Source organism: Malaclemys terrapin, chromosome 4 (assembly GCF_027887155.1).
Source record: "Malaclemys terrapin pileata isolate rMalTer1 chromosome 4, rMalTer1.hap1, whole genome shotgun sequence".
Lineage (NCBI taxonomy): Eukaryota > Metazoa > Chordata > Testudines > Emydidae > Malaclemys > Malaclemys terrapin.
Window position 1 is genome coordinate 38,617,129 of NC_071508.1, and position 72,089 is coordinate 38,689,217.

General features: G+C 46.0%; 1 protein-coding gene across 2 annotated transcripts; it reads right to left on the minus strand.

The window, feature by feature from the left end:
- Positions 1 to 16,973: 16,973 nt before the first annotated feature.
- On the minus strand, positions 16,974 to 40,797 carry LOC128835737 (glutamine amidotransferase-like class 1 domain-containing protein 1). 2 transcript variants are annotated; one of them, XM_054025352.1, is made up of 8 exons: positions 40,644 to 40,797; positions 38,131 to 38,207; positions 34,620 to 34,725; positions 29,996 to 30,103; positions 29,013 to 29,107; positions 26,283 to 26,376; positions 24,378 to 24,489; positions 16,974 to 22,106 (listed from the first exon to the last, which is right to left on the minus strand). In XM_054025352.1, exons 1-8 carry the CDS (start codon positions 40,738 to 40,740, stop codon positions 22,100 to 22,102), a joined length of 696 nt encoding a protein of 231 aa, XP_053881327.1. In that variant the 5' UTR covers positions 40,741 to 40,797; the 3' UTR covers positions 16,974 to 22,099. The 2 variants fall into 2 exon arrangements, with proteins under 2 accessions (XP_053881327.1, XP_053881326.1); XM_054025351.1 differs by having other exon boundaries at positions 16,974 to 22,109.
- Positions 40,798 to 72,089: the final 31,292 nt, after the last annotated feature.

Sequence of the window (72,089 nt, forward strand, 5' to 3'; positions counted from 1 at the left end):
TGTGTGTGTGTGTGTGTGTGTGTGTATTATATAATCAATGTTTATATGTGAATTTGAGGAGTACCCTACAGAATCCTTTCGTTAATCCTCCCAAGATTGCAGGGGCCAGTCTGTAAGTGATGGTGTGATCACAGTATATAGGCCTTCCCAACACAGATCCCAGCAACTACTAGATGTATTTCCCTTCTAAGAGCATGGTGCAGCCACAGTCCTCTTGCTACCCTGCTCTTTCCGTATGGTGGTGGAATCCATAGAGCAGTTCACTGTGGTAGATTTTCCCTCCCACTCCCATGAGCTGAATAGACTGCAGCATATAAAATGCAGCCCAGTCCCATTAAGGAGGGTAAAACATTCAAAGATTGTGAAACTGTGAATTCCATTCTGTCAGTTTTGCTGCTGGGTAAATATAGGAAAGAGAGAAGAAGGGGGCATAAATTCATCAAGTGACACTAGAAAGATCCCTGTACCTGGGATGTGTCTATCTTGTAGACTACTCTGCCCTCCCCCACTGCTCAGGATTGCTCATAGTAGGATAACTGGAACAGTGTGTGGGGAGAGATTGAGATATGCAGCCTTTTACCTCCAGCTCAGTGGTCTGTGTACAGCCAAAGTATATAAGGACCATGGCTGTTTCCTCCAGCCACCTGCTCTGTTTGCTTAAACTGGTGTCCATGTCATATAAGCTATCCCTGGTACTAATTGTGACACCCTTGTTGGCATCTTTAGTAGAGCCTAAGCTGGACTTGTGCCTTGTTTCTAGAGCTGGTCCTTCGAGGTCCGGTTCTGAGTGGGATGAAGGAAGCATTTGCAGCTGCTTCTGCCTGTAGTTCCTCTAGTGAGGATAAAGGGCTTGTCTATGTGCAGGGTGATACTGGCTTAACTGACAGCAATTTCAAACAGTGCAGACGCTGTGTGAAGTCTCTTATGTTGGTTTGAACCAGGCTTATTTTGGTTTAGCTATTTAGGGTTAAGCTAACCCGAAATAAGCCACTCTTTAACTTAAGAGGATCCACACAGGGGTTTGCACTGAACTGTTGCAAATTTGTGTATAGACCACTCCAAAAACGGTGTAGGGATATTAAAGAAGGTACGAATAGCGATTCCCCCAAGTAACAGTGACCCCCGCATAATTTGTCCCTCACACTTTAAAATCCAACAGTTTCACCAAGTACAAAAATCTCTTGGGTCTTCTGTTAAAACGTGTAAGCTACTGTCTGTAGAAACCATTGATTATATCTATCCTGTGAAAGATACTTTGTTACTATGTAAAACTTACAAACAAGTTAATTGACTTTGTTCTTGAAGTAATTGATACAATGTAAACAAACACTATAAGCCATTAAGTGACTTTCACTTCATTCAACGGCTCCTAGGACAGATTTGCTTTACCATTATATTTACAATAAATGTGGCATCTTTGCCTTACCCCTCTTAATAAGATCCTGCTGGTTTTTATTCTATTGGTATAACAACGGGCCTAATTTTCTATTGCCTTCCTATTTGTGCGTTCGCTGACCCTGGTGGGAGGCATAGCTCAGTGGTTTGAGCATTAGCCTCCTAAACCCAAGGTTGTGAGTTCAATCCTTGAGGGGGCCATGTAGGGATCTGGGGCAAAAAATCTGTCTGGGGATTGGTCCTGCTATGAGCAGGGGGATTGGACTAGATGACTTCCTGAGGTCCCTTCCAACCCTGATATTCTATAGCAGAAAGGGAATGTGAAACACCAATAAATCAGAAGGTAGCAGTCTACAGGCACTTTGTGCTGCTGTACATGGCTGTGTAAGGCGCAAAGCGGTAGTGAATTAGACCCAAATAGTTTAATTTCCAGGTTTACCCGTTTGCATCTATAATGAGAATTAAATTCACTTTAGAAATGGGGGGAGGGAAGGATTGTGGAAGACAAAGGGACGGGTAAGAATTGATAATACACACCCAATCTTTAAACTAGTTTGGCTAGCCCATGTACGCTGATACAATTTACAGACTATGCAGGGATTGGAGAACTTTTTTCTTTGCTACAAAGAATCTATAGCTGGATGAAAAGTATCTAGATGTCAACAAGGATTCATAGGTAGGGCCCTACCAAATTCACAGCCATGAAAAATGCATCACAGACCATGAAATCTGGTCTTTTGTGTGCTTTTATCCTATACTATACAAATTTCATTGGGGAGACTAGCGTTTATCAAATTGGGGGTCCTGAGCCAAAAGGGAGTCGCAGGGGGGTTTGTGGTATTGCCACTCTTAACTTCTGCGCTGTCTTCAGAGCTGGCGGCCGGAGAGCAGTGGCTGTTGGTCGGGCTCCCAGCTTTGAAGGCAGCACCCTGGCATCAGCCACGCAGAAGTAAGGGTGGCAATACCATACCATGCCATCCTTACTTCTGTGCTGCTGCTGGCGGCAGCTCTGCCTTCAGAGTTGGGCTCCCAGCCAACTGCTGCCCAGCTCTGAAGGCAGTCCCACCAGCAGCACAGAAGTAAGGGTAGCAGTACCGAAACCCCCTCTACAATAACCTTGTGACCTCCCCACAACTTCTTTTTGGGTCAGGACCCCTACAATTACACCATGACATTTCAGACTTAAATAGCTGAAACCATGAAATTAACGATTATTAAAAAATCCTATGACCATGAAATTGATCAAAATAGACCGTGAATTTGGTAGGGCCCTAGTTATGTGGTAGCTATCACATAAGATTTTTCCCTCTGCTGAGATTTCTGTTGAGAAAAACAGATTTGCTTCTTCTGATTTCCACATCGCTCACGCTCAGTAGCTGGAAGCCAGCAGCTTTTACTTGCTGCTGTTAGGAATGTGATTTCCAAGGTTTGAAAGTTTGGGGAGGGGATCTTTTGGTTTGTTCCTATATTTATGGCAAAAGAGACTATTAATATTTCCTCAAACTGCAAAGGTTTGAATCTTTTTGCCTTACCTCAAGTGACCTCCCTCGCATGCTAGGGAATGGCTGATTGATAGATGTGTGTAGTGCTAAAATACCTAAGGGACAGAATTGTGGCCATTGAAGTTTTATTTGCTCCAAAGTAATACTTGGCTAACCATACCCCTTCTGGCTGAAAGCATTCTTGTAGAAATGACTACTAGCTGTCTTAGTGAGTAGCTGTTTGGGCACAAGTTGTTGCTATGTATGTGTACGCTGTTTGTATTTCCACTGGAGACTTGTTGACTATAGCTTATGGTGCCGCCGTCTCTTGACAAGCAAGAAGCACCTGTACTACGGTGTGCCTTGTTTTGTGGGACCTGCAGAGAAGCCAAAACTTGAACTAAAGTGGCATCTTTCCTACACCCTCTGCCATACCAGCTTGTGCATGCTAAGTTTATGCTGGTGCCACTGGGCTGCCATGCCCTGAGTGGCAATAGTTAACATTGTGTTAAAGTTGAAACATACAGTGTGAAAAGCCCCACATTAGGTCTTCCATTTCCACATGATGACAGCACATTTGCAAATTCACTAGCACCTTTCAGTCACGATTAGGCTGGGGAAGGCAACAGTGCAGCTTGAATGCACATTTTCATTCCTTGGAGGTATTCGTGTTGACACATTTATCTTCAAATCCCAGCTTTATGCAGTTAGCCTTTGGCAGTTCATTTTTCTTTATACTAAACTGGATTGGTGCAAATATTCCAACACAAGCCATGTTTTCATAAATGAAATGGCTGCCTGGTGACTCTTACCTGGGAAAATCGAGCAGCACTTTCTACCACATATACTTCCAGAACAGGGAGCCAAGCAAAGCAGAGGGATGATTTGATTTTTTTTTTACTTGTTTTATTGAAAGCAGAAGTTTGACACGCACAGGGTCTTTTACAAAACACACATGTGTGCCTCTGCATTAGCCAGGGTAACTAATACACTAACCCATGCCGCTAAAGATGCCATATTCTCCATAGAATCTAAGTTAACTTTCGCCATTCTCCCTCCTCCGTTGCCGCCAGCTGCGGATGAAGCAACCCTCCAGTTGGGAATTTGGGAGTGGGAGGAGCTAGATATTGATCCTTGTTAGTGTTTCCTGACTCTGGGAGATTGTTTGTAACATTGCCATCAATATAGGCTGAATATATGGATTGCTCTGAATATCTGGTGCACCACTGGGTTATTCATTACATATGAATTCCAATGGCCATTGGTTCAGAACCTACTTTCTTGCCTTCATCTGCCTATTGAAGCACTTTCCCCTGGGCGAACAGGTGAATTGTTCCTATCTATGGTACTTGTACGGCCCCCATCACTGTAGCATCTGGTGCCTCACAACCTCTTAGTATATTTCAGCTCCATGAAGTGGGGAAGTAACCTTGTTATTGTGCAAATGGGGAACTGAAACACAGGGGTTAAATGACTTGCCCAAGGTCCTGCAGGAAGTCTGGAGTGGAGCAGGGAATTGAACCCTGGCCTCCAAGTTTGAGGCTAGCACCCTAACCACTCGATCCAACATCTTCTGACTTCTCAGTGTAAAGAGGGAAAGATCAGTCGACCGATGTGTTTTAAAACCCAGCACCAGAAATCGCAGGAGCTCTGTCATGTCTTCGGAATTGAGCCATATGTTTGAAAACCAGAAATTAATTCAAAGTATACCTGTTATATGGGGAAAGGCTTTCAGTGCCACCTCCTGCTGTCTGGAAGAATTGTTCATGCAAAGAATTCCCTTCCAGTGACCAAAAGATTTTTGGCTACAGAGGGCTCTGTACAGCACAGCTGGGTTCTGCTTGATGTAATGTGCCATTGTCAGCAACACAGGGTTCCGAAATACCCTATGCTCATGAGTTTCTTCCTTGTTCAGGCAAATTCCGGTATAATCAGAGTGTCTCAGCAGAGCTTGCCAACTCCTTGGAGTTTCATGGGAGCCTCCTGATGCTGCTTTTTATTCTGCTTATGGTATTTAGAGACTTGTTTATTTTCTTTAGCGGTTCACAAGTGAGAGAGAAGGACTCTTGCAATGGGAAGTATATGGCGCTTGAGGAAGGCTTGACTGAAGCAGCTGGAACTTCTGGCTTTGAATAGAATCATAGACTTTAAGGTCAGAAGGGACCAGAAGCAAAGCCCACAGGTAAGTGGGGAACATGGAGACCGGGGTGATGGGTCGGAAACGAGAGGGAGTGTGGGCTATATTGGCAGAGAGAAAGGAGGGTCAGGACAAAACTGGGAGGAGAGATCAAACCAGTATCTTCGATGCCTATATACAAATGCGAGAAGTATGGGGAATAAGCAGAAAGAACTGGAAGTGCTAATAAACAAATACAACTATGACATTGTTGGCATCGCTGAAACTTGGTGGGATAATACACATGATTGGAATGTTGGTGTGGATGGGTACAGCTTGCTCAGGAAGGATAGACAGGGGAAAAAGGGAGAAGGTGTTGCCTTATATATTAAAAATGTGCACACTTGGACTGAGGTAGAGATGGACATAGGAGATGGAAGTGTTGAGAGTCTCTGGGTTAGGCTAAAAGGGGTAAAAAACAAGGGAGATGTCATGCTAGGAGTCTACTACAAGCCACCTAACCAGGTGGAAGAGGTGGATGAGGCTTTTTTTTAAGCAACTAACAAAATCATCCAAAGCCCAATATTTGGTGGTGATGGGGGACTTCAACTATCCGGATATATGTTGGCAAAATAACACAGCGGGGTACAGACTATCCAACAAATTCTTGGACTGCATTGCAGACAACTTTTTATTTCAGAAGGTTGAAAAAGTTGCTAGGGGGGAAGCTGTTCTAGACTTGATTTTAACAAATAGGGAGGAACTCGTTGAGAATTTGAAAGTAGAAGGCAGCTTGGTGAAAGTGATCATGAAATCATGGAGTTTGCAATTCTAAGGAAGGGTGGAAGGGAGAACAGCAAAATAGAGACAATGGATTTCAGGAAGGCAGATTTTGGTAAACTCAGAGAGCTGATAGGTAAGGTCCCATGGGAATCAAGACTGAGGGGAAAAACAACTGAGGAGAGTTGGCAGTTTTTCAAAGGGACACTATTAAGGGCCCAAAAGCAAGCTATTCCGCTTGTTAGGAAAGATAGAAAATGTGGCAAAAGACCACCTTGGCTTAACCACGAGATCTTGCATGATCTAAAAAATAAAAAGGAGTCATATAAAAAATGGAAACTAGGACAGATTACAACGGATGAATATAGGCAAACAACACAGGAATGCAGGGGCAAGATTAGAAAGGCAAAGGCACAAAATGAGCTCAAACTAGCTACAGGAATAAAGGGAAACAAGAAGACTTTTTATCAATACATTAGAAGCAAAAGGAAGACCAAAGACAGGGTAGGCCCACTGCTTAGTGAAGAGGGAGAAACAGTAACAGGAAACTTGGAAATGGCAGAGATGCTTAATGACTTCTTTGTTTCGGTCTTCACCGAGAAGTCTGAAGAAATGCCTAACATAGTGAATGCTAATGGGAAGGGGGTAGGTTTAGCAGATAAAATAAAAAAAGAACAAGTTAAAAATCACTTAGAAAAGTTAGATGCCTGCAAGTCACCAGGGCCTAATGAAATGCATCCTAGAATACTCAAGGAGCTAATAGAGGAGGTATCTGAGCCTCTAGCTATTATCTTTGGAAAATCATGGGAGACGGGAGAGATTCCAGAAGACTTATTTATATTTATTTATATTTTATAAATAACAGTTTATAACAAAAATTCGTACTAATCCCTAAATGCATGACCTTGCACTTTTCACTATTCAATTTCATCCTACTATAACTCCTCACTTAAAGTCGGCCCGGTTAACGTTTTTTCGTTGTTACGTTGCTGATCAATTAGGGAACATGCTTGTTTAAAGTTGTGCAATGCTCCCTTCTAACGTCGTTTGACAGCTGCCTGCTTTGTCCACTGCTTGCAGGAAGAGCGGCCCATTGCAGCTAGCTGGTGGGGGCTTGGAACCAGGGTGGACCGTCAGCCTCCCTATCAGCTCCCCACTCCCCTAAGTTCCCTGTGCAGCAGCTGCCCAGCAGGCTAGCAATTGCAGCTGTCCCTCCCACCTCACTGCCATGTGCTGCTCCTGCCCTCTGCCTTGGAGCTGCTCCCCGAGACTCCTGCTTACTGTGGGGGGGGGAGGGGAGAAAGAGGGGGGCTAATGTCAGGGGGGATACATAACAGGGCTCAAGACAGGGAGCTTGCTGGCAGCAGCAGCTGCGGTCTCAGCAAGCTGATCTAATTAACAAGGCAGTGTACTTAAAGGGGAAATGCGCATTTCTGTCACACACACAGTGTGTGTGTCTCTGTCTGCGATGCTTTCTCCCCACCCTCCATTCCTGCTGCCTTGTAGACTGACAGTTAACCCTTGAGGGCTCAGCCAATTGCTAGTTCATCATTTAGCAGTAAGGCATTCACTGGAAAATATCCCACCCTCTGACTCCTCCACCTCATCCAAGTTTCACAATCATCATCACTGTGTACCAGTATTAAATTGTTTGTTTAAAACTTATAGTGTGTGTGTGTGTGTGTGTGTGTGTCTTTGCCTCAGTGTCTAATGAGGAGCTTGGTAGGATGATATGGAGGTAGATATTACCACATCCGAGGTCTTGTATAGTCTTTTGTCTGGTGGGGGAAAAAAATTCCCTGAAACCTACCCCTTTCATTTACATTAATTCTTATGGGGAAATTGGATTCACTTAACATTGTTTCGCTTAAAGTCGCATTTTTCAGGAACATAACTACGATGTTAAGTGAGGAGTTACTGTATTACTATTACTCCAGTTTACAAGGTCATCCAGATCTTCCTCTATGATATCCCGGTCCTTCTCTGTATTGGCAATACCTCCCAGCTTTGTGTCATCCACAAACTTTATTAGCACATTCCCACTTTTTTGTGCCAAGGTCAGTAATAAACAGATTAAATTAGATTTGGTCCCAAACCGATCCTTGAGGAACTACACTAGTAACCTCCCTCCAGCCTGGCCAGGGCTGGCTCCAGGCACCAGGCAACCAAACAGGTGCATGGGGCGGCACCTGGTAAGGGGCGGCCAATCTTGGGGTGGCGGGGGGCAGCGCGGCGCGGTGCTCCGCGGGGGGGTGTTCGGCGGCGCGGTGCTCCGCGGGGGGTGTTCAGCGGTGCGGCACTCAGTGGGGGGTGTTTGGCGATGCTCCGCGCGGGGGGTAGGGGGCTTCAGCCGCGCTCGGCGGGGGGCAGGGGCTGTTCGGCGGCGCGCCACTCGGCGGGGGTGTTCGGCGGCACTCCGTGCGGGGGGGTTCAGCAGCACGGCGGGGGTGGGGGGTGTTCGGCAGCGTGGTGGGGGGCAGGGGTTGTTCGGCGGTGCGGCGCTTGGCGGGGGGGGTTCAGAGGCATGGCACTCGGTGGGCGGGGGGTTACGGTGGGGCGTCGCTTTTTTTTGCTGCTTGGGATGGCAAAAAAGTTAGAGCCGGCCCTGCATCTCAGTGTGGCAGCTCATTTGGCAAGTCTAGGAGACAGCCCTGTACACATCTGGAGAGCAGAAATATGTCCCAGAGATCTCCATGCCAATTCTGGCAAAGTGTGGCGAAAGTGTAAAGTTGGAACCGGGGAAGATTTTCTTGGTATCTTCGTTCAAGTGACAAGTACCAATGCAGAAGCAGGGTGGCTGTGTCTTCCTACGTCCAACACGTGCAGTACCTACTACAACAAGGCCCTGACCTTGACTGGGGCCTTTGACTGTTATTGCAGTACAAAATTAAAAAAAAAAAAACAGTAATAATCTGATAACCTAATATTTTAGTTTTTTATCTAGATGCACATTTTAAAATGCTATTTTAATTGCAGTTCTCAGGCAGTTAAATATTTGATAGTAATACAATTAAAAAAAAAGTCCATCAGGAAATAGCACTAGCCTTTTAATATACTCAATAAAAAGTAGCCAAGTCCATAGCTTAGAAGTTCCTGTCTGAGGTGCTACTATTATTATTATTTATTTTTTATTACAATGCACCGAATAGCCCCAGCCATGGACCAGGACCCCACTGTGCTAGACACTGTACAAATAGAACACAAAGATACTGCCCGCCCCAAAGTGTTTACTCTAATGCCGCTGCCCAGCACCCAAAATCTAACCACTCCTTCAGGTTCTCACTTCTCTGAATTCACACTGGGAGCCTTGTTTTTGGGCCTCCTGCTCTAGTCTGCATGTCTTTGAAGTGGGTTCCATTGCAGAGCTGAACACAAGGCGCTGAAGCCACAATGCTTACTGCTCCAATCCACCGTGTACATTGCGCCATGTGAGCTGAGATTGGCACCGAAGGGCTAAAATTGAGGCCCTGTAGCCTGCACAGCTTCTGACTGATCTTTCTTTTGGCTTCAGGAAGGATGCACCCTTAGATACGATGGAATGGGCTCCGAAGGCACCCACCCAGTGGAGCTGATGGTGGAGGATTTCCCCAGGAAAATGGTGGTCCTGAAGTTTGAGGATGGGATGCATGAGATTCAGCCATACAATGCTTCAGGAGGGGGCGGGAACGAAGCGCTAAATTCTGTCCCACTTCAGTTCACCTTAACAGGTAACGGTGCCAGTCCCAAATATGTGCACTAAGGATTGAAGTGTCATCCCAGGGAACTTCTTCCGCAATTAACTTCCATCATCCATCAAAGTTGTGAAATAAATAAATATATATACGCCCTTCCTGTGTCAATCTATTGGGAATTTTCTCAGACAAACATTGACTTATTGGGAAATCTTATATGGAAGCAGAATTTGTCTCCCTAACGATTGGTTCCTTCTGCCTACCTCACAATGTGATGTCACACCTTCTTTGTATTTCATCAGAACTATTAGCAGAGCTGTGGTATCAAAATTTTACATTAGAATCATAGAATAGAATCATAGAATATCAGGGTTGGAAGGGACCTCAGGAGGTCATCTAGTCCAACCCCCAACTAAATCTCCCAGCCAGGACTTTGTCAAGCCTGACCTTAAAAACCTCTAAGGAAGGAGATTCCACCAACTTCCTAGGTAACCCTCCCTAGGTAACCTCACAGGCATTCATGACATTTTAGTCATTGTAATAATCAGTTATGATGTCATCACCTTCTATCTATGACATTATATGTTACTATTAATACCTGATGATGTCACAGGTTTGGCACTTCAGGTTTTCTAAACAAGAGGAGAAAATTTGTATGGAGGGGGGAAATCAAAGTCTGCCATTCATCCCAGAAACTAGTTTAATGATTTGAGGAACAAACATCAAATCAGTTACTGGATCTTGGGGAGATCAATTGTGTACTAAAATAATATAAATAAAACTATTTTTGTTATAACTTGGAGCAATAGCTCAGCATTCCTGTCAGCCTATATCCTCTGTCAGAGATATCCTCTGGTGTTCATCCTGAATTATATTCAGATGAGCCAGGATGCCCATCAGGATGGAGAATGGAAGGAGGACATTGGAGATGTCTGTATTACTGTAGGTAAGGGGTCCCAGGTCCTCAAAGGCGTTTAGGTGCCTAACTCCCATGATATAGTAAGGGAATACACCTTTGAGGATGGGGGTTGGGAAGACGTAGATGTCCTCTCCTATAATGGATCAAAGGTATTATTGGGATGTGTGTGTGTTGGGAGGGGGATGAAAAGGGTCTCAGTAGAAGCAAGGAAGTGGCTTTAAGACAACATCTTCCTGTTTTGTTTCCCAGTGGAGAAGCCAGTAGAGGACTGTGCCTTTGGAATTAGAAGGCCAATATTTATCAGCCCAACCCCAGGCGATGGGGACAGGATCAGCGTGCTGCCCTACGAGGACGTTTCCTTCACAGTGATGGCTGTCAGCGCAAAAGAAAGGTGACTGAAATGGAAGAGAGGCTGCACAGTTAAACTGAACCCCACAACAGGACCACGGCCTCCCAAGCTCAGAGAACACAACGCCAGCCCTTGCAGGCTTCATCATTGCTAACATGATGCTCATTCAGAGTGTGGTCCTGCAAGGCACCTGAGCGTCCTTAACTCCCACTGGCTCAGCAGGCGCCAGAACCTTATAGGGTCTGCAGCCACAATCAGCAAACCAATGTGTGTGGCAGATCTGCACTAGAATTTAGTGTTGTGTGTTAACACATGTTAAAACATGGCTCAGACTGGGGAAAACTGCACTGCAGCCACCTATTCTGTGGGTAGTAGAGGAGGACTTCATTCTCCAGGGCTAGCAACTCGGTACCTTCCACAGGACCAGTTGCTCTGCAATAAGGGGATAAATAAATGCCATGCACTGATGCGCCAACTTGCTTTTTGGTTTGTAATGCCTGTAGGACAGTGCTTTGTGACTGTGACTAACGTGCAGTATCAGTTCAATATCTGACGTCTACTTAATACAGGGACTATATTGTGCCCTGGCCAACAGTTTAGATGGATGATCTAATCAGCCTTTTCCTTCTCTAACCATTACTGATCCAATACACTGACAATAAATTGATCACCTTTGTATGTCCTATCTGGTGAGCATAGACAGATGTTATGCATCTGTAGGGCCTGATCCAAAACCCACTGGTCAATGGGAGTCTCTTCACTGACTTCAGGGAGCTTTAAATCAGACCCTAAATTTCCTGGGTATATTTCTTGTGGGGTGATGCTCAGACTGTTAGTTCTTCATCAGGCCTGTTAATAGCATGCTGTTAGAGCTCTCTCTTTCTTGTACTGCATCTGCTGTGGCAGTGATTGGATTGCATATAACGACATGTCTTACCCTGGGGGATTATAGGTGCTGTGTGGGCAGAGCTGGGGCAGTGGATCAGCCAGCATTGACTGCAGTGGAAGTGGGAGCTCCCATTCTTTTTCAATTCCTTTCTGCAGAGGGGTGTTGGGCTCTGTAACTTTGCCCTGAATGCCTTGGAAAGGCCACTCAAAATTATATTCCCTAGCATTTATTGAAAAGCAAACCATACCTTACCCAGTGCACGGGCTGCAAGATAAACTAGGTATGCCTGGTATTTTATGCCCAATTTAGTGACCTGTAGGATAGCAGCAGTACCAGTGCAGACAGGTTTTGCACAGCATTATTCATGACCCTGCACAGAAGGCACAGGCATGCAGCTGAATTAATAAATCCAGCCTGATGGCAATCAGTACTGCATCTATGTCATTATCTGCTGCGCTGACATTATCTGCCCTCTCAGCTCTGTGCATGATTACAGTGCCAGGCTCACATTTGGGTGATCCTCAGGGCTTGAAATGCAACCCTTTTCTCTTTTCGGGCAGGATGGTGGACTTGCAGATTCTGGGTCCTTACGGGCTACACACACTGGGTCTGTGGATGGCAGATGATCTCTGCACTGTCTCTGTGAATATCACCTGGGAGAGCAGGAACCCTGCAAGATCGCACCAGGTTCCTGTATGTTTTGTGGCCAGCACATTGTCCAGGTGAGAACTGCCAAAGACTATTGTGAGCACAGTTGTTCTGCATTAATTTCAGTGTAACTAGGGTAGCTTAAGGTCTGACCTGCTCTGCTTGGCAGGTGACTTTATCTTCTTTGCTTCTTCTTTGGCGTCTAGGTTACAGTCTGAGCTCAGATGCATTTGGATTGTGCAGAGTGAGTATCTGGGACGGGTTGTTTTCTGTCATCTCTCATATTTTCCCATCAGTCTGTGTAATAATTGCAAATCCCTCCTCATTAGGGCAGCAATCGGGTCAGTTCTACATGCAGAAATGCAGATTTCACAGGAAGCACCGTATATCCTGAGCTTGCTGCAGCTCGAGCCCCTTTCAATCACAAGACACTGCTGGATGTTCAGTGTGATGTCGCATTGCAGGGATGGATGGAGCTTTCTCTCCTGGGTCAGTCTCAGCATCTCTGAAGCAGCCTGACTAAGGGGAGTAAAATCACATTTCTTACCTCCAGGTGACGTCATTCCAGTGAACTCCTTTCCCCTAGTGCCCTCACCACATTGCTGCTGGTTGCATGTTTGTCTAGGACAGCAGGAGATCTGTGTAACCTTCAGGCTGATTCACCATAAAACTAGGAACTCCTCAAACTAAACTAAACTGCTGTCCTGGCCCCTCACCCCCCAGGGTTGTGAGTGAGTGAGTAGCCCAGATACAGTATCTTGCTGCTGATTACACAGCAGGGTGGGCTGGCTCTAGATTTTGTGCACAGGAAGAGGTGCGGATGGCAGGCAGGCAGGCAGACATACATAACCCACGGGAGAGGGAGTATTTAGCAGTTTAGCTGGGTAGGTCAGGGTTGGGGGGAGAGGCGGGGGTTAGCCATTAGGGTGACGCATGTAGGATAATTGTGGCAGCAGGGGGGGCACGTATCAGTGTGCTGGGTACATGTTATTATAGGGCACTGGGGTGGGGAAGCCAAGGCTTCTGTCACTGGCCGAAGGTTTGAAAGGTGGGCATAAGAGGAGTGTAGACACCTGACTTCATGGCTAGCAAGCCTGCCCTCCTCTTCTCTGTGGTTCTGGAGAGTGGGGCTTAATGCAACAGCAGCCATAGCACATGGCAAGGGCCAGCTGTGCCTGCAACCTCCCGCTCACTAGCTGAGTTTAATATTAATTGTAGATGAATACCTATTGCATACTATTGCCAAAGGGGGTTGTTTAATAGGTTTTTCATCTTCCTCTCTCTTCAGAAGCTGCTGATTACCCACAGGGCATAGGTAAATAAAAGTAGCATGTAAGATGCTAGGAATTAGTAGAGGGAAGTTCACTTGCAAACCCTAACACTTTGCTTCTGCGTTTCATCTTTTATTAATCAAGTATGACACTGGCTGATTATAAATGTAGAGGTTTGTGTGGTGCAAGGGCACCACCTTGTGGGGTTTTTGAAAAATCCCAGTCTGCCTTTCCTATAGATTCTCCAGGCCATACAGAGCTGCTTTGTCTATTTAAAAACAGAAATCCAAAATCAAAGAGGTCTGAGCTTTCTCTCATGTTTGCAGAAGCCGCAGATTTTGCTAGATTGTGCCCAGCCCTGTGTCGATGTGCAAGGGTGAAAGGAAGAGGGTGCAGGAAACCTCCCCCCTTGCATCCCTAGGAAGGGGGCTGGGCACAATCCACTGAGAAAGAGTTGCTGCTACATGGTATTGCTGTCAGCCCCACTAGCCTTGCGGGGAAGAGGCCACCTACCACAACAATGCTGGGGGAAAGGCAGAACTGCCAAGATACAAGACTAGAGGGACCACTGCTGATTTAATATGGCAATTCCCATTTTACATTCGGTTCCCAAGGAAGATCACTAGCTCATCCCCAGAACAAAGTGTAATAGCCCAAACCTCAAAGCACCTTCATATAGCTGCCATTAAAAAGAAACAAACAAACAAAAAGGGTGGGGGCGACGGACCTGTCTGGTTTTAAGATTAAGTTAGATAAGTTGCTGCTGCTTTGGAGACTCCAGGGAGACCTGTACATCTTGAAATATAGAGAGATGTTAATACAAATAATGATCTCCATTGGTGGGGCATGGAAGGCCTTATTGCATGTGCATGAGAGCATGGGAGCAACCTTATTATGGAAAATTCTAATCGGGCCAAAACAAAAGGTGCCTCAACAGCAACAAACATCTGTAAAAGGAGAGCAGCCTGTTCTCAAGAGAAAAGAGCTTCCACCTGCACTAGAGCTTCCACCTGCACCCTCTGCCAGACCAGCTAGTTAGGGTTTAAAGTACTACCTAACTCAAACTAGAGATTTTTGTATGTGGACAGCTGGCAGGCTGGGGGCAACTCTTGAGTTATACCTCATACTAACACTGGTGCCTCACTTTCATGAATACCACAATGCCCCCCAAAATACCATTTGAACACTAGAACTTGTTGGCAGCTTATTGGATTTTTGCCTCTCCGTGTTTCTTTTCCAGAGATAGAGACAGGGTATCAAAATAAACCAATGGCTAGTACTTTGGTGCTTAGAAGAGGTTTAGAACATTTCACAGGGGTGAGGCCTGTCCTACAACTTCCAGCACTTAAAATCTCTGATGGTTCTCCCTTGGAGGCTCCTGAATACATTGATCATATCTGCCTCCTCTCCCTCCTCCCTGCAGGTACCAACTACACTGCCTTAGTGGCTGGGATAGTGCTGGGCTGCACAGTGGTGTGTGTTGTCTTTCTGCTGTTGAAGAAGTCCTTTGTGGGGGTGCCATACAGGAATGTATCCCTAAGAATTTGAGACTATCACTGCAAAGGGCATTTAAGGAAGTCAGATGGCTGGGAAGATTACTGCACTCGAACTTGAAGGACACAACTGAAAATTCCGAGAGAGCAACAGCAACATTTGTGGGAATCAGATGCTGAGCAGATTGCTTATGGCAACATTTCTGAGTTTGGTACAGGTTCCCCTGGTGTCACGAAGCCCACAATCAAGTGGTGGATGGGTGGTTTAAATTCTAGAATCCCCTATGACACCGATTAAAAAAAAGAATATGGAAAACACCACATACTTGTGACTTTTAGATGTGGTTTGCTTAAGGACTTGTCTTCACTGCAACAGATAACTTAAGTTATGTCTCTCGTTAGCCTAACTCTAGTGAGTGCAACCACACTATGAAACAACACTCAAGCTACACAGAGGAATGGATTAGCATCTGATGAGTTGTGCTAACTTGAGATGCATCCCCAATGCATTGCTAGTTTGAGCATCAAATGCATTAGAACTTCAAACTACCCCCCCGACAGACCAGCTAGCTAGGGTTTAAAGTATCACCTAACTAAAGCTAGAGATTTTTGTGTGTGGACGTCTGTCAGGTTGGGGTCAATACTTGAGTTATACCTCAAGCTAACACTGCCGTGAAGACAAATCTTCAGTCTGAACCTCTGTAAGAACTGCTGACTTACGAGAAACATCTCACATATAAACAAGCTGCTCTCAACCTACAGTCCAGGGCTTAATGGTCTGGAGCACTTCCTGGTGGGCATGTAGTATTTTGAGTGCCAAGTAGAACCAAGATTTAGCGGTTGGGAAGGAAGGTGCCTTATGAAAGATCTTCTTTTCTGAAGAGATGTGCATAAGAAGAGTTGGAGAACCAATGGTGAAATGAATATGCAGGGCTCCATAAGCTTATACAAAAATGCATGTAAGGTTGGGCCTAGGCAAGAAAGAGCGTCTTCAAAGCTGTTGGATTTTGCATGGAGTTCAACAAACACCCACTCATTTTGGAAGGAAATCAGTGAGGCTCACTGATAACATTTATTTCTCTGTCTCATTCGAAAACCTTACACTTTCCACTTTGAGCATTCTCTCACCCTCCAGTGTCATGTTAAACTATAAACTCCTTGTGGCAGGGACGATGCCTTCTTGTAGGGTTATACAGGGCCTAACGTATTGGGAGACCAGGGCAGTACAAATGATACATCAGAGAAGTGAGAACGAATTTTAAACTATTGATGCAGGCGTCTCGCAGTGTTACAGGAGGGTGAAAGCTAAATGACTCATGATCCAGAAATGTACTTCCTGCAGAGTGACAATGCATTTATGAAATATAATCTACATATGAATGAACCCAGTCAGGGCTGTGTATTCGCAGGGCATATTCCACACCTGTAGCAGCCGGAATGCTCTAATTACATCCAGAATTCTAAAGCCACTTGATAACTAACCCCATACCCGATCCAAAGCAGCAATAAAATGGCTATGGAAGTTTTCAATTTTCTTCACTCCACAAAGGGCCAGTTACAGTGTTAGCAGAAAGAACAGGAGTACTTGTGGCACTTTAGAGACTAATATTTATTAGAGCATAAGCTTTCGTGGCCTACAGCCCACGTGTTCGGATGAATATCCGTTAGCAGATGTCTCAACTACCATTGCAATGGAATCATAAAAGCTTCTTGTGGGGCACTGCCTTGGCCAGTGTCTGCTACATTTGCAGAGCTGCTACAATGTCTGCAGCTGTGTTTTAGTATGCCATTAAGCCAAAAGAAAACTGGATTTTAAGAGGCATTACAAGTCTAATTTTAAACTGAGAAAAAGAAGGAAATACACACTGAAGGTTATTATTTAGTATCCACCTCCCAATTTGGTGAAATCCAAGTGTGAGAACAAGATCCACACTAAGAAATAAGAAAAAACAGCAGAAATGTTCAGACAATGTGAGACCCTTTTATTTAGAGTGACACCGGCACTGTTTTATGACATTTTTACAATAGTAAAAGTACACTTGCCATTTGTGAGGCATAGGGACAAATGTAAGTCTCTAATGCTGGAAACTTGACACATAATAAAGGTCGCTGCTTGGATGCGAGAACTGAGATACCTACTATGCATACTTCTCAACCTGCCAAGACCCAAACACAGAACAATACTCTGCATAACACAACGTGTGGCAGATTCAAAAAGGGTCAAAAATTATTCAGGGAGGAAACTTAAAATGTCATGGGATTTTTTTTTTTTTAGCAACACTCTTTCCACAACTGCAGTTTCATGATTATTTATTTCTGCTGTAAATACACTTTCAACAATAAAATGAGGGGGATGCCAAATTTGTGTGGAACATGTTTAACTTTGGGACTAAATAAGGGACAGCTGAGAAATGCTCCCATAGCTGGGCACATAACAATGACTTAACCTTTCATTTCTTTCTGTGCCTGTACTTCAACTTTGTTTGCATTTAACTAATTTCAAAATGAATGGGAATGTTAAACACACCAGTAGTTTTGGTACCAAGAACATACCATATATGCATTTGAGAAGCAAATTCAAGAGACATATTGCTGTTTGAAAACATTTTCCAATAGTTCTTCAATTATGAAACCTGTAACTATGAGACTATCAGCCCCTCCAGAGGCGAGGGGACAGGAGAGTGTGTCATGAGATGGAAGCTGATTAAAAGTGATATCAGCTCTCTGTACTCCGGTATGTGTGAGGGAGAGGAGGGGATAAATGGCACTAACTTTCGTAACAACGTTCACCCTAACATATTTTAGTAATTCAATGATACAGCAACTGCATTTCTAAATAAATCAAATATATTTCACCATCTGAAATCACTGCAATGTTTTCTCAGTCCAGGATTTCTTCCAAAATTTAAAAAAGCCTGAGCCAAGCAGTATCTGCAGCTTCCTTTGTGGTTACCTTTACCCCTTTTTCATCCCGTTACCCCTTTCATTGCTCCACTCAGCAGAAGCTAGTGTCCTTGCACTTTTATCCAGTGTCCAAAGAACAGGAAGACTCCTCCCAAAGCTAACATGCTCTTTGGACATGTTTTGTAAGACAGCCTGACATTCTTTCCACCCCAGTGTAGACACTCACTACAGTGACAGGAGGAGTTCTTCCATCACTGTAGTGGTAAATCCACCTCCCTGAGAGGCGGTAGCTAGGTCAATGGAAGAATTCTTCCATCAACCTAGCACCGTCTACAGCCCTGAGTTTAAATTGGTCATATTGTATGAAAACTATATTTTTTAAAAATAGGGTCAGCATCAGTTGTTCATTATTTGTCACTAAAATTTCTAAGGCTGTCACTTGCTAGTCCACCATGCACATTAGGGTGAGGTTTCCTTCTCAAAATCACTTACTTGCTTTGCTATTAGAAATCAGGTCACTACCAAACAGCCAATGTTCTTTTTTCATCAGACAGTGCAAGCAGACATTATGCATCACCTATCCAGCCACTTCTTGCTAGGGCATGAAATGCCTACTCCCTGTTTTGCAATAAAAATGGCTCCAATATGGGGACTATTTAGATCAGAAAGAAAAAGGGCACACGTGAGGGAATAATGAAAAATAGGGAAGACGCCTCTTCATCTAGTCCCTTAATGTGAGAACAAGGAGGCACTCAAAAATATTATGTAGTACATTTAACATATACATATTTTTTACAATGATTAACCTGGAAAACTTCCTCGTACAGGTGCATACAAAGTTTAGTAGATAGTCACAAGAGTCAAAAAAACACATAAGCAGCTACAACAGGAAGTGTTACGATGGACAGTTACCTTTTTAATACTTTGAGCTCATCTAGCATCTTCAATCCAAGGGTCACCAAACACATTGCCAATTAGGAATCAAGCCTCAGCACTCCCCTGAGCTGGCAACGTGGTTGTAGTCCCTTATTCCAGATGGGGAACTGAGATGTTAATAAGTTTGCACAAAATCAGATAGGAAGCCCAAGGCACAGCTTGAAATAGAACCCAGTTTACTACCCAAATCAATCAAAAACCATTTTGAATTAAGTTACGTTTCACTTTGCGCTTTCAAAACCACAAGTTCTTGCCATCACACTTCTAGTTCAAGCTGTCACTGGGGGAAAAAATAGTACTTGGGACTCTAATTTTGGGTGAAATGAGCCTTGGTGAAATTACAAGTCTTCTCTACTGGCCCCTAAATGTTTCAATAAGAAAAATAAAAGCAGAAAAGATTGGCAGTCTTGAGAGCAAGTTTCAGTTTCCTGCCCTTAGAGAACTAGGTTTCTCTCAACTGCTTTTAAATGGGGGAGAGAAAGGGGGGAAATGAAGGGAGAGGCAGGAATATGGACTATCAAAGCTGGGAACATGCTAGAGAGATAGGGGAGGCAGTGTAGACTGGTGCAGTATTTTTCAAACTTGTTTGATTGTGCCCCCCTTGTGTCTGTAGTAGTTTATGCCCCCTCCTCCTGCTACACAAGTGTATATATATATATATATATATATATATATATATATATATATATATATATATATATATATATATATACATACACACATACACACACACACACACACACAACAATAAAAAAAACAATATGCAGCTCTCACTTAAATATTAAAAACAAATAAGGCTTTGATCCAAACAGAGCCAACAATCCATTGTAATAAGAGCAAAAGCAAAACAGCGATTGTGGTCGATGCTTACAATGAAATGTGCATGCCGTGTCGTAGCAAACAGATTAACATACAGATGACAACAACTTTGTATAATGCAAGGTTAACAAAATCCATCAATATGCACAGCGCCATCTGAGGAGCTACGATGTCTGGAGGAATCAGCTTTGCTAGTTATTTATTGCTGTGGGTAAAATGTGCACAGTAAGTTTGTTCCCCCTAAAGCAGCTCATTCGCCCCTCCCCCCAAATACAGTCTGCTGTCCTTCCCCTCCCCCCACACGCAGGGGCCCACCTCCCAGTTTGAGAACCTCTGGTCTAGTGGATAGGGCGTCCGTTTTGTCTATTTAGACTGTAAATTCTTTGGGGAGAGCCTCTCTCTTGCTCTGTGTGAATACATCAACCAGTACAACAGGGCCCCAATCTCAGTCCTGGTCTATTCTAGAGTTAGGTAGACGCAAAACAGCTTACAGTGACCTATATAAGCATCTACAGTAAAATTTCGCTTCCACAGACGTAACTGGCCCGTTACACTGACTTAACTCGACCTCCATGAGAGGCGCAGAGTCAATGTTGATTTAGTTAGGTCAACACAGTGTGTGCAGACACTGTTGCTTACATTGACTGTTGCTGGCTGTTCCACACTGCCCCACACTGATAGTTCAACTGGTGCAAGCGCTCCTGGTGAGGACGTGCACCGCTGACATAAGTAGCAAAGTGTAAACACACACAAGCGATGTAATTACCGCAATGACTGTATCCTGATGTAAATAAGGTTGGCTTAATTTTGTAGTCTAGACATGGCCTCAGTCTGGACCTCTACATGCTAATGAAATAGATGTTCCACATCATGTCACTGGAAGGTCCACTGAAAACTGCAGCTGAGATGTATGTTCTGGCAGCAGAGAACTAAAAGAAAATCCTTGACAGGAGCTGTGACAGGGATGAAGATTTAACCAACATTTCCATCATAAGTGCAAATCTGAAAGCAGGACTTCAGTTTATAACACAGCCAGAAATCCTAGAAACCCCATGGCAGATTATTTAAACTCACACAGCAGTTTTGAGCAAGTAGAGCTAATAAACATTTCCCCTCAGAAAAGGAAACAAGGCTGGTCTGCCTGATGATTATGATTACAGCATCTCATGCTCCCTTTAAGGAAAAACGTAATCAGGAGAAACTTTATGAGTCCTGCTCCCTGGAAAATACTGCAGAAAAGGGTGGTCTCAATTTCAGTCATGGAAAAAAAACCAACCATGAATGTATCCATCTTCCAGCAAACACTTTCGCATGGTTAGGACTAAGGTGGAGGGAAAACCCTTCTTCATGGTCTGACTGTCCCCTTTCATTTTTAAAATGGATGGAAAGGAACAAATGACATGCTCAATATGAAATGCAAAGAGAATGAGTCATTGATCTGCTAAGAAACTACGTACAGGATGAAATCTATTTGGTCCAAGTAAATTCATTTCTACATTTTTACTTCAGTAATAAAATTAATTCCAAGAACAGACAATGACACTGTATTTGCCAGAGATCAATATTTCTGACAATCCAAACAATACAAATTCATAATACATGCTGCACAAGACAGTACTGCAAATGACTTTTTAGAGGGTCCTTTAAAACAACCTTTGAGTAGATTTTTTACAGAAGTGCATTAACCTGAATACACAACGAGAAAAGAGCACATTATGTCAATGGTATCACCAAGGTGAGCTGCTTCAGACTCAATTGTTCAGTTGCACTCATGCAGGATTTATCTAAGCATTTTCCTTTAAATCTCAAATCTGTCACACTTTCAAAAATCCATTTAAAGAGTCTGGAGCCAACTTTGTGACTCATTGGACAGAGGGCTAGAATAGGCTTCAAACTGCAATTCAATGCAGAATTAATTGTGGAGTTTGATATCTGAACCACAGGCACCAGCTGATAAATGAATGGCCCTAAATTGAGAGTATTCCAGAACTGTTTTGCTATGGAGCTGAATTACCACGTTCCCAACTAGGGCTGGCATTATATAGCCCTGGAGTGGGGTCTTTGCCCTTTAGCACAAGGAGAAGTGTTGATACTATAAATATAAATGCTCTTTTTAGGATGTTTTCCCATGTAAAATCTACTTCTTTTTTCAAGGGCAGGGGGGAGAAAATCTGCAAGAAAGGTTTCACTACCAGAAAGATAAGTGAGACTATTTCAGGATCATCTTTAAGGAGTGATACACGTTAATGCTTTCTTGTTCACAAGCTTTATCCACTCTGCACGTACATTGGTACTGCCTCTTCATGATCGCCGAGTCAACAGAAGTGCTGATGGCCCTCTCCATCTGCAAGACATCCCCTTCACAGACAAGAAAGCCTTCAGTCTCTCTGGCTCTTCATCCATCCCAGCTACAAGGAGGCCTGCTCCTTCATTTCCTGCTGAAACGAAACACATCCAACAGCATGACATGGCTAGCGAGCCCACAGCTGGAAAGGAACTTCTAACCGATATTCACCTAATCCCATCCAGATTTTTGTTATTTGCAGTCTTTCATATTGGCAGATCCAAGAAACAAATCAATGAAACCACCAACCTATTAACAACAAATACACCTCTACCCCGATACAACACTGTCCTCGGGAGCCAAAAAAAAATCTTATTGCATTATAGGTGAAACCGCGTTCTATTGAACTTGCTTTGATCCACCGGAGTGCGCAGCCCCCCCGCCCACCCCGGAGCGCTGCTTTACCGCCTTATATCCAAATTCGTGTTATATCGAGTCGCGTTATATCGGGGTAGAGGTGTATCTGAAATCTGTTCGTTCCTACTATACAAAATATATGGAGTTGCCTAAATACTAATTTATCAAAGCTCAAAGTGTGGCAGATATTGTAATCCCATGCAGTATTTTGGGGGGACATCGTAATAAATTTACAAATGGTTTATGTATGATGTGTTCTACTCCATGGCGGAGGGTTACTGCAGCTCCTACAGAAACTAAAAACAGTGGGTGGTGATTAAGGTGAGTCACTGAGACCAACCAACTTTAGAAGCACACCGCCCCCCTGGTGGTTTGTATATACTGGCTCATGATGAGTTTTCCAGAGATTAAGGGCTTGTCTACACTTCCAAGTTTTGTTGACAAAATTTATGTTGACACCCAAAAGTCGACAAAACAAAAATCTCCAAAGGGTGTTCACAACTGATCTGTCGACAGAGGGAGCACGTCCACATTGTGGGCACCATCATCGACAGGGTGAGCAATGCACCGTGGGTATGTATCCCACAGTGCAGCGTTGTGGGAAGGAAGAGCTGATCGCTGGGCATCTTGGGATTCTCTCTGAATTCTCCCACAGCCCCCTCAGCTGCTGAGAGCAGCATCATGAGTAGCTGTGTGAGCTCTCCCTGCTGAGGAATGGCAAAGCAGCACAGCAGTCTATCCCCCTCCCCCTGCAGCAGTCTGCCTGCTGCTGTGTTCCTAGCACAGGGCAGAACAGGAGCATTCCAATTATTTGCTCTTTGTTTGTGCCCCAAGCAGAGCAGCACACAGATACTTCCCGCTGCTTTGAAAGGGGAGGGGCGCATGCCTGCAAGGCAGCAGAGATCAAAACACTGAGCAGAGCAATCAGGGCAGGCATTGTGGGATACTGGCAGAAGCCAGCTCTGTTGACAAAACAATCAGCAGTGTCTACACTGGCTCTGTCAAAAACGGGAGGGGGAAAAGACACAAGTCTCTCACGGGGATGGAAGTTTTTTGTCGCCAAAAGTCCCATTGTAGTGTGTACGCTCTTGCTGTTTTGTCGCCAAAAGGCAGTTTATGGTGACAAAACTTGGTAGTGTAGACAAGGCCTAAGAGACAAAAAAATAGCTTTTGGTATAAAAGGATGAGCTTGAACACACACAGGGCTTCTTTCTGATTCAGCAAATGGACAGGAGCTTATCTCCAAGGGGATTCCCAACCCTTGTGACAGGATTGAATGATTTTGGCCTACAAGGGTGCAATAAAATTGATGGGTGACTCCTGGTATGTTTAAATCTGTGTATTGCTTTTATTATGTTTTTACTGTAATGCTTTTGCCTTAATAATAAAGGTGCTTGCTCAGCAAGAACTGTGTGGTAATTTTTTAACTTGTCAATACACTGTTCATAGCCCTAAGTGAGAAAGCAAAGCACAGGTGCTGGCCTTTAGACATATTGGCTAGCTGGTGATATCAGAGTGTCAGGCAGGGGAGCTATGCAGCCTTAAAACCCCCTGGTCAGAAGGCAGTGGGACAAGAGTCCCTGCCCAGACACAAGTGGCAGCTGGAAATGCGATACCCACCTGGGAACTCCTGGAGTGGACCATGGATGGGGGGGATACAGGTGACGTTCCCCTGAAACTGTGACACTAAGAATTTACTCATAAAAGATTAATTTCTCCTAATGAAAAGACTGAGTGAACCCAAATTTCATATTTCCCTTTATCAGTCTTTGTGTAGCTGTGCATTTCAAACCCAATAATTGTAAATCAAAAATGCCGTTAGTAAAAGGAAATGAAAAGACACAAGAGACAAAACATGTACTTAATCTGCAATTTAAAAAGACTTGTACTTCTGTTATATCAGAAAAATTGTCATCTTTGTGGCACTATTCAGAGTTATTTCAGAAATATAAATATTTCTGGTCAAAGAATCCATTCCCACAGTGCTTTACCCATAGTTCCTCACCTGCCATTGCAGAGAAGAATAAGGTTCTGGACTGCTATAACAGTGGAATTCTCATTCTGTCCTGTAACAAGGTGCCTGTCCAGAACTATGTGTACGGCATCTGGCTTGCTGGCTGAATCAGAGAAAAATATTCAAATACTGATGTCAATGGACACTGCTTCATAATTTCAATTTCACACATCCAATGAGACGGCAGTACAGATGTTAACTATTTCAAACAGATATAGTGTTTGACGACTAATTGATATGCTGAGCTGTCTACAAGATAGAGATAAACCTGACCCTCCAATCAAAGCTTCCTGAGGATTTCAACAGGAATTCCCTGCATGGAATGATGGACAGATTGGCCCTTTATTTGTACCAGTCCTCTATCAAGTTCCCTGTGTATTTCATGAGGCTATCCTGGGAAACAAATTTTGAAGTGCATTTCTTTAGCTTCCATTCACCCATGCAATGCATTATAAATACCTCTCAGGTAAGAAACCAAGGTTAGCAATCACTGCCTTACAAAGAGCCTGCAATGATACAGATTTTCTGTCCAGCGAAAATACTAGCAAAAACCAGTATAACAGGGTAACATGTTGGTATTTCACCAACCACTTTGGTCTTTTGTCCTTGATCAAACTTTTTTACGTACTATTTTACGAAATTCCATTAATCTGTCATTCTTTTTCTCTATTCCACCCCCTTCCTGACAACTGATGATGATAATCCAAATGCGTGGGTAGGTATAAATGGCTTATCTCTGAACATACTCCTCCTCTGCTGCTCAATCCACTCAATAAAGCTTCAGCCAAATCTGTATGACATCACAAGTAGTCACCATGGAAGTGACTGTGACATCAGATGCTGGAATATCATTACTGAACTAATCAGGAAGAGGCAGCTAATTAGAAAGGGGAAAGCTGCTAATTAAACACACAAAAGCTTGATTAGCAGCAGTAATGGAAAAACATTTTAAACTTTCCAGAGTCTTTTAGCATGTGTTGCATTTTAATTTAACAGAGTGTAACAGAGCACATTCTATAATGGTCCTTCTCACATGCGTGGCAAAGGTATAAAACAGGGGTGAGCAAACTTTTTGGCAAGAGGGCCACATCTGGGTGGGGAAATTGCATGCAGGGCCATGAATGTAGGACTGGGGCAGGGGTTTGGGGTGGGGGTGGGGTGCAGTATGCAGGAAGGGGCTCAGAGCAAGGGGTTGGGGTGCAGGAGGGGCGCTGGGTGTACGAGGGGGCTCAGGGTAAGGGGTTGGGGTGCTTGAATGGTGTGGGGTGTTGCAGGGGGCTCAGAGCAGAGATTTGGGGATTAGGGCAGGGTGTTGGGGTGCAGGAGGGGGTGCAGAGTGCAGGAGGGGGCTCAGGGCAGGGGATTGGGGTGCAGAAATGGTGCGGGGCATAGCAGGAGGCTCAGGGTAGGGAGAGTGTGGGTGTAGGGTGCAGGAGGGGTTCAGGGTGCGGGTTCTGGCCCGGCGCCACTTACCTTGAGCGGCTCCAGGGTGGCAGCCGCGCGCAGCGGGGCTAAGGCAGGCTCCCTGCCTGCCCCACGCTGCTCCCAGAAGTGTCCGGCACCACGTCCCTGCGGTCCGGGGTGGGGGGCAGCGGGCTCCACGCTCTGCCCTCGCCTGGGGGTACCTCCCCCGAAGCTCCCATTGGCCCCTGCTCCCTCAGGGCCCACAGGGACGTGGTGCCGGCCACTTTGAGAGTGACACCGGGCCGAAGCCAGGGATCCCGCATTAGCCCCGCGGTGCCACAGGGATGGCAATCCCGCAGGCCGGATCCAAAGCCCTGACGGGCCGGATCCAGCCTGCGGGCCGTAGTTTGCCAACCCCTGATATAAAAGCTATTTCACCCACCAACAATCATTCATAAGACATGAAGGGCTAACAATCAGAAAGTGACGTACCGCTAAAGGTAGCTCCAGAATCTTTCACAAAGTCCTCCACAATAATGGACAAACTGGCAAAACTGGGCTGCCTTATCAGCTCATACACAGAGGGCTGAAAAGAAACAGGAGACTGAGATAAGTCTGCTTAGCTTTTACATAAGACAGATCCAAGCAAAACCAATAAGGAAAATATTCGGTCACAATCTATTCTTCTTCCCACTTCTTTCTTCCAAAAATTTTTAATAAAAACATCCAACGGAAGTTATTTTTGGAGTACTTAAAAAAAAACAAAAACACCCAAACCCCAAAATATCCGGTATCCTACAGATATCCAAATTAGGGAGCAAACTGGAAATTATCATGGGAGTCCATCTCAGTCTGCATAGAAAGGTTAAGCACACAAGTACCTCATAGTGGCACCAACAGTACATGACTAAGGATTTGGGGCTTCTGTCTATTTTAGGATTTGGTTTTGGCACCATCTGAGAACGTCACACTTAATTAGAATAGCAAAGCAATGTCCCTAGAGGATGTCATGGGTTTTTCTGCTCTTCTCCCTTCTCTGATTCTGTGGTCTCTGCAAATCTTAAATAATGAGAGGTGAAAATGGTCTGCCAGTGTCAGGGAAGGAGTAGAACATCATGCCCAGAAACCAGGAGAGAAGCTTCTGAGAAAACAATAGTTGACTGAGAACTGCTTTATACCAATGCACCCTGAAGCTCTGTAATTATAAATATAATTCCACTTAATTAAACTTCCAATTGATTACTTTCAAGTTGTTTTGCAATAATGATAATAGCAAGCTATCTCTGATAAAAGTTTGTTACTTGACCTCCATCAGCATTAAAGCCAGTATAATCACCTACATGAAGAGATAAGCAAAGGTTTGTACCCACAAAACATGGTAAATTGGGATGGAATTAACGACTATGTTGTTTTGTAAAAAGTTAGAAATGTTTGGGGCCATTTTATAGCTACAGTGAAATACTCCATGAGTATGTTTAGCTGGGATTCTGTAATATTGGATGTTAAAAGGCATTCAACTCCACCTCATGATTTGTAACACCCCTTTGTAACGCTCTGCCCTCACCTGGGGGTACCTCCCCCGAAGCTCCCATTGGCCCCTGCTCCCTCAGGGCCCACAGGGACATGGTGCCGGCCATGTGCTATTCCAACCTGACACATTGTACATTACATCTGCTTGTTTACTCACACAGGTGTTACAACACGATAGGAAAACTATCTTAATGGAATCCACATGGGGATATTTTTGAACCATAGCACTTCATAAAGTTAAAATAAATATAACACACTAATGAGAAGGTAACCCACGATGGGCAGGCAGGTATATTAACAATTCTCAAATCATGACATTGGGGGTCACAGAACCAATCCAAGACCTTAATGCAAATGTGAGAAAAATTACCTTTCAAATAAAACACAGCCTGACCTTCAGTTCCTTATGGTCTAGGAGGTGTTAACACTCAACCATTCATGCATACAAAATCATCACACATAAGATGTACTTTTTCTTAAACAAAAGATTATTGGACAAGCCCTTTGCCCTGTCCCATGAGCGATCTGCCTTCTGTTAGCTACTGCTGTGGCACTTTTGCCTGCAGTGCTGGCTAAAGGAAGGTAAAAAGATAGCTCTCCACCTTGCTGCTTTTGGGGTCAGCCCATTCAACCATGATATAAAGGAACTTCCCACTTCTGCATTCACACAAGATCATGATACTGACAACTAATTTAACAGCAGAAAATATATGCCTGCATCCAGTAAACAACATGCAAGAGATTAACCCCACTGAAATGTCGCTTAGTAGTGATCTCTATACTGCAGAGCCCAGTTACTTGGATTTCGTGCAGGACACAGTGTTTGTGTCTGATCGCACATTTCAATGTACAACTGCATCATCAATTTAAACAAATCTGCATCTTTAATGACCATAACTAGGCCACAATGCACATATTACATTAAAAGTATCTGCATATGCTGTGATATCAAATATATATGCACCAGGAGTCTGCGTTACAGCTTCTGAGGAAACCATAACTTTTAATTTCCTGACTGTGTGTGTGTAAATTTTCAACTACAAAAGTTGAATTAAGAATTTTGCACATTGAGAAATGAGTCTAGATCCTGCATAGACAGGTGACAGTCTGTGGGTGATCTGAGACATTACAGCCTAGCAGCACAACAGGATAAGCAAGAGATCAATAATGGCAGCCTGAGTTTGTACTTCTTTTAGTTTGTACAAATAGCTCTTTTCTGAGTTAGATTCCTTTAACATGTAAAAATCATTCATAGAAATAAAATTCACGAGCAGTGTTATGGCACCAAATTGAATAACCATAGTATCTAGGGACATTTAAAGCCATGAACTATCGGCCAAAGAGGCTATGGCAAATTTGTTTAGAGGTTTTATCACCTTCATCTGGTATTTATAAAATACTGAGACTGACAGCACTCACCAGAGCAAGGCTGAATTGCAGCAGAGCCCTCATATGCAGTCTTGGGCCCCTACACAGCTCACCATCCTGGCCTTCAGCACCCCTTGCCAATGACAGCCCTGCAGCTCTCGAATAACAAATTGTCGAACATGTCAGATTGGTTCTTTTGATTTGGCCCAAAGTCTCTTAAGACCTAGGATGACACCAAAATCCCTGGCACTACCACACTAAATTACACTGCCCCATGCACAGTGAAATCCTCACTTTGGGAGAAGTTTGCTTCACAGTACCTACCCCTGTCAGGCTGTATCCCTGAAATACCCACGATTTATCCTCATTTGTGGCACAGCATAAAGCAGCAACTCCATGTCCCACAGCACAAATAGGCTCTAAAAAACAAAGAGAATTAAGTATCAGAGGGGTAACCGTGTTAGTCTGGATCTGTAAAAAGCGACAAAAAGTCCTGTGGCACCTTACAGACTAACAGAAGTATTGAAGCATAAACTTTCGTGGGTGAATACATACTTTGTCAGACGCATGGGAATTAAGAAAATTAAGAAATGCATTTAATTGTAAATATCCTGAAAGTTAGAACAGCCTAAATAATATCCTTTAAGTTACTGTATATTACCTTTCTGAAAATAATATTATGAGGCATTGTTTGCATTCTCTTGGGCTTTACTGTTTTCTCTGTGCACCAATTTACGAGATTAGGGCCCAATCCTTCAGAGTTACACATGTGCTTAACAGAGGTAGTTCCAACAGGACTATTCACACTCAAGTGCTTAAATTAAAGCACACATGCGATTCTTTGCAGGATGAGGAACTTATTGAAGAGGACTCTGGAATACTGTGCAACTGGCTATGAACTAAGAGTTCCATCTAACTCACAGGGAGCATCACTCCAGTTTGGACATTGGTAAGGCAGAATAATTCTCTTCTCTTTCTCAAAAGCATTCAGAACATCTTATTTTTATCTCTTTTCACAAGGAAGGTTTTGCCTTTTTTTTTTTTTTTTTTTTTTTTTTTTTTTTTTTAAAGTGAAAGGACACACTGATCTAGAGCAGTTTCCCAGTTCTGATGCTGCTGCACTCTTCCAGCTGTGTAAGTAATTGGAAGTTTGGTAGCCACATCACCACTTCTTCCATTACAATGCCCACAAGTGTTCACTGCAAGATAAATGGACTTTTGCATAGACCAACAATGAAGTAATGAATTACATACAGACTCCAGATTTTATTAAAACAAAATAAAGATCCCCAATAGGGTTTACCTACTGTTCTCATTGCTGAAGTGCTGCAATATCCTAGCTAGGTATCCATTGTTTGCAAGGTCAGTCAAAGCCCCAGGACAGTTAGGAATCAACAGGGCATGGTATCTGGCACCTAGACAGGAAGAGAGAATAATACAAGTTTAGACCATATTAACAGGCAAAAATATCTGAGCATGATTTCTGTTCAAAATTTATTTGACAAAACAAAAAATACTCCACAAAAAAGTCAGTCACATACTACACTATATAAAAACACATACCAAAGAAATTAAATAAAAATAAAATACCTATGTGACTCACTATAAAGTCCAGAGCTCGGGAAGAAGAAAGCTGTATTGTGGTATAAAGGCCTACAAAGATCACAAGCTTCTAAAGAAATATTCTTAACAAGCCAAATATTTACCATTCTTCCTTCTGCTATAGCAGAAGCCCTTTAATTGACCCCATAGTTACCAGTATGCCTAGTTTAGTATACTCTTTCTTCAGGAGCAAATGTATCTCGCCAAAATATTGGCTTTTTATTAGTCTAACATTTTCACTGCTTGCCCATGACATCCTAAGAAAAAAATTAAGATGCAAAAAAACAAAACAAAACCAAAAAAAACCCCAAACCACACCTCTGTTTAAGAGCGAGAATTTTTTAGCACAACTTTGATTCAATCATGGGAAAGACATCTCAAGCCTAGTGCTTCTTCCCAATCTACACTAGGGAGTAGAGGCCCACTGCAATACCTAGACAGGGCCCATATCTTGGCTGAAATTCATGGCAAAATCCATGATGAGAAAGATAAATTCAAGCTCCTGGTCCTCATTTCCAACAAGGCTCTGCCCCATCTCACTTCTTGTCTACATCAGTTCCTCAGTCTGACTTTACAGCCCCCTCATGCTTCTTCCACAGTGTATGAGCTTCTCTTCTTACTGATCCTTTTGACTTCTTTGCCCACTTTACACCTTCTTTCATGAACAACCCTATCATTTAGCAGATCATAAACCTTCTCCCACTCTTCCTTAATACATTTTCTTAAGACCCAGTTCATCTAGCTACAACACACTCAGGCCTGGTCTACACTACGGGTTTAGGTCGACTTTAGCAGCGTTAAATCGATTTAAGCCTGGACACGTCCACACGACGAAGCCCTTTCTTTCGACTTAAAGGGTCCTTTAAACCGGTTTCTTTACACCACCTCCGACGAGGGGATTAGCGATAAAACCGGCCTTTGCGGGTCGGAATTGGGGTAGTGTGGACGGAATTCGACGTTATTGGCCTCCGGGAGCTATCCCACAGTGCTTCATTGTGACCGCTCTGGACAGCACTCTCAACTCAGATGCACTGACCAGGTAGACAGGAAAAGACCCGCGAAGGTTTGAATTTCATTTCCTGTTTGCTCAGCTTGGAGAGCACAGGTGACCACGCCGAGCTCATCAGCACAGGTAACCGTGATGGAGTTCCAGGATCGCAAAAGAGCTCCAGCATGGACCGAACAGGAGGTACGGGATCTGCTCGCCATATGGGGAGATGAAGCAGTGATAGCTGAACTCCGTAGCAGTAAAAGAAATGGAAAAGTATTAGAAAAGATCTCCAAGGCCATGAAGGACCGAGGCCATAACAGGGACACACAGCAGTGCCACGTGAAAATTAAGGAGCTACGGCAAGCTTACCACAAAGCCAGAGAAGCAAACGGAAGGTCCGGGGCAGAGCCGCAAACTTGCCGCTACTACGCGGAGCTGCATGCGATCCTAGGGGGTGCAGCCACCACTACCCCAACCGTGTGCTATGACTCTCTCACTGGAGAAACACACAGGGAAGACGGTTCGGGGAACGAGGAAGATGAGGATGGAGGTACTGTAGGTAGCTCACAGCAGCAAGGAAGCGGAGAAACCGGTTTCCCCAACAGCCAGGATATGTTTGTGACCCTGGACCTGGAACCAGTAACTCCCGAACTCACCCAAGACCCTCAGGGCACACAGGAGACCTCTGGTGAGTGTACCTTTGTAAATATTTGTAAACATTACACATGGTTTAAAAGCAAGCGTGTTTAATGATTAATTTGCCCTGGCAATCGCGGCCAGTACATCTACTGGAAAAGTCTGTTAACGTGTATGGGGATGGAGCGGAAATCCTCCAGGGACATCTCCAGAAAGCTCTCCTTTATGTACTCCCAAAGCGTTTGCAAAAGGTTTCTGGGGAGGGCTGCCTTATCCCGTCCGCCATGGTAGGACACTTTACCACGCCAGGCCAGTAGCACGTAGTCTGGAATCATTGCATAACAAAGCATGGCAGCGTAACTAGTATCTGATGGACCAGGAGAAGGAGGGAGGGCGGGAAGGAGGGAGGGCCGAGTGACGACATGGCGTACAGGTACAGAAACAGGGAGAAACACAAACAACTGTCACACAGAATGGTCCCCCCAAAGATTAAACTGAAAACCCTGGGCTTAGCAGGCCACTGATTTCATGGAGGAAGGGGAAGCAAATGAATACAGGACAAATATATTTTTTACATCTTAAGCTGGCAGCCGACGGTGCAGCATGAGTGATAGCCTCTCCAGTACGATGATGATGGATACCAATCATAATATACAATCGTCTGCCAAAAGGCAAGGGGCTGCTGCTGTGTAGCAATGCAGCCCCACGTCCGCCAGCACCCAGCATCGCCCTCGGCCTCTTCTGGGTGCTTAGCAGACAATACTGGGCAATTGGCAGAAAATAGTATACTACGACTGGTAGCCATCATCATCGAAACAGTAGCATGTCTGCCCAGGTGGCCATGATTGACAGCCACTCCAGTACGACGACGATGGGTACCAGTCATAATATACCATCACCTACCAAAGGGCAAGGGGCTGGTGCAATGCAGCCCTACGGCTGCCAGCCCCACGGCTATCACTCATGCTACACCGTCTACCGCCAAAAGGCAGTTAGCTGCTGCTGCTGTGTAGCAATGCAGTCCCACGTCTGCCGGCACCCAGAGGACATATGGTGACGGTGAGCTTTGCTGAGCTGAGCGGGCTCCATGCTTGCTGTGGTATGTTGTCTGCACAGGTAACCCAGGTAAAAAGGCGCAAATCTATTGTCTGCCGTTGCTGTGACGGGGGGGGAGGGGCCTGACGACATGTACCCAGAACCGCCCGCGACACTGTTTTGCATCATCCGGGCATTGGGATCTCAACCCAGAATTCAAAGAAAAGGCGCAAAAGTAGTATCTGACGGACTAGGGGAAGGAGGGAGGGCGGGCCGAGTGACGACATGGCGTACAGGTACAGGGAATTAAAATCAAGAACGGTGGCTGTGCATCAGGGAGAAACACAAACAACTGTCACACAGAATGGTCCCTCCAAATATTAAACTGAAAACCCTGGGTTTAGCAGGCCGTTGATTTGACGGAGGGAGGGGGAAGCAAATGAATACAGAGCAAATCTATTTTTTACATCTTAAGACGACGGTGCAGTGTGACTGATAGCCCTCGGCATCTTTCTGGGTGCTTGGCAGCAAATACTGGGCGCTTGGCAGTTAGTGTATGATGATGGTCTTCAGGCCTATTGCACGATCGGGTGCTCGGGGAAGACTCTGCTAATGTGCGATGACCCAACTTGTAATAGGACGGTTAACAGTCGTAATACACCATCTACTGCCAAAAGGCAAGCCCCACGGCTGCCAGCACCCAGATGGCCGATGAAGGCTACCAGTCTACTGCACCGTCTACCGCCAAAAGGCAGTTAGCAGCTGCTGCTGTGTAGCAATGCAGTCCCACGTCTGCCGGCACCCAGAGGACATATGGTGACGGTGAGCTCAGCTGAGCTGAGCGGGCTCCATGCTTGCCGTGGTATGTTGTCTACACAGGTAACCCAGGTAAAAAGGCGCGAATCTATTGTCTGCCGTGGCTGTGACGGGGGGGGCAGGGGGGGAGGGGCCTGACGACATGTACCCAGAACCGCCCGCGACACTGTTTTGCATCATCCAGGCATTGGGATCTCAACCCAGAATTCCAAGGGGCGGCGGAGACTGCGGGAACTGTGGGATAGCTGTGGGATAGCTACCCATAGTGCAATGCTCCGGAAGTCGACGCTAGCCTCGTACTGTGGACGCGGTCCGCCGACTAGAGCACCTAGAGCATTTTATGTGTGGACACACACAATCGGCTGTATACAACCGATTTCAATAAAACCGGCTTCTATAAATTCGAACTAATTTCGTAGTGTAGACATACCCTCAGTAATTTTCCTGTATTCTATTGCACTGCATCCACTTGCCCTTATACTGTAAGTGCTTGGGGGAAGGTACTCGGTTAGGCATATTCTGCCGGAACAGTGCTGAGTACACATGTTAATAAAAACAGAAGAAAAGACATTTTATAGTTTCATCTCTTCCTGTAGTTTTTGTCTCAGTGATTACTTACGCAGTCCGTTTGCAACAGATGATGCAGCTTCTCCAGAAAATTTTAAGGGGGAATAGCCCGAGCAATTAGGGTGGGAAGACAACAGTGATGCCCATTCTGCAAGTTGACAGACCATCTCCAAAAACACCCATCACATTTTTTGCTCCTTTCTTCCCAAAGGTTTAACACTCAGAAGCATTTGTTTTCACAATATAGAGGGGAGACATGTAAGGCTAACCTCAAAGATACTCACCATCAATTGTCTCCAACTTGGCAGGATTTGCATAAGATTTCATTCGGAAGTCCTGTATCCAACGCATGTTGCTCTCATTCACATCGACAAAGTCAATTAGCTTCCCCTAGTTGAATCATTGTTCAAAGATAGTAGTTAATATCACTACACAGTTTTTTGTTTAGTTTGTTTCTAAGTGTGTGGAGTTTATTTTTTTACAGGGACTTTAGTGCTCATCGGAACCAAAAGTTCTCTCTTTGTTCACAGAAAAGGTATTTCTCTCTCCAAGATGACTTAATCCTGAAATCAAGAAGCCATATCTAACAGGAGGTCTATACTACAAACTTTTGTTGGAACAGAGATGTGCTATGCCAACAAAAGCCTCTAATGTAGACATGTTTTTGCCAGTATCGTTTATTTTGCTCAGGGGGTCTGAAATAAGCTATACTGGCAAAAGCTAGTATACCACTCTAGGTATACTGGCAAAGTATTATTAGTATAGACCTGGCCTCCGTTTGAGAAGAGGATATTTCATCTTCCAGGGCCCAGTTAATCCCTGGCCTTTTAGAGGCACAAATCAGAGTACCGATTAGTGCCAAACTATGATGCAGATTTGTGTGACCTGTTAGAAATGAACTTGTTTCAGTAATAAAATGGTATTAATTTTCAGTCACTTCTGTCCTGGACTGGATTTTAACTGGTGATCCAGAGATAAAGGCCTCTCCCAGTAGTACAGCTGTATATTTGTCAATTTGACAAATTATGTGAGTTTTTCCATGAAAAGTCTCTCTCACTCTAGTCTGCCTATAGAGCTAAAGCTCTTCCATGAATTTCTACAAAATTAGCTCTTTTCAATTTTTTGTAGTCATGTTTATATGCTTTTAAAACTATTAATGACAGTTATTGTATTGGAATATGATGTTTAAACTACAACTATAAGTGTTGCATTTGTTTGTTGTGAGGAAGCCACAACAAGCAACCAGACTTAACTATTACTAATCTCTCAAGAGTGATGTCAGAAATTTGAATTCCAGCCTGTTAGAAACAGAGAAAACATCAAACATTTGTCAAATGGTAATTTTTAATCTGTTAGCCTGCAATGAATTTGAACTACTGACCCAGAGGTGAGCAGATTTACTTCCTATTATCAGTAGTTATCCAATTCAATGTATTTTACAATAAACCCATTTAGAAATTTCTGAAAAACTTATTCATATAACTTATTTTGATTAACACTAAATTTTTAAATAAGCCCAAAGGATATTACATAAGGCTCAACTATCCACTCCAGAGCAAGGTAAACATAGCACAGAGATGGAGCAGTATTGGGGAAAGTGTCCCTTTCGTAATATTAAGGAGTTCTGTGTTATTAGTTTTTATACATGCATTTAGAGATAGTTGGATCAGCACATTTTATTTCAGTTTACTTGTTTGTATCTGAGACAATAAGACAAAAATCTCAGTGCAGAATGAAAGTGAGTCATTTTCTTATTAACTTTGCAGGAAAGCAGTTTCAGTTTGGACTGTGGGAAACAACCTTTCATTGTGTGCAACTGAATGGAAGTGTTACATTGGTACTTTTTTGCCAGACTAAATGTAAAAGTTGCTTATTTGTCCTTTTATGATCCATTTGATTCTTTGCAATCAATCACATGCATGTTTGTTTTTCCAATAATTCATACAACCAAGCTAGGGAAATATTAGTCTGAATATCAGAACTTAAGGCCTTGATCCTATGCAGGTACACACAATGTTTTTATTAAAGGCTTTAACATCTTAAATGAAAATGAAGAATCTTTAACGAAGACGTCCTTTAACTTCAATGACTAACATGGTCAAAGTGTTAGCAAAAAACACAAAGGGTCAGATTTTCTGTAGTAATTCCAATCCCTCTGCGTCAACTAGAAAACAGACAGATCTGACAGCTGAGAATTCCTCTGGTGTACAGGAACTCCCAGCTGGCGCAAAGCTGGCATACCCGCCTCCTATGCTAAACACACACACACTCCTGTCGCCCCAGGATAGGGACAGAGGCAGAGGAGCATGGCCAGAGCTGGTTATCATATGGCTATACCCAGCTGGGGTAGTAAACACTGTGGACTGTTGCTAGGTGATGCAAGTTAGAGCTGCCCCCGGTTGCTCTAAGTTACGCCAGGACAGGAACAGATCAACCCTGAGAATCAGGGAGATGCAACAGGCTCCCTGAGGGCTTCCCCTGGCTATACCAAGCAGAAACTAGATGCAGCAGAGAATCTGGGTCAAACAGTTTTTAAAAGTCTGAAAAAACCCTTTCCATTTCTATTGCTCAATTTTTACTATCTTGATTCTTATGATGTCATCATTTTCCTAGTTCTCTAGTCAAAATCTTCCAGAGCCGGAAAGATCAAAATGTGTTATATACAAAACAAGCAACAAAAGATTTTGTTGGGGTTTTTTGAGGGGATGAGAGAGGGAGAAAGAAGTTGACTTTTCAAACCTTCTTTAAACACCACAAAGCAGCAAAAGAGAGCACAATCTCCATGGTTTTTTCCCTTTGTAGATCCCTTTTAAAAATTCTTGCAGTATTTCAGGAAACATCCTGTAGAACAGGGGTGGACAAACTTTTTGGCTCGAAGGCCACTTCTGGTATGGAAATTGTATGGCGGGCCATGAATGCTCACGAAATTGGGGGCTGGAGTGCGGAAGGAGGTGAGGGCTCCGGCTGGTGATGCGGGCTCTGGGGTGGGGCCGGGGGTATAGGACGGTGCTCCGGGCTGGGACTGAGGGGTTCGGAGGACGGGAGAGGGATCAGGGCTGGGGCAGGGGATTGGAGTGCGGGAGGGAGTCTGGGATGCAGGCTCCGGGCAGCGCTTACCTCAAGCAGCTCCCAGAAGCAGCGGCATGTGCCCGCTCCAGCTCCCACGGTTCCCAGCCAATGGGAGCTGCAGGGACAGTGCTTGGGGCGGGGGCAGCGTGCAGAGCCCCTGGCTGCTCCTACACGTAGGAGCCCCAAGGGGGACATGCCATTGCTTCCAGGAGCTGCGCAGAGAGGGACAAGCCCCCGACCCCACTCCCCGCCTGGAGTGCCGGAGCGGGTCAAGCCCCGGGCTCTGCTCCCCGGCAGGAGCTCGAGGGGCCGGATTAAAATGTCTGGAGGGCTGGATGCAGCCCCTGGGCCGAAGTTTGCCCATTTCTGCTTTAGAACATAAAAAACAAGAGGACTTTATAATTATTAATTAATTAATGTACCAGCATAGACCCCAATCCTACAAACACTTATGCATGGGTTTATCTCTATGCATATGAGTGTTCTCATTGAAGTTAAGCATGTATGTAAGAGTTTAAAGATCAAGGGCCTTCATCTGTAAAGATGATCAGAATTCTCTCAAAGGGCTACCATACTTTTTCATTATTACTAGTTTTTATGTATTAGTAATGTATGTTTTTATGTACTTTTTATATAACTACTACTACTATTACATTAATGCAGGACTGGTTGTTTTCAGACCATCATAGTATGTACTGGTGTCAATTGCTGTTCTCTCACACTTACCCCTGGAGTGGCAACTTGTAGATTAAAAGCAGCGCTAGCCAGTGTAAAAGAATGAAGAAAGGATTGGGCAGACACACCTGGAAAATAAGAGTTGGACAACTTAAGGAAAGAATCATCATATCTTAAACCCAGCTACACTGTACAGTACATATTTCACCAAGTAGCCTATGTTAAATGAACCTTCAGGTCACTAAAAGGCTCCCATGGCCTAGGGGCATTTTTAATAACACAAGGAGAAATATTCACAAAGATAATGTAAAAAGAAGAACAGGAGTACTTGTGGCACCTTAGAGACTAACAAATTTATTAGAGCATAAGCTTTCGTGGACTACAGCCCACTTCTTCGGATGCATATAGAATGGAACATATATTGAGGAGATATATATACACACATACAGAGAGCATAAACAGGTGGGAGTTGTCTTACCAACTCTGAGAGGCCAATTAATTAAGAGGAAAAAAAAAAAAAACACCTTTTGAAGTGATAATCAAGATAGCCCAGTACAGACAGTTTGATAAATTTGTTAGTCTCTAAGGTGCCACAAGTACTCCTGTTCTTCTTTTTGCGGATACAGACTAACACGGCTGATACTCTGAAAGATAATGTATAATACTTTCACACTCTACACTTGATGTTAGTATTTTAATAACGGCATTAGAAAATGTAATGCTTTGAAAAACAGGAACAGTACAAGCAGAGTCGGTGTTAATGAAATTAGAGAGAGCAACAAAATCCAAAGTCCCAGACCAATGAAAAATTAGTTAAGAACATAAGAATGGCCATCCTGGGTCAGACCAAATGTTCATCCAGCCCAGTATCCTGTCTACCAACAGTGGTCAATGCCAGGTGCCCCAGAGGGAGTGAACCTAACAGATAATGTCAAGTGATCTCTCTCCTGCCATCCATTGCCACCCTCTGACAAACAGAGGCTAGAGACACCATTCCTTACCCATCCTGGCTAATAACCATTAATCGACTTAACCCCATGAATTTATCTAATTCTCTTTTAAACCCGGTTACAGTCCTAGCCCTCTCAACCTCCTCAGGCAAGGAGTTCCACAGGTTGACTGTGCACTGTGTGAAGAAGAACTTCCTTTTATTTGTTTTAAACCTGCTGCCCATTAATTTCACTTGGTGGCCCCTAGTTCTTATATTATGGGAACAAGTAAATAACTTTTCCTTATTCACTTTCTCCACACTACTCATGATTTTATATACCTCTATCATATCCCCCCCTTAGTCTCCTCTTTTCCAAGCTGAAAAGTCCTCTTTAATCTCTCCTCATATGGGACCCCTTCCAAACCCCTAATCATTTTAGTTGCCCTGATCTGAACCTTGTTTAATGCCAGTATATCTTTTTTGACATGAGGAGACCACATCTGTACGCAGTATTCAAGACGTGGGCGTACCATGGATTTATATAAGGGCAATAAGATATTCTCCGTCTTATTCTCTCTCTCTTTTTTAATGATTCCTAACATCCTGTTTGCTTTTTTGACTGCCGCTGCACACTGCGTGGACGTCTTCAGAGAACTATCCATGAGGACTCCAAGATCTCTTTCCTGATTAGCTGTAGCTAAATTAGCCCTCATCATATTGTATGTATAGTTGGGGTTATTTTTCCCAAAGTGCATTGAAACAGTCTCCAAAAAAAGGAACAGCACTGACTGTGCCATCTTCAGAAATTTCTAAAAGAATGACCCCCTGGCAGCTGACATAGCAGGATAAAGAACTATGGGAAAGGATCGTGCCTGGACACGTTAATTATAGACATCTTAAATTCTGTTCAGAGCAAGTTCTAGCCATTAAGGTATTTTTACAGCCTGCAACAGCACAGTAACTGAGCCTTTCACAAACATTAATGAACTCATTCTCACCTCACTACTGGAAGGTAGGGAAGTAGTATTATCCTTAGATTACAGGTGGGAAACTGAGGCATAAGTGACTTGCTTACAGCCACACAGGAAGTCTGACAAAGCGGATTATTGAACCCATCTCAGCACCTGAACTACCAGACCAACCTTCCTCTGAAGTATCAGAGTGTTGTTCCTGTCTTTCTTCTGCTAGAAACGATTAATAAATCTCTGTCCAATGAGGCTGTGTGTGCAAGCTAGGTTTGCCAGCCAGGTCTACCACCCAGCATCTCCATTTCCTCCCGGACAGCCTGGATCCCATAATGAACACCCGGGGGGCTTGGGGGCTGGCACAGACCCCTCCCCTGCCCCAGAGCCAAGCTCAGCGCGCCGCTGTGCCAGCGGGCTCAGCCCGGGCAAGTACTACACGGGCTGGGAAAGCGGCGGCAGAGCAGGGCCCCGGTCCCCCTCTCACAGCGGGGCACAGGGAGCGGGGCGGCTCCTGCGGTCACCGCGCTGGGGCTGGCGTGGACGAGGCGGGCGGACCCCGGCGCCAGGCCGGCCAGGGCAGGCTCCCGCCGCAGGGGCGGCCCAGCTCTGGGTCCCCTTCCCGGGCCGCCCCACGCCGCGCTGACGGGGGGGCCCGGGCAGTGACTCACCCCCGGCGGCCGCGCTGGCGATGATGAGGCAGGCGGCTTTGCCGGGCCGCTCCGACATGGCGCTGGCGGGGCCCGGCGGCGGCGGCTGCCTCCTCATATGGACTGGCCCGGGCGACGGCCCCAGCGGAGGTTCCCGGGCCCCGCCGGCCCGCACCGCGCAGGCGCCACCGGTTAGAACAGGGGGCGGGGCCTCGCTCGACTCCGCCCGGCTGCCCCCCCCCCCCCGCCAGCGCCCGGGCCCACGGGGCAGGGGGGTGGGGCCGAGAGGGGGTGTCATTGGCCGGGGGGAGGGGACAAGAGAAGGGTTGTGGTGGCCGGGGGTGCAGGGACAAGAGAGTGTCATTTGGCAGGGTTGTGTGGGGCTGGGGACAGGAGGAGATGTCGTGGCCTGGGGGCCATACAAAGTTCCCCCATTCAGTTAGCATTATTAAGGTTGCAAAGTGAAGCTCTCAAAGCTAGGAAATGCCCAGAATTAACATTGCTGTGTGCAGGGGTCCTACAGCTGACAGCCTCCTTCACTACACAAGGCTGATTCAGCCCCAGAGCAGGGGCAGCCTGTGCACTGCGTGGTTGGGGTCCTGAGGGGAAATAAAAACCCTGTGATCATGTAATTAATGAGGGCAGTAGCCTAATGCAAACACGAGGGGTCAAAATTAAAGCTGCACAAAGATAATCTTAATTCTGTCATTTTCCAACTTCAAGGTTTGAGTTTGCAAGTTTAATGTTCTTTTTAGGTGGGGCTGTTTTTGTTTTATTTGTTTGTTATGTAGTTTCCTAGCTTTTAAAAAAGCGAACTGAAAAAACAGTAACTCCATCATGTAGAAACATACTGAGTTACATGCCCCCCAGCTCCTTGTCCCAATCTCCTCCCCCCGACCTGCCCTTCCTGGGCCTCTTATTCCAGTCCTTCCACCCCTCAGCTCCACCTCTTAGTCCAGCTGCTCATCCCAAACCCACACTGTACCTTGGCTCCTCACCCCACACCCAGTATTATGCTTCCACATCGCAGTTCCAGTCCACCCCCTGGTTTCTCAACCCAGTCCTCCCCTAACGCTAGGCCCAGCTCCTCTCCCCTCCGCATTCCTGTCAGACAACTTCCTTCTTCACTGCCTGGGTGTGGGGGGGCACCAGAAGGGGAAACACTCAGAGAACAGGAAAGGCTGACTCTAGGGTTACCATATTTCCACAAGCAAAAAAGAGGACACTGGGCGGGGGGGAGGAGCCCCGCCCCTGTCCTGCCCCATCCACTCCCTCCCACTTCCCACCCCCTGATTGCCCCCCTCAGAACCACCAACACCCCCCCCCGCTCTTGTCCCCTGACTGTCCCCTCCTGGGACCCCTGCCACTAACTGCCCCCTAGGACTCCACCCCCTATCTAAGCCACCCTGCTTCTTGTCCCCTGACTGCCCCCTCCTGAGAACCCCCTACTACCCTACCTGTCCCCTGACTGCCACGACCCTTATCCACACCCCCACCCCATATTCACACCCCCGCCCCCAGACAGACCCCTGGGGACTCCCATGCCCTATCCAACTGCTCCCCACCCCCTGACAGGACCCCCAGAACTCCTGACCCATCTAACCCCCCCTGCTCCCTGTCCCTGACTGTCCCAACCCCTCTCCACACCCCTGCCCCCCTGACAGCCCCCCCAGAACCCCAGACCCATCTAACCCTCCCTGCTCCCTGTCCCTGACTGTCCCAACCCCTCTCCACACTCCTGCCCCCCTGACAGCTCCCCCACAACTCCCGACCCATTCAACCCCCCCTCCCTGTCCCCTGACCAGGACCGGCTTTAAAGAGCCCAGGAATCGGGCTGCACTCCAGCCAGGGTTGCGGGGCTTGGGGCCGGGCCGAAGGTGTTCGGCCGGGGCTGGGCCGGCGTGCTCGGCCGGGACCAAGGCCGGCGCTGCTGGGGCCCGAGCCGGGTCGGGCCTGCTCGGACGGAACCGGGGTCACCGCCCTGGGGCCGGAACCGGGGCCAGAGCCGCTGGGGCCTGAGCAGGGCTGGGGCCGCCGGGCGCCGCTCGGCCTGGGCCAGAGGGAGCCGCTTGGCCAGGGCCGCGCCTCCCCGGAGCTCTCCTCCCCCCCCACCCCAGCTTACCTGCTGCTGCCGCCCGCCTACCGTGCTTCTTTTCAGACTTCCCGCGAAGATCTGTTTCGCGGGAAGCAGGGGAGGGGGAGGAGCAGGTGGACGGAGCGTTCAGGGGAGGGGAGGAGGGGGAAGACAGCTGCGGGGCCGGACAGCGTGGTAAGGCTGCAGGGGATGGGGGGAGCCGGGAAGGGGCTTTGGGTGCCCAGCGGCGCTTGGCCGCCGCTTTTCTGTCTATAAATAGCCGACCGGGGGGAAATCCCGGACATTTTTAGATTTTTTAAAATCCCCCCCGGACGGCTATTTATAGACCGAAAAGCCGGACATGTCCGGGGAAATCCGGACATATGGTAGTCCTAGCTGACTCTCAGTTCCTCTGCCCAGCACCACATTAGCCCTTAGCTGCCAAGAGTAGCCATAGCAATTTGCAGCAACAATCCTGCTAAGCATCTGCAGTCCTTGGTAGGAGCATGCTCAGTCATTGTGTGGGCAATGGCACTGGTGCAGCCGCAGGCAGGGTCCAGTCATAGGTAGAAGCTGTAATGGGGAGGCTGGAGCATAGTTGGTGCAGATGGAATCTGCAGAGAATTTAGTAAACTCTAAAGTCTCTAGTAGGCAGGTGCAAACTGAGATTTTGAGAGCCGCTTCACTTGGTCAAATTTTGGACATACTCTGATGTTGCACTCTATATGATTTTATAAATATATGCTAATGAGTGAATATAATGTAACTGGAATATGCTTCATGCAAAAGGTCTCTTGTAAGGTATCATTACAAAGCTTATAATCTACTGAGTGTGGTCATCCTATTTGTATAAATGTATCACTCTTGTATCTAAAACTAGAAATATGAAATATAACTCTGAGGGCCTATTGTAATTATTCAAAGTGTGGGCCATTAATGGTGGTTTGGAATCTTGATGGCTCCCATCAACCAGGACAATTGACTGTGGATGGCTCTGTTTGCAGGCAAGCCTTCCTGTGAGTCTGGCTGGGAGAAATGAAGGCTTGAAGTCCTACAGTGACATGTGATCCTGTCACCTGAACTGGAATCCATACCTGGTGTCTTTCCATTGACAAGGAGGGGGTGGGAACCTAGAGAGGGATAAAGGATTCCCGCCTTATGCAAAAGATATATAAAGGTGTGGAACAGAACAAAAGGGAAGGAGCCATCATGAAGAATCCCCTAGCTACCACCTGAGCTGGAACAAGAGCTGTACCAGGGGAAAGAATTGTGCCCAGGCCTGGAAGGTGTCCAGTCTGAGGAAAAAACTTACTGAAGCATCTCTAAGGGTGAGATTATCTTATTCAGTTTAATTAGACATAGATTTGCATGTTTTATTTTATTTTGCTTGGTGACTTACTTTGTTCTGGCTGTTAATACTTGGAATCACTTAAATCCTACTTTCTGTATTTAATAAAATCACTTTTTACTTATTAATTAACTCAGAGTATGTGTTAATACCTGGGTGGGCAAACAGCTGTGCATATCTCTCTATCAGTGTTATAGAGGGCGAACAATTTATGAGTTTACCCTGTATAAGCTTTATACAGGGTAAAACGGATTTATTTGGGTTTAGACCCCACTGGGAGTTGGGCATCTGAGTGTTAAAGACAAGAACACTTCTGTAAGCTTCTTTCAGCTACAGTGGTTAGGGGACATGATTCAGATCTGGGTCTGGGTTTGCAGCAGGCTAGCGAGTCTGGCTCAAACCAGGCAGGGCACTGAAGTCCTAAGCTGACGGGGCAGGGAAAGCAGGGGCAGAAGTAGTCTTGGCACATCAGTTGGCAGCTCCCAAAGGGGGTTCTGTGATCCAACCCGTCACACATACGTTCACAGGAATGGTGAAAAGTACATATCTGACACGAGCTACTCCCCTTCCCACATCCAGTTTCTACTTCAATACATAAGAGGTGCTAGAGCTTCTCAATGAAATGATTGTTAGGATTTTTTAACATGGACAAAACAAGGTATTTTCCCCGAGCCTTTTCTTTGGAAACAGCTAAACTATTTTTGCTGAAAAATTCCAGAAATAAATTCAGCCTGAGGCAGACACCCAGCAGGAAAATTTCAGCCCAAACAGTTAAAATTTGGCAAAGTTATAAGTAATTTTAAAGAGGGTCTTAAAATAGAAAGGATCAGATAACCTTATCTATAGGCAGTGCTACCTGCACCCCTGTAATAACATAGGCTTACATTTTCAAACATAGATGTTTAAGGCTACGCACCTAAATCCATATTTAGATTTAAATATGTGTCCTCTAAATAAGTGTCCTGGGGCCAGATTTTTTGAAGTACCAAGCATCCACAACTCCAATTTAAGTCACTAAGAGCTATAGATGGTCAATTCCTCTGAAAATCAGGCCAATTATTTAGGTGCCTAAATTTTAAATATGGATTCAGGTGCCTAACTTTAGGCATCAAGTTTTAAAATCCAAAGCTATGATACTTTGCTAAACGCCCTTTAAAAATTGTCATTAACTCTGTATTTCTTCTCCCAGCATCGCTGATCAGTAAGGTATTTGCATTCTCCATTTCAAGGCCTTAGAGGCAGGCGATCAGGGCAGTCCTTCTGGATTCCAACTTCAGGGGGGCGACAAATCGACATCAAGGGTGCTACGTTGCTTGGCCACACAGCTGTTTGGTTTTTTTCCCTCGCCTCTCTCTCTCTCTGCTTGGCCACTTTGTTTTTGTTTTTTGCTCATCTGCTTCTCTCGGGGGGCACCAAAAACGTTCCACTCTGGGCAGCAAAACACCTAGGGCCAGCCTTGTTTCAAACCCTCTGGATTTTTCCCTTTTGCAACTGCATGCTCAAAGCAAGGAGGGAGATAGCGAGTCCTACAGTGTCAGTTGACTTCAGTGGAAGTTGTGGGTGCTTGGCCTCTTCGAAAATCAGAAATGTTATTTAAATGTCTAAATATGGATTTAGACATCTACCTTTAGACGCCCACATATGAAAGTATTTACCCTAAGTGTCTCACCCAAAGAAATACAGCTAGCAATTGAACCCACAAGTGGGGGATTCCCATTCCCTTGCTCTAACCTCAAGAGCAAAATTCTTTCAGGATTGTGTACTTGAATTTGCAGAATCATTTACTTTTCATTTGAAATTCTCCAGGTGCTGATATTCTCCAAACTCAGGCTTGGAAAGTCTAGAATTGTCCTGTTTAGATGGTGGACATCAAATTGGACTGAGCTCAAATACCTTATTATGCATCATAAGGCACGTAGCAACCATTACGCTATCATATTTTATCATGTCAATCATGCAGTGCTTTTCACACACTCAGGCAAGGAGGAAACAATCTCACTTTCTTGACCCAAAGCAATTTTTCATTTGACACTTATTGTATTTTATTCCTAGTATACTCCAATGAACCTGTTGAGGAGAGGGGTGGCGGGACAGGGACAGAAAGGAACAGACATTTTGCTCTCCCTGCATCCTTTAAGAAGCTGCAGTTGCTACAGGGCCGGCTCTAGGTTTTTTGCCGCCCCAAGCAAAAAAAAATTTGGCTGCCCCCCGTCCCAGCCCTGGGCTCCTCGCCGCACCCCCCTGCTGCCCCAGCTTTGGGCTCTCCCCACCCACCCTGCCGCCCCAGCTCTGGGCTCCCTCATTCCCCCCCTCATTGCCCCACACACACACCTCCTGCCGCCCCAGCCCTGGGCTCTCTCCCCTCCTCCCCCACCTGCACCCTCTTTCCGCTGCAGCCCTGGGTCACTGGTAACTCGCTCCCACGGCAGGTCATTCAGCATGAATTTTACATGTGCACAGAACACAGACAGGATTGGTTCCCATATGGTTACAGAACTGCAGTAAAGTGGAACAATTTTCAGCTTTTGTGATTGAAGGATATCTGGATGCATATTATAAGACTGTCCTACATAAATGAGGAAAAGTTGAGGTGCCTTTATTATTCTTTTCTTCCACTCTTTCTTTCTATGGGGAATTTGCCAATGCAATATCATTGTCTTCCTTTTAAACAAACAAACAAACAAACAAACAAACAAAAAGGCAATGACTGTTGAAAATAGCAATTCCAGTCCTAATAACCACCGGGAAGCATTTCTTGCTCAATTTTATCCTACTTTTTCTACAGCAAGTTACAGTGGATCAGTATATTTGATTTGGGAGAAATGAAGTAACGGCTGCCCAAACTGAGCTTGAGCACTCCTGAATTCTGAGGTGTTCAAATCTGGAAGGCAGGTGCTGGGGGGGCTGTGGCTCCGCAGGGGAGCATGGCAACACGTATGCAGCAGTGTGTCTGGCGCTGCGTGGAGCCAGACATGCTGGTCTGAGTGGCACGATAAGGGAGCTGGGGGGTTGGATGGGGCGGAGATTCGGGGGGGGGCAGTCAGGGGCAGGGAGAAGGGGGGTTAGATGGGTCAGGGGTTGGGGGGGGCAGTCAGGGGACAGGCAGCGGTTGGATAGGCATGGGAGTCCCGGGGATTTGTCAGGGGACAGGTAGGGGGTGAGGTCCTACGGGGTAAGTTGGGGGGGGGGTCTCAGGAGGGGGCAGTTGGGGACAAGGAGAAGGGAGGCTTAGATAGGGGGTGGGATCCTGGGGGGCAGTTAGGGGCAGGGGTCCCGGGAGGGGGTGATCAGGGGACAGGGAGCAGGGGGGTTGGATGGGTTGGGGTTTCTGTGGGGGGCAGTCAGAGGGAGTGGATGGTGGCAGGGTGGGGCTACCCTCCCTCCCTGTGGAGTGTCCTATTTTTTGAATGTTAAAATATGGTATCCCTACCCTTCAGAGTGCAGCTCTCCATTCATAGCAGGCTGCAGCATGAAGTCTCAGCTACCTCACTCCCTCTCCCTCTTTCCTGTTGGTAGTGGCCAAGGGAATGCTGGGAAATGTAGTTCTTTCCCTGCTCCAGGGCTGGCTCTATAGGCAGGGAGCTAACCAAGGAACTACAGCTCCCAGGGCCCCCTGTTGGTTCTCAGCTCCCATGCTGGATCCCTGCCACCCCTGCAAATGGGCTGCCCCAAACACATGCTTGCTTTGCTGGTGCCTAGAGCTGCCCCTGAGTTGCTATCAAAATTTCACAATGATGAGATTATAAAAGATCTCAGAGAACTAACCTATCAAGTTGCTATGGCAGCTGAAAGAGTGAAGATTGAAATTTATGGATCCAGGACTTGAGTGATTACATCGAGCCAATAAAACAAACATCAGAATTGTAAACTAAGTAAACAAATATTTGTCCTAGAACCATCTTTCCCATTCTTCATATCTACTGCTGCATTGCCTCACTTGTGTACTGTATGCTTTTAATTTTTAATGACTTGTTAGTCTTTGAGGAAGATGTTCATTTATGGTAAAAATCATTCTTTTTGGTGGCCTATTTCTATATATCGTGTGTAGTAACAGTTTCCGGATTTGCATTTTTTCCAGTATTATTTATGTTCATTCATTAGGCTTATTCTCTTCTATAGGCTATTAGCAAATAAAAGCATCAGTGTCAATACACAAGGGCTTAAAAGAGAGAGAGAGACAACATCATTTTCTTTTATTATTTTGTTTATGTGAGGAAACCTGTTTTGTAATGTTATATATTATTTTCTGCTTCCAGTTGTAAAGCAGGCTTCACTCTCATGATGTAGCCACAGACACATTCTGTGATGTCATAGGACTGATATGTGGAGTGTTTGCTTCTTTTCCTAATAGGGTTATAACCCTTAAACACAAAACCTTAACAGTCACCTCAACAGTATTAAGGCATAATAGCTTCTCAAAGGCATGAAATGTACAACAGTCAGATGTGCTGAACCTTTGATATAAAAACAAGTTTGATGAAGTTGGATACATGTTGCTTGTTATGCATATCTGTTGAAGATGGAACCTGAAAGCCTTATTGGAGTATGTTATTGATCGTGTTGTATGAAATACAAAAGTGGAAAGGATCCACAACTCGTTTTCCTTACTTATTTCCATTCTTTTAAGGTTTTTGCGAGGGTGGAATATGTCTTGATGCAACCTGAACTGCCACTAAAGGTAATTTTTGTTTGCCAGTGGGACTTTGCAGGGAGCATCCTGGTGTCTGAATTCAGTTTACTCTTTCTTTGTTTCTTTACTTTATAATTTTTCAATCATTATTTAATTCCTAAATTATTGCATTAACTCCTTGATGTCCATATATATCTTTCCACTAGGCTAGGGTTCCCAGCCCACCTCAATTTCTCACCGCTTCTCTCTCTCGCATACTCCCGTAAAGCTTAATTTTGTGGAGGTATTGAGCACCTGCATCTCTCATGGATTTTAAAGTTATAGTTGCTGGTGCTAAGCACCTCTGAAACAATAGGTCATTAATTCCCAACACACTGGCTTTTTGAGCCCAGTAGATATGTGGCCAGATCCCCAATCAGTATTGCTCCATTGACTTCCATCAATTTACACCAGTTGATGGTCTGACCCTTGTGCATAAATCTTGCCTTGGGTTACAAGTGAAATGATTTTGGTGGGTCTTATTCTAATTCCTAATTTGTGTCAATCACAAAACCAGCACACAGTTTGGTAAAATAGAGCCAGATATTCTCTGGTTCTGCTAAGTTGCCCTCAGCTCAGCATGGGCTGCAGGGGCAAAAATGGCTTTAAAGAGGACTTGCAGTCCCCTGATTCTGGGGCTGTCTGGTCACTGGTCAGGTCCCAGAGTAAAGGACTGCTCTACATTACACCCAGCTACTATGGCCTCAAGGAGTTATTGGGAAAGCCAGGAATTGCCAAATTGTAGAGATGCCCTGGAGACTCCTCCCCCCTTTACTCCAGACTGCTCACTGTGCCTGGGTCTGAGACAGAGGTCGCCTTCCACTGGCCAGTTAAGCTGGCTTGATGGTTGCTTTGCGCATGGGCCGCAGGAGCAGAGAGTCTGGCCCATTGTCTCTGCTCAGTTGATCCTTTGCTAATCTACTGATTTAAAAAATAGTAAATCAGAGTGCAAACTGATACATCAGATTGTGGCCTGACTAGATTGATCAATGAAATGAATGTGGCCACAGTCCTAGCTTCCCCTGCCTTTTTTCCTACTGATTAGTCATATATACCCCTTCACCTGGCCTAAAATACAGATGGTCCTGCAATGGTTACGTGGTGGGTGTAAAAAAACAATTTGGTGGTGGTGTGATTGTAGCTGTGTTCATCCCAGCCCTGAAGAAGATCGCAAGCTCAAAAGCGTGTCTCTTTCACCAACAGAAGTTGGTCCAATAAGAGATATTATCTCACCCCTCTAGTCTCTCTCTTTAAAAAAAAAAAAAAAAAAAAACTTGTTCAGCATCTAGTTAGCCCCAGTTGCTAAGAGGTTAAATCACACAGCGATGTCACAGTCTGTGATGTTCCATTGTTCTCTGGGTGCCAATGTGTCAATTGTATTGGATCACATGACTGGCTGGTTCTGGAGATGATCTGCTGTTGACTTCTCTTTCCTATAAGCTCTAGGTCAACATTTAGATTTCTCTATGCTGGATTTGGCTGGTTAGTAACTGTGAGTAAAGCCATTCTGTAAGTATCTAGATGATTATGAAACATACCTACTACTGTACCATGTCAGACAGGCCATTTCTTTTATTAGGGTTTTGATGTTATGGCTTTATTTAACCAATTGGGTGCTGCCTCAACAGGTACATTGAACAAAACACAGCTGCAGTGCAGCTCAGTACATTGCTTTCAGCATGTCATCCATATTCTTGTCATGTCATATTCTTCTGCCAAACAGTGACTGGAGCTGGGGATAGCAGTGAAAGGGTTATTTTCATGTAAGAAAATAATCATAAGGGTAGCATCTGGATTTCTGAAAGAAAGAACCTTTTAAATCATATTTTCATTTCAGAAAATAATCCAGCAGGACTAGAAGTCTAGAAACATTAGACTCCATATCTTGTGGTAGGGTTATGAGGCACAAGGTCAAAGAACAATTTCCTTCAGCTCTCAAGAACTGAATGTATGTGTTTATTTATATCATGTCTTTGCAACCGCTTGCCCCATAATATTTAATTGTCTTTTGAAATAATTGTTGGTTTTGTTTCAACTAGACGAAGGAACAAAGTAAAAGGCATTTATTATTCAAGAGGCAATAAGCACAGAGACAGGTCTAAGCCACAAAGTTTAGAGCTGAGCCTGCCTCAGTTCCTTATAAAGGTTGGGGGCCAGTCACAAAGTCTGAATCCAAATTCACACTTTCCAAAAGTTCCAGGGTGCGTTCAGAGCCCAGGTTTTGTTAACCTCTGAAAATGGGAATAAAACCAATAGTATATAATATTTGTCCTACGGGATCTGAACATTGATCTATTAAATCCAGTATCGTGCCTCTGGCAGTGGTCAATACTTGATGCTTGAGCAGAAAGCCTCATTCTGCACTTATCCCATTAGCCATTGCCATTATGTATCAAGAGAGGAGGGGTAAATACTTTTAATTTCCCATACTTTTAATTTTTGCTCAAATTTGCACTTCAGCATGTTCTTCTTGCAAATATAGCCAGCAAGATAATAGCCATCTACAATGCTATCAGCCTTTCTCTGGGGGAGACTGAGCACATTGGTAGTCATGTAGACTTTTGAGTCCAGTGATTAAAAGGGACAGTTGGAAAACATGACTCAATGAAGTTGCTAAGCTTTCTGTATTGTATGTTATCCCCCACACAGGAGGTCAGTTTCAGCCCACACATAGTATGCCTTTCGTGAGTTTCCCCACACTCCAGAGAGTAAAGAGGGATGAATTCTTTGAACAAGGTAAAAACCATTAGTGCTCCCTAAACTTCTTCAATAAGCTTTGGATCTGGCCCCTTCTTGCTAACTAGCTGATAGCACTGTTGTGAGGATTAATCAGATAAGGGGGAATTCACCCCTGTTCAGAGGGCTAGAACAAGGGTTACGTACCACTTAGTTTCTTGTGCTGCAGTAGGGTGAATATGACTCTTAGAGCATGGCTACATTTGTGAGTTAGAGCACATTAAAGCAGCCCCGTGCGCTCTAACTCACGACGCGTCCGCACTGGCAAGGCACATAGAGTGCCCAGACTCCGCGGCTAGAGCGATCCTGGTGCTCCACCTCGGCAAGTGGAATAACATTTGATGCGCCCCTGCTGGAGCGCCGCAGTGCCAGTGCGGATGCCCTGGTCTGTTAATGCGCTCTGATCGGCCTCCAGAAGTGTCCTACAATGCCTATTCTAGCCACTCTGGTCATCACTGTAAACTCTACTGCCCTGCCCATCAGACCCACCCTTTAAATTCTCTGGGAATTTTGAAAATCCCCTTCCTGTTTGCTTAGCCAGGCGTGGAGTGCTCTCAGTGAATCTTTCCAGGTGATCATGCCTCCACGCGCCAGGCGATCCCCAGTATGGAGCAATGGCGAGGTACTAGACCTCATCAGTGTTTGGGAGGAGGAAGCTGTCCAGTCCCAGCTTCCCTCCAGCCATAGGAATTACGATACCTTCAGGCAGATATCAAGGGACATGATGGAAAGGGGCCATGACTGGGATGCACTGCAGTGCAGGGTTAAAGTGAAGGAGCTGCAGAGTGCCTACTGCAAAGCCTGCGAGGCAAACCGCCACTCCGGTGGTGCCCCCGCGACCTGCCGTTTCTACAAAGAGCTGGACACGATACTTGGAGGCGACCCCACCTCCACTCTGAGGACCACCATGGACACTTCAGAGCCCAGTTCAACAAGGCAGGAGGAGGAGGAAAGTGGGAGCGAGGGCGCTGAGGAGGAGGAAGACACCCCAGAATCCCTAGATGCATGCAGCCAGGAGCTGTTCTCAAGCCAGGAGGAAGGTAGCCAGTCACGGCGGCCGGTGCTTGGGGAAGGACAGACACCAGAAAATGTTCCCAGTAAGTGGTTTTTATTTTGGGAAGGAAGTTATTCGGTGCGGGCTCTTGGGGCGAGGAGGGTTAGGGCTGCATGCATGCCTAGATGCGGAATAGGGCATTGATGTTCTCTCTCACATTGCGGTAATCAGCCTCAGTGATCTCTTCAAAGGTCTCATCAGGAGTTGAGCAATGCACTTGTGCAGGTTTATCGGGAGAGCCACTGTGGTCCTTGTCCCAGTCAAGCTAATATGTCCGCGCCACTGGGCCGCGAGGGGACCATTGCTGCACACAGGCAAGCTGCATATGGGCCAGGGTGGAAGCCGCATTGCAGTAGAAGACCCTCCCTTGCTTCCCAGGTCTCCCTCAGCAGCGAGATTTCTTCCAGGACGAACTTCAATGGAAAATGTGGGGACAGTGTTCAGTATAGGGGCCCCCTGCAGCTGTTGGCTCTCTCCAAGGCACAGAAATCCAGAGAACAGTACACCTGTGAAACAATCAGCACCTTGACCCTGTGCTTACTCACCATTTTGGGACTCCCGTGGGTTAAGTGCGCTCGCTTTGGATGGGCAAATTATACTATTGTGTAAACTGCTTGCCCTTAAGTACGGGGGAATCATTGCTCTGTCTTGTGTGAACAATACTGCCTCTGTTAAGTGTTGCATTTTGCCTTTACAGATGCAATCTTGAGATCTCAGCTGTCCATGTTATCACTGACCGAAAGACTCCAAAGAATTAGGAAGAGGCCACATAGAAGCAAAGAAGACATGCTGCATGAAGTAATGCAGCAGTCCCTTAACGAGAATCTAAAAGCGCAGGCGTGGAGGGAGAGTGAAAGGAGGATCGCCAGCAGAATGAGGATCTCTGGCACAAAAGTGCGGAACTCTGGTAGCAAAGCACGGATCGGCTGATAAGCATCATGGAGCGCCAAGCGGACACGGTCCAGGTGCTCGTAGCCATGCAGGCCAAGCACTACCGTGACACCCCTCCCTCCCTGCAGCCCTTGTCCAAAAACTGTTTCCCTTGTGCCCCCATGTCACCTCCAATGCACTTTCCCCAACATCCGGGTTATTATCGCCACCAGCTGCCTCCAATACCTCTAGCTTCACCACCCAGCCCTGAAAACTATGACCCTTACCCACTGTACTTAACCCCCATCACCATGCATTATAGCCATCCTGAAGTGCAACACTCATTGCACAGCACTCCAGACAGAAAGGCTGAGTATGATAACAGGACATACGCAAATCTGTGATTGTACCGTTCCCCACCCCACCCCCTTGCCCTTTCTGTTTCCCAAGCAGTTGTGTTTCCTTTCAATAAATGGATTTTTTGGCGATGAAAACATTCTTTATTATTGCATAAAGTAAAAGATACCTTAGCCCAGGGAAGGAACAGGCACTGCAAGTCAGCATAGCAAACACAGATTCCTACTAACATTTGAACCACTGCACTTCACTCCCGTGCAGGGCACCAGACTTTACTGGTGGCTTTCAGCCTCAAATTGCTCCCTCAAAGAATCCCTAATCCTTGCAGCCCCACGCTGGGCCCCTCTAATAGCCCTGCTCTCTGGATGTGCAAATTCAGCCTCCAGGTATTGAACCTCCAAGTTCCATGCCTGAGTGAATCTTTCACCCTTCCCTTCACAAATGTTATGGAGGGTACAGCATGCGGATATAACTGCGGGGATGTTGTCATTGGCCAGGTCCAGCTTCCCATACAGAGAGCGCCAGCGGCCCTTTAAATGGCCAAAAGCACACTCCACACTCATTCTGCACCAGCTCAGCCTGTTTTTGAACCCTCCTTGCTGCTGTCAAGGCTCCCTGTGGAGGGTTTCATAAGCCACGGCATAAGGGTAAGTGGGGTTTCCAAGGATCACAATGGGCATTTCGACTTCCTCTATGGTGATCTTCTCATCTGCGAAAAAAGCCCCGGCCTGCAGCTTCCTGAACAGGCCAGTGTTCCAAAAGATGCGTGCATCATGCACCTTTCCAGGCCAGCCTGCATTAATGTCAATGAAATGCCCACGGTGATCCACAAGCGCCTGGAGAACCATAGAGAAATACCCCTTCCAATTAAAGTACTTGGAGGCTAGGTGGGCTAATGACAGAATTGGAATATGCGTCCCATCTATCACCCCTCCGCAGTCAGGGAAACCCATTTGTGCAAAGCCAGCCACAATATTATGCACGTTACCCAGAGTCATGGTTCTTCTGAGCAGGATGCGATTAATGACTCTGCAAACTTGCATCAACACGATTCCAACGGTCGACTTTCCCACTCCAAACTGGTTAGCGACCGATCGGTAGCTGTCTGGAGTTTCCAGCTTCCAGATTGCAATAGCCACCCGCTTCTCTACCAGCAGGGTAGCTCTCAACCTCCTGTCCTTGCACTGCAGGATGGGGGTGAGCTCCTCACACAGTCCCATTAAAGTGGCTTTTCTCATCCGAAAGTTCTGCAGCCACTGCTCGGCATCCCAGACTTGCAGGATGATGTGATCCCACCACTCAGTGCTTGTTTCCTGAGCCCAAAAGTGGCATTCCGTGGTGGTGAGCATGTCCATGGATGCCACAAGCAATTCATGTCGTATGCTTTACTCAAATCCATATCATCATCAGAGTCCTCACTGTCAGTTTGGATCTTAAGGAGTAACTCGACGTCCAAACATGACGTGCTGGCGAGACTCGTCAGCATACTCCTTAGCAGTTCGGGCTCCATTCCCACAGACCGAAAGGGAAGACAGAGCACGCGGTACAAAAAACATTGAAAGATGGCGGCAATGTGGACGGAAGCACAGGGATTGCTGGGATGCGAACCGATGCATCACGGGGTGTTGGGACAGGACCCAGAATGCCCCACACCCCTGCCCCCTTCCCACAAGCCACAGCACCAGAATGGTAAGAGGTGCTCTGTGGGATAGCTGCCCATAATGCACCGCTCCCAATGCCGCTGCAAGTGCCGCAAATGTGGCCATGCCAGTGCGCTTGCAGCTGTCAGTGTGGACAGACTGCAGCACTTTCCCTACTGCGCTCCACGAAGGCTGGTTTAACTCAAAGCGCTCTACATTTGCAAGTGTAGCCATGCCCTCAGTAAGTATTTGTACAGTGTTTTGAAGATGTGAAGTACTAAATAAGTACCAAGTGTGACGATGCACTCCATAATGTTTTATGGAAATATGCTCATGAGTGTGCATATGATGTAACTGGAATATGCTTTATACAAAAGATCACTTGTTAGGTATCATAACAAAGGTTATAACCTACTGAATATATTCCTCCTATTTGTATGCATGTATCATCCTTGTATCTGAAGCTAGAAATATGAAGTATAACTCTGAGGTCCTACTGTAATTATGCAAAGTGTGGGTCATTAATGGTGGTTTAGAATCTTGATGGCTCCCATTGACTAGGACAATTGGTTGTAAATGGCTCTGTTTACTTGCAAACCTTCCTGTGTACATGTGTGCCAGCTCGTGGCTAATGAAGAATGAGGTCTCATGGGGCATGTGACCAGGTCACATTATACTGGAATCCATCTTAAATCTGGTACTTTTCCATTTAGAAGGAGGGGTGGGGACCCAGAGACACAAAAGATTCCTGCCTTGTGCCAAAGCTATAAAAGGGGGTGGAGCAGGACAAAGAGAGCTCCCAGTCATGAGAAAGCCCCTGCTTTTCACCTAAGATGCCTGCTGGAACTAACAAGGACTGTACCAGGGGAAAGGATTGGGCCCAGACTAGGAAGGTGTCTAGTCTGTGGGGTAGCCATGTTAGTCTGTATCAGCAAAAACAGTGAGGAGTCCTTGTGGCTCCTTAGAGACTAACAAATTTATTTGGGCATAAGCTTTCATGGGCTATAACCCACTTCATCAGATGCATGGAGTGAAAAATACAGTAGGCAGTATAAATATACAACACATGAAAAGATGGGAGTTGCCTTACCAAGTGGGGGGTCAGTGCTAACGAAGCCTGATCCATCCTGATAGAATTGGCAACTCCCTACTTTTCAGTGGTACTGCAAGTGCTGGGGATCACCAGGACCGTCAGGGAAGGTGCATGAGCCACACATCTTTAAGAACACAGGCCCGTTCAGCAGGGCTGGCCCACAACATTTTGGCACCTGAGGCGGGGAGCTCAAATGCTGCCCCCATGCCCCCTCGCTTGGGCCAAAACTTTGAAAGGTCTCAATTCTGCCTTCTTCCTGTTCTACTCCTCTCATGGTACTGCTCTGCTACCTACCCCAATAAAGGAGAACTAACAACTTAAAATGCCTTGTTCAAAAAATTTAAGTAACACTTAAACTTTCAAATGCCTGAACAGCAAATGTAACTTTTCTTGTGTGCATAGTAAACACTGGCATTTTTATCTGTTTGAATAATCAAAGTGGTGCTTTCCGTGCCTTCTTGGTTGCAAAGATTTGAACTGTTTCCTGCTGAAGGTCCACAGTCTGGGCCACCTCATGCTCTATTGAGATGGTTGCAAGGCCGACCAGCCTCTCCTGTGTCATTGTGGAGCGTAGATGTGTTTTTATTAACTTCAGCTTGGAGAAGCTGCATTCTCCACTGGCAACTGTTACAGGAAGCGTTAGAAGTATGCGCAGAGCAACAAAAGCATTTGGAAAGAGGTGGTCATCTTATTTGTGCACATATATTCCAGAACAGCCTTTGGAGTTGATCCTGCTGAAATGTATCTTGAAAGAGCTTTCAGTTCATCACCTAAATCACTCACATCAATATAGTGCATGTCATCATGCGTCAACACTGTCTCTAGTGCCCTGCATTGCTGGTGTAGGTCTTCTTCAGGTAGAGTGAGGTGTTTTGGAATATCATACAACATCCCAAATATACTGCTGTGTTCCTTGAGCTGCATGAAGCGTTCTTTAACTGACTGTATTGCAATATCTAGCACCTGGTTAAAGAATTCAACTTTGAATTGTTGTTCGGAGTCTCTTATGGGATTATCGTAATAAAAATGTCTTCTTCTTCGGTGACTCTTGTATTCTTGAATGGGTAGGAAAATAGCTTCAGTGTGAAGTTCCTCTGCCAGCTTCTGTGCACTCTTCAAAACTTTTTGAAATCCCTTATCTGACTGAAGGTGTGACTTTGCTTTGTCCAGTTGTTCCATTGCTCCAGATATATCAAGGTCAACACCTTGGAGTCTCTTGCTTACAACATTTATTTCAAACAGTATGTTATGCCACAACACTAAGCCACACAGAAATTTGAAGTTATGTACAATTCTGGTGATTCCATTTCCCTCTGCCACTGTTCTCCCACGAACAGTTCCTGTCATAGCATTATCCTCCATAATGGCAACTATGGCATCATCTATCTTCCCAATTTGGTGTTTGATAGGCCTTATTGCCTCCACTTGACTTTCCTATCATGTGGCACTCAGTGGTTTCAGTGTCAGAGAGGATGTTCCCAGATGTTGCTTCAAAATTTGTCGTTGATGAGTTGATGCAGAGAAAAATACATAGATGCTTTGAATTACATTAAAAAATTCAGCAGCCTCACTAGAAGCTGATGCTGCATCACTGACCACCAAGTTCAATGAATGAGAACTGCATGGGACAAAAAAAGCTCGAGGGTTTAACTCTTGGATCTGTGTCTGCACTCCTCTGTTCTTTCCTCTCATGTTGGCACCATTATCGTAGCCCTGACCTCTCATGTTTCAGAGTAGCAGCTGTGTTAGTCTGTATCCGCAAAAAGAAGAGGAGTACTTGTGGCACCTTAGAGACTAACAAATTTATTAGAGCATAAGCTTTCATGGACTACAGCCCGAAGAAGTGGGGTGTAGTCCACAAAAGCTTATGCTCTAATAAATTTGTTAGTCTCTAAGGTGCCACAAGTACTCCTCTTCTTTTTGCTGACCTCTCATGTCAGCTATTGCAATTCCCGTATCTTCCAACTTTTTAAGAAGCACATTTGTCATACCAGCTCCTGTAGTATCATCAATGTCAATAAATTCTAGAAAATGCTCTCTGACAGTCACCATTGCAGGGACATTTTCACTAGGTTCTGTTGTTGTTACAAAAAGCATCATTAAAGTCAATTGTTCCATATGGCTGATGTCAGGTGTGCAGTCCAGAATAACAGAGTAAAATCTTGCTGACTTCAGATCTGCCACAATCTTCTGTTTGACTTTTGTTGCCAGTAACTGTATGATCTCATTTTGAATTGTTTTTCCAAGGTAGTGGTATGTGTACATTTCTCAGGTGGTGACTCTTCTTAGATGCTCCTGGAGTAACATCAAACTCAGCCATCAGCTCCACAATTTTAAGGAAGTTTCCATTGTTTGTCACATACAGCTGATCTGAAGTGCCATGCAGTGCTAGGTTTTGCGTAGCAAGCATTCTCACAATGGCAATGAGCTTTTTAGAACATTTTGCCAGTAAAGAGACTGATACAATCTTCTCTTGATGCTGATCATCTATGGCGGCCTTTAACCTTAGTCTCATCTCAAGCTCTTTCCACCTATGGAATGCCCTCTGGTGATTTGCTGCCTTCTCATGGCATGCCAGATTTCTAGCCAGATTTTTCCAGTCCTTTGTTCCTGTAGAGCCCAATGTGGCTGGAACATTAGACTGGAAGAGTTTGCAACAAAACAGTATGCAGCATTCTGGGTTTTGAGTACATAAGCCATGGCCTCTCCACTTTGTCACCATTGGGGATTTCACGCCAGTAATGTGTTGAATGGAAACTTCTATTTTCATTGTCTTTGGGGAACATGAAGTTTTTCACTTGCTGTGGCCTATGCAGTACAAGGAAGTCCCTCAGGCTACGGCTCAAGTGGGTCCACAGTCCTGGATCATCTAGCCTTAAGGAACTAAACTCAGCAGCAGCTGTTTCTTGCGCCTCCACCACACTCTTCTCTGATCTACACTTTTCTTCAGGAATGTGCATGGTTACATCCATTTGAGATGGAGATATGGATGCTGCAGTAGCTGCCAGGTCACCTGCACTCTGACTAACTGGAAGATCAGGCAACTCCTCACCACTCACATCCTCTCTGGGGCCAGAAGGCTCATCGTGAACATTTGTGTCTATGTATCTCGGAGAGCTCCTTCCTGCTTAGATAGAAAAGCTTCCTTTGCTTTCTTTCTTTTTCTGAATGCTGCCCCAGGGGGGCGTTTTCTTCTTTCACTCATGACTGCTGTTCTGTGCCAGCTATAGCGGCTCTCAACACTCAATTGAAGGGGACAAATAAGCAGGCTGGTAGCAGGGCCTGAGTGAGGGAAGATAACAGCGTCTTAAGGGCCTAACTGGCTCCTACTACTTCAGTTGACTGCCTGTTCTCCTCAAGTGGGTTCAGGGAAGCAGCAGGAAATAGGAAGCTCCCTGAGAAGCTGGTGTTAATCAGTCCAGGCTCCTGGAGGTGCTAGAGAGGTACAGAAGAGGCTCCTCCTCCTCTCTCTCCCTGCAGCTCCTGCTGCTTTCTGTTATTCCCTCTCACCTTTTCTCCTGCCTGTTATGTCTCTTGTGCCCTCCTTCTTCCAGCACAGCACAGCACAGCACTCCACCATCTCTATGCATCTAAAGCAGAGAGAATACATATGCACCAGCAGCAGACACAATTTTCTACACTCTGGGTCCTAGGGTATGTCTGCACTACGGGATTAATCCAAATTTATATAATTCGAATTTTGGAAACAGATTGTATAAAGTCGAATGTATGCAGCCACACTAAGCACATTAATTCGGTGGTGTGCGTCCATGTACCGGGGCTAGCGTCGATTTCCGGAGCATTGCACTGTGGGTAGCTATCCCATAGCTATCCCATAGTTCCTGCAGTCTCCCCCACCCATTGGAATTCTGGGTTGAGATCCCAGTGCCTGATGGGGCAAAAAACATTGTCACAGGTGGTTCTGGGTACAGCCTCACCCCTCCCTCTATGAAAGCAATGGCAGACAATCATTTCGCGCCTTTTTTCCTGGGTGAACACTGCAGACTCCATACCACGGCAAGCAGGGAGCCCGCTCAGCTCAAGACAGCAGTCATGAACATTGTAAACACCTCGCGCGTTCTTGTGCAGTTTATGCTGAGCCAGGACCAGAAAAACGAGGCGAGGAGGAGGCGGTGACAGCAGCGCAGCGACAAGCGTGATGAGGACATGGACATGGACACAGAATTCTCTCAAACCGCGGGCCCCGGTGCTTTGGAGATCATGTTGTTAATGGGGCAGGTTCTATCCATGGAACACCGATTCTTGGCCCGGGAAACAAGCACAGACTGGTGGGACCGCATAGTGTTGCAGGTGTGGGACGATTCCCAGTGGCTGCGAAACTTTCGCATGCATAAGGGCACTTTCATGGAACTTTGTGACTTGCTGTCCCCTGCCCTGAAGCGCCAGAATACCAAGATGAGAGCAGCCCTCACAGTTGAGAAGCGAGTGGCGATAGCCCTGTAGAAGCTTGCAACGCCAGACAGCTACTGGTCAGTCGGGAATCAATTTGGAGTGGGCAAATCTACTGTGGGGGCTGCTGTGATGCAAGTAGCCAAAGCAATCACTGAGGTGCTGCTACGAAAGGTAGTGACTCTGGGAAATGTGCAGGTCATAGTGGATGGCTTTGCTGCAATGGGATTCCCTAACTGTGGTGGGGCGATAGATGGAACCCATATCCCTATCTTGGCACCGGAGCACCAGGGTACCCAGTACATAAACCGCAAGGGTTACTTTTCAATGGTGCTGCAAGCACTTGTGGATCACAAGGGACATTTCACCAACATCAACGTGACTCATTCTCTGTAAGGAACCCACCCTCCCCCTCCCCCCAGCTTGCTTTCAAAGGAAATAAAGTCACTATCATTTAAAAATCATTTATTCTTTATTAATTGATTATAAAAAGAGGGAGAGAACCCGGGTGGGGTTTGGGAGGAGGATCGGCGGGAAGGAAAAGGTCACTAAAAAGGTTAAAAAAATGACAGCCTTTTGCTTGGGCTGTCCACTGGGGTGGAATGGGAGGGTGTACGGAGCCTCCCCCCCCCCCGTGTTTTTACACATCTGGGTGAGGAGGCTATGGAACATGGTGAAGGGGGAAGGGGGTTATACAGGGGCTGTAGCGGCACTCTGTTATCCTGCTGCCATTCCTGAAGCTCCACCAGACGCTGGAGCATGTCTGTTTGCTCACGCAGCCTCCTCTGATCTTCCTGCCGCCACCTCTCATCTCGAGCGTCTCTCCTCTCCTCACGTTGGTCCCTCCTGTCCTCACGTTGGTCCCTCCTGTCCTCACGTTCACTGGCTTCTTTCTTATACTTTGAAACCGTGTCCTTCCACTCATTCAGATGAGCTCTTTCACTGCGGGTGGATTCCATGATTTCTGCGAACATCTCGTCTCGCGTCTTCTTTTTCCGCTGCCTTATCTGAGATAGCCTTCGGGACGGAGGAGGGAGGCTTGAAAAATTTGCAGCTGCTGGAGGGAGGGGAAAAAGGAGAGAATTTTTTAAAAAGATACATTTTGCAGAACAATGCTTATACTCTTTCATGGTGACCAACACTATTCACATTACATAACACATGTGATTTCTGTACAAGGTCGCATTTTGCCTCTTAATATTGAGTGCCTGTGGCTTTGCTGCTAGAGATCACAGACGCAGGTCCGGGCAACAGAATTCGGCTTGCATGCAGCCATGGTAAGCCATTGTCTTTCGGCTTCTGCACCCTCCTTTCCCACATACCAAGCAAAGCCCATTGAGTGCTGTGGTTTTCCTGTTAACCTTCAGTAGCAGAAAACAAACTAACCCCCGCCATCCAATTCTCTGGATGATCGCTTTATCCCTCCCCCCACCGCGTGGCTGGTATCAGGGAAGATCCCTGCAGGAACCAAACTAACATCCCCCACCCTGCCATGAATTCTCTAGGATCGCTTTATCCCTCCCCCCACCACGTGGCCGGTATCAGGGAAGATCCCTGCTAGCCAAACGCGAAAAGCTCTGTGCCAATCCCCCTCCCCCCCCCGCGCTTGGCTAACTGCAGGGAAGGATTTATTTTCAGCCACAGGCAAACAGCCCAGTAGGAATGGCCACCTCTGTCCCCTTAATTAAATTCCCGTATTTCAACCAGGTTACCATGAGCGATATCACTCTCCTGAGGATTACACAGTGAGATAAAGAACGGATGTTGCTTGAATGCCAGCAAACACTGGGACCATACACTACCAGGCTTTGTCATGCAATGAAACAGATTACTTGCTGCAAGCATGGCGTGGTCAAGTGTCCTACCATGGAGGACGGAATAAGGCTGCACTGCTCAGAAACCTTGTGGTAAGGCTTTTGGAGTACCTCCAGGAGAGCTTCATGGAGATGTCCCTGGAGGATTTCTGCTCCATCCCCAGACACGTTAACAGACTTTTCCAGTAGCTGTACTGGCCACAAATGCATCCCAAGTCCTCAGGGCAAAGTAATCATTAAAAAACGCTTGCTTTTAAAACAAGTTTTATAATTTAAAAGGTAAACTCACCTGAGGTCCCTTCCATGGGGTCATGGTCTTGGATACTGGCTTGGGAGGGTTGGGAGGGTACTTCAGTCAGGCTGAGAAAAAGATCATGGCTGTTGGGGAGAACGGAGTGCTGGGTGCTCTCCGCAAGCTCGTCCTCCTCCTCCTCCTCCTCTTCCCCGTCCGCAGAATCCTCAGGTGTAGCTGATGAGATTATCCCCGTCTCAGAATCCACGGTCAGAGGTGGTGTAGTGGTGGCGGCCCCCCCTAGAACTGCATGCAGCTCGGCGTAGAAGTGGCATGTCTGCGGCTCTGACCCAGAGCGACTGTTTGCCTCCTTTGTTTTTTAACAGGCTTGTCTGAGCTCCTTGACTTTCGCGTGGCACTGATCTGAGTTCCTGTTGTGGCCTTTCTCCACCATGCCTTTGGAGATTTTTTCAAAAGTTTTGGCATTTCGTCTTTTGGAACTAAGTTCTGCTAGCACTGAATCCTCTCCCCATATAGCGATCAGATCCAGTACCTCCTGTACGGTCCATGCTGGTGCTCTTTTTCGATTATCGGCCTGCATAGTTACCTGTGCTGATGAGCTATCTGTGGTCACCTGTGCTCTCCACACTGGGCAAACAGGAAATAAAATTCAAATGTTCGCGGGGCTTTTCCTGTCTACCTGGCCAGTGCATCCGAGTTCAGATTGCTGTCCAGAGCGGTCACAATGGTGCACTGTGGGATAGCTCCCGGCGGTCAATAACATCGAATTGCGGACACACTAACCCTAATTCGAAATGACAATATCGATTTTGGCGCTACTCCGCTCGTCGGGGTGGAGTACAGAAATCGATTTTAGGAGCCCTTTATTTCGAAATGGCTTCGTTGTGTGGACGGATGCAGGGTTAATTCGATTTAACGCTGCTAATTCCGAATTAAAGTCATAGTGTAGACCAGGCCCTAGTGACCCTCCCCCACAGTCTGGCACCTGAGGCAGCCGCCTCAGTTTACCTCATGGTAAGGCCAGTCCTGCCATTCAGAAAGCTGCAAGAAGGGACTTTCTTTTCAGACCAAAGGATTACCACTGAGGGATGTTGAAATGCCAATAGCATTCCTGGAAGACTCAGCCTACTCTTCACTCCTGTGGCTCATGAAGCCATACACCAGCAACCTCGACAGCAGCAACTACAGACGCAGCAGATGCAGAATGAGCCTCTGGCCATGTGAAAGGCCACTGGTGCTGTCTACTCACGAGATTAGACCTCAGTGGAAAAAAAAAAAAGTCCCCATAGTTATAGCTGCCTTCTGTGTGCTTCATAATATCTGTGAAGCAAAGGGGAAAGTTTCCACCGAGGTGGAAGTGAAATGTTTGTCTGATGATTTTGAGCAGCCAGCTACCAGGGCTATAATGGTATGGTAGGAGGGAGAACAGCAAACTAAAGACAATGGATTTCAAGAAGGCAGACTTTAGCAAACTGCCTGGAGCACTGGAGCAGGGCTGAGCTGCGTGGTGCAGCCCCCGACCCAGCGCCCCAGCCGGAGTGCCGCAGCAGCCCCCGAACCAGTGCCCCAGCCGGAGCACAGGAATGGCCCCTGACCCAGCAGCCCGGCCGGAGCGGGGCCGAGCCGCATGTTGCAGCCCACGCCCTGGCACCCCGGCCAGAGCACCGGAGCAGCCCCCGATCCAGCGCCCTGGCTGGAGCACCAGAGCGGGGCTGAGCCGCGTGCAGCAGCCCGTGACCCAGTGCCCCAGCCGGAGTGCCAGAGCAGGGCCGAGCCATGTGATGTGGCCCCCGACCCCACTCCCCAGCGGATCAAGCAGATCAAGCCCACGGGCCATAGTTTGCCCACCCCTGTGCTAGCATCTCCTGCTACACGTCTCTCCCTTTTTACTGTGCTCTCCAAACTATCCCTGTCCATTCTGTCCACAAGGGTGATCCTCCAAAACCTGTGCTCAGTAGCCCAACCACCAAAAGTCTTGCAGGATCTCTTGAAACATGTCATACTGCGTCCTCTTCCTTCTCCCCCTTGTCTGGGTGAGCCGCTCTGCTGGTGTGGATGGAGAGCCCTCAAGGCCACATTTCCGTTGCAAAAGATACAATGCACAGAGGTGAATACACTCACAGTCGTATAAGATACATGGAAACATGGTATACTGAACTCACTCCTCTTGAGCCACACAAGTTGCAAGCACCACGTTCTCACTTCTCCTGGGATTCATAGAGCACAGCTACAGTCCCAGCCATGGTGAGTATGGCCTGGAGGGGAGAGGGAGGGAGTTGGGGCAATGGGGGGGGGGGTTAGTTCACGAGCATGAGTATCTTCAGATAGGGCAAATGAACTGAATACTGGCACCGTTTTCCTCTGGCAGTAGTGATTTTAGCTGATATTTCACTTCTGAGGGTAACCACTCTTGTTCACTTCTGGCTGCAGACTGGAGCTATATGCTGCTAGCCTGAGTGGTGCAATGGTGTCTGCTGGAGTAATTGCTGAGTGGTTTTGGGAAAGAGTCCTACCGCGGCAGAAGAAACCAGAAACCTTCAGCAGAGGATTGCAGACTACCTTCAGGAAACTTTCCTCAAGATCTCTATGGAGGATTCACGGGACATCCCGGTGCACATAAATAAACTGTTCTGCATGGCTCCCTGTGCCTAACTGTACAGGGGAATGAGAAGCAGATAACCAATAGAGGTGGAGTTGCTATTTCACTACCTCTTCTAGCATGATTAAAAAAAAAAAAAGAGTAAATGTACAGCTGTGTCCCTGCAATATCAAAGCAAACTGCATACTTACTAGAGGTTCCTGCCCCTGCATCAGGCTCTCCCATGCTGCACTATAGGGACTGGCTGGACTGCTCTGGAATAAAAAGACAGGTCCTGGCTTGTGGCGCCACTGGATCCCCCAGTTGCCTGGCCACCCACACTCCTTCTGCTACTTGTCCAATCAACTGTGGGAGCTGCTGTGCTCCAAGTGTGCAAGGCCATTAATTGACTTCTGCTACGAGGGGTAGTGAATCTGGGAAATGTGCAAGACATAGTGGATGCTTTTGCTGTGATGGAGTTTCCTAATTGTGGTGGGGTGATAGATGGCACGCATACCCAATCTTGGCACCAGTCCACCTTGCCAAAGAGTACATAAACCAAAAGGGATACTTTTCAATGGTGTTGCAAGCACTGGTGGAGGGTCGGGAAAGGTTCATGACGCACACATCTTTAGGAACTCGGGTCTGTTCAAAAAGCTGCAATCCGGGACTTTCTTTCCAGACCACAAAATGAACATTGATGATGCTGAGATGCCTATAGTTGTCCTGGGGGACCCAGCTTACCCCTTGCTCCCATGGCTCATGAAGCCATACACCGGCCATCTGTACAGCAGTAAGGAACGGTGCAACTATAGGCTCAACAACTGCAGAATAGTGGTTGAATGTGCCTTTGGTCATTTGAAAGGGCGCTGGAGAAGTTTACTAACGAGGTTGGATTTTAGTGAAGAGAACATCCCCCTGGTTATAGCTGCCTGCTGTGTGCTCCATAATATCTGTGGGGGAAAAAAGGGGGAAAATTTTCCACAGGGGTGGGCAGTTGAGACAAATCACATGGCAGCCATTTTTTAGCAGCTAGACACCAGGGCAATAAGAAGAGCACAGCAAGGGGGGCTGCGAATCTGTGAGACTTTGAAAAGCCGTTTCAATAATGAGTCACAGCAATGTGAGCTGCTTGTCTGCATTGTGCTTTCCCAACCTTCACCTGCCTTGTATCACTGTCCCTGTTAAGCCAACCCCCCACCCAAGCCCACTGCTTCTACTCAATAAAGAACATTTATTTCTTGAATCCATCTACTTATTTAACAAACATAAGTAAAGAGGAAGAACAGGGTGAAAAAAAGATAACCTTGGGGGAAAGGGGTTATAAAGTTGGAACTGGAGAAATGTTTTCAGCTGTGTAACATAACACTGCATTCCAGACCATCAAAGGTCTGTGAATGGGCACCTTCTGTTCCTTGTACCCTCCCCCTAAGTTAAGTGAAAGGGATAATGGACTTTTTGCCCACGCCTCATGGAACACTTGGGGGAGGGTGATTCTGTTCCAGGCCATGCTGGCTGGCTGTCCACCAGGGTCTGCAGAGGGACTCTACCCTCCTGCTTCTGTTCTTGCAGTTCATCCTGACGCCTCAACATGTCTGCTTGGTCCCCTCATAATCCGAAGCATCTCATCCTGCGCTGCACGCTCTTGCTCATTGGAAGCTTTCCTGCTCTCCATGTCAATGTCTAAGTTCTCAGACAGTGAAATCCTCCACGCTCTCAGCTCTATGTCAGCTGTCCTGGAGGCATTCATTATCTCGGTGAACACATCCTCCTGCATTCTTTCTCCTCCTTCTAATCAGCGAAAGTCTGCTTTCAGGTGTTGACACACCAAAGGACACATTTCCAGCTGTCAGTCATGGGAAAAAATAAAAGGAACCATTGTGCATCAATAAAATGTTTCCATAGTAAGGCCGTTTTCATTTTTAAAAAAATCCTTATTACACTAGGTACAAGCCATAACATAATCAGAATCCATAACCGTTCATTGCGCTGTTTTACTGTTCCAGCCATGGTGAGTAGACCCCTCCCCCCAAGTCATGCGTGACCACACTTTTAATGAAGTTTATGGCAGGCTCATGTCAGGAGCAGAGGTAGCTAGTCAAACAATGGCCCTTCCCCATAGTACCATGGGAAGCTGTTAACGAACGGGGGTGTGAGAGGGAATGTTTTCACTCCCAAATTGTGGAATCTCACATGTGGGGTCCCAGACCCCTATCAGCCACTTTAAACTACTTGCTGATCCATGCTGAGCACAGTAAAGGCACATTAGCGGCCACGTGGTTTGGCGATCCAGAATGTGTGTGGGGGTCTACATGCCCTTTTTTTCCTTTGTAAGGGCACTTTTAATGAGAATGTCCCCCATTTCCCCTAGGGGACCCTATGTGATATCAGTCTCCTGAGGGTAACAGAGGTGGAAAGGAAGGAGATGCTGCAAGCGTCTGGGTGTCGACCTGGTCCTTATGCTGCTATGCTGTGTACCGCAATGATGCCAGCAGAATTAATTCAGGAGTTGTGTGGGAAAGTGTCCTACCATGGTGGAAGAAATAAAACTGCCCTGCCTAGAAACCTTTTGCAAAGGATTGTAGAGTACCTCCATGAAAATTTCCTAGAGTTATCCATGGAGGATTCCCGGGCTATCCCAGTCCACCTAAACAGTCTTTTCCAGGGTCCACCCTCTGCGTAGCTGGAGCAGCCTCTTGTAAGCAGAGAACCACAGCACCTCACTTTTTCTTCACAGTAAACATGCAATACCACCAAATGTGTGTGCCTTCTAAAGTTTAACTGGACTTTGATTGTAACTGTATACTACCAGAGGTGCCTTCCCCAGCATCACGGTCAGCCACCGTGATGTCCTGTGACCCACAGGGTTCCAGGGTTAAAAATATTTCCTGGCTCTCGGGGAGAATGGATCCACTGTGCGCCTGTCTCCCATTCTCCTCCTTATTGTCCCTAGATTCACACACCTGTCAGGTGTCCATGTTGCTTGTGGGGGTGCTCATAGGGTCACCCCCGAGAATCACATGCAGCCCGTTGTAGGAACCTGCATGTGTGGGATTCAGCACCAGAACGACTGTTCGCCTCCCTTGCCTTCTGGTACACTTGGCAAAGTTCTTTTATTTTCACACGGCGCTGCTGTATGTCCTTCACGTAGCCCTTCTCCCCCATTCCACAAGCCATCTTTAGATGTCAGCGTTTCTTCTGCTGGATTGAAGCTCTGCCTGCACAGACTCTTCTCCCCACACAGCCAGGGCCGGCTCCAGGCACCAGCTTAACAAGCAGGTGCTTGGGGCGGTCAAGGGAGAGGGGCGGTACCTGCAGCAATTCGGGAGCGGCAGGTCCCTTACTCCCTCTAGGAGCAAAGGACCTGCCGCTGAACTGCCGCCGCCGATCGCAGTTTTTTTTTTTTCTTCCAATTGCTGCCGCCTATTGCGCTCGCGGCTTTTTTTTTTTTTTTTGCTTGGGGCGGCAGAAATGCTGAAGCCGGCCCTGCACACAGTGATGAGATCCACCACCTCCTGTGCAGACCAGGCTGGAGCGCATTTGGAGCGCGTAGTCTCCATGATCATCTGTGCTCAAGCTGGCATGTTCCCAGTGCTGATCAAACAGGAAATGGGAAATCAAAAGTTCCCGGGGGTTAGCTGGGGAAGGGCTGTTTCTATATACCTGGCTGCAGTGCAGCAGAATTTAGAATGATCTCCAGAGTGGTCACAGATGAACATTGTGGGACACCACCTGGAGGCCAATTAAGTTGAATTACACAACGCTGTGTCTGCATTAGCTCGCTGTCAACCCATGAAAATTGAATTAAGCACTATGCCTCTCGCAGAGGTGGATTACAGAGGTAGACAGAGGCAACTTAGGTTGAAGGAAGCCACCTTAAGTTGACCTGTTAATGTATGTGTCTACACTACCAGGTCCTTTATGACGACTGAACTTTTTAGTGTAGACCAGGCCTTACTCTGTGTCTCAGTTCCCAAGCTATAAAATGGGAATAATGTTTCCTTTCTCCCACCCTTTGGCTTGTCTAGATTGCAAATTCTTCAGGGCCAGGACGGTCTGTTACCATGTATGTGCACAGAGCTCAGCACAATGGGGCCCTAGTTTTGGTTAGGGCCTTCAGGTAGTATTGTAATATAAATAATAATGGTGTACAACCAGATTCTGGTCTCTCCCAGTATAAAGTTGTTCACACATTTCCTATTCCTCCTGGTTTGAAAGAGAGGCATTTGGCCAGGCCTGGAAAGGAAGGGGATGAAATGCAGGCAAAAATGCTTTAAAAAGAACAAGCTTTGACACCAGCAATTTATTGCCATATACGACACAGGTTGGGGTTTGTATTTACAGGTGTGTGGAAAGGCCAATCTGCAGCTAATTGTTTCCTTGTCTTTTTTTTATTTTCAGTTGGAAAGTACATTTTAGGTGCTGTGATTGCTGCATGCATTTTTTGGGGCTTGGTGTATGCTTTACTCATGTGGTTCTACAGATGGTAAGTGCTACAAGTGTTACACATCCCGCTATGAGATTAAGCTGTGGAAATATATGAAAAAAGAGCTTTTAAAGTAAGTAATCAAAGAAACCAGAATGTTATTGTGCCAGGGAGAATAGAATATTCAGAGTCTTCTCTAGGAACTATTTTATGGGGGTGAAAGAATATCCATTGTGTAATCACAATAACGTCCTTCCAACAGGGTGCTAATGCCAGTTCATTCACAGCTGTTGGGTGATTAGGAGCAATGAGGCTTGCTATGTACCAGAGGGGCCTGCATTAGGCAGCATCTGCACCATACAGTCACTGTCCATCATACCATGTCTGACATATCTATGCTTAGGCATATAACTCCTCTACTAGACAGGAGTGCTGCGTTGATTACTGCTGTGTTCCAAAATCGTTATACAAATGGCTTTAGTCATAGAAAAGCCATCTTGGAATGACAAAGTAATGGATTTTGTCCTTCCTGTATCCCTTGGCTGATGATTTTGTAGCTACATTGAGAACTATGCTCTCTAATAGGCTGAGCCCCTGGCAATGTCATTAAAAAAATTATCTACATTTTTGTTTTTTTATAGCTAAGACATTTCCATGGGAAACAATAGAATCTAGAACCTACAGTCGACTATAGGGGTGACGGCCACCATCTGGGCTGACACACAGGTGACTGAGCCAGGGATGTGCAGAGCTAAAAGGAGAACTGCTACAGGCTGAGCTAACACGTTCTAGCTCAGAGCGCTAGCAGATCCATGTCCCCTGTGGATCAGGCACAGATGGCTGAGGAGCACAAACCAATAGGCTACACCGTTGTGACTTTACTAGTAGGGCAATTATTGAGCCCAGTTCCCAAGCTGAACTGCCCTTGGCTCAGGACCTGAGTGGGGGTAGACAGGAGGGACTGTACAGTACATTTGCACTTCTTCTATTCTGGGCCTGGCCAGGGAACTGTGTGCCCCCGGCACAACTCTGAGCAGCTGCTGGGCTACTCGAATGTGCACCTTGCTGCAGATGTCCCCAAAGGTCCTTTCCACTAACTGTGAATAGCAGGAACACCATAGTACTCAGTCCACTCCCCAGGCAATGGGCTGGTGACCTAGAACTGCTAAACTTGGCACTACACCACTCCAGGGTTTCCCCTACATCAGTTCCAAATAGATCTACAGCTATCACTAGGGGCGGATTTAGCTGTGAGATTAGTACATTCTAAGGCTAGACTTTAAGGGTCAAATTATCCCCGATTTATATCCTGTTAACCCCCTCTAAAGACAATGATATTGCAGTAAGGGCAAAAGTCAGCAGTTTTAGGTCCATCCTTCACTTGGACTCCTTTTTTGCACTTGCATCATTGTGGGCAAAATTACTGTTACTTAGACTTTTAAGTACACAACTGTGCCTGAAAGTCAGGTGCTTAGATGCCCCAAGTGACCATGATTGAATTCACACCTGTTTATATCCACTATCAGCTGGTGCAAAGGGGGTTGTTGGCTTTGGACTGCTTTGTGCTCCTTTGTGGAACTTTCCTACTGTGCAGAATGGAGTTGGTCTAATGATCTGTTAGAACAGTGGTTCTCAACCTGAGCTCTGCGGACCCCAGGGGGTCCATGGACTATGTCTAAGAGGTCTGTGAAAGACTTAGACTGAAAACTGACTGTACAGAATTCAACTATATATATGGACAATAGATTTCCAAAGGGGTCCACACTGCCATTTGAAATGTGTTAGGGGACTGCAAATGAAAAAAGGTGGAGAACCACTGTGTTAGAACACACATCAGAAAAAGGAAGAGATGAAATTAAAGTCAACTAGATATTAAACAAAAAAAGGTGATAAACAACAAGGTGTGATATTAATGTTGATTGTTGTTATTATTTCTAACTCTTATTTAGGAAGTGTGAAAAAGAAGAAAAGAAAAGGAAGGATGAAAGCTGCGGGAGCTGAGTAACAGTTTATGGTTTCCTCAGAAAAACCCAAACAACCAACAACTTTTTCCTTGAATTATTATGAGCCAAAGCCAGTAATTTTGTTACACTGAATAAACAGTGCAAATCTAGTGCTAGCTGAGCGTGGCAGTGTTGCCATCCC

What these genes read in the sequence shown, in the direction of transcription:
- LOC128835737 (XM_054025351.1), bottom strand. Translation starts at nt 40,740, where the DNA reads ATGAGGAGGCAGCCGCCGCCGCCGGGCCCCGCCAGCGCCATGTCGGAG. An exon ending in CGCCAGCGCGGCCGCCGGGG is followed by an intron (nt 38,208 to 40,643) that starts GTGAGTCACTGC and finishes CTTATTTTCCAG; the next exon opens with GTGTGTCTGCCCAATCCTTT. An exon ending in CAAGTTGGAGACAATTGATG is followed by an intron (nt 30,104 to 34,619) that starts GTGAGTATCTTT and finishes CTTCCTGTCTAG; the next exon opens with GTGCCAGATACCATGCCCTG.